Raw genomic sequence first — 68,792 nt, 5'->3', positions numbered from 1 at the left:
TAGCACGCAGGAGGCTGAGGCAGGAGGATATCCACAAGTTCAAATCTACCCTGGCTGCACAGTAAGTTTCAGAACAGAGGCCCTGTCAAAAAATATATAGTTATTTTATTTTATAGCATAGTGGGGAGGGCCTCACAAGTACCCTGACCATCTTACCACCAAGACCTGGTTTTTATGTGTGTACCTCAAGGCACCCAGTCGTTAACAACATAACCATGTTGGTGCCCACCGTTAATTTTCAAGAGTGTCCCAAGTACCAGGAGTCCAAGAGGGCAGCTAAAACCAGGCCTAAGACAGGACTCCATCAGTACAGCCATGGGGAAGTGCCCACTGGGTGAGATCCAGTGCTATGACTGTTTTGGGGTAACTCTTGCTCCTGTGAGTAACCCCTCATCTGGGCTCTTAAGTAAACCCAATACTTGTTGGTTCTCCAAGTTAGACTCTGGTGAAATGGTCCCTTTGGTTTGGTACCCGGTAAAGAGGTGAGATGTTTGTTAACCTCTCCCAGGCAGAGAGTCTCTAAAACACACATATACACAGAAAAATGAAAAAATAAAATATCCAAGAAGACTCTGTGGGGTTGGTGTAGCAGGGGATATCAGAAACAAGGATCGATGGAGAGGCGGCCCTTCTTGGTATGTCATGGGACAAGAAAGCCCTGTGCTGTCAGCCCACTCATGAGAAGTGGAAGTCGTGGTTTCAGACCTTTCCTGATCTATAATCTCCAAAAGAAGTTGCTAGCCTGGGGACACTTCTAAAGAGATACCATAAGAGATACCGTCAAAGACTGGCTGGGGAGGGAGAAAGATACCAGCAGGACTTAGAGATTGAGGTTTGGTGCAAGTCCCAAGATCTGTCCTGGCCTGCTCCTGCTTGACAAAGCACCCACTTCACCGCTGTCCTCAGCAAGATTTCTCTCCTGAGGGAATTGAGCTGTTTGGGGGTTGAGATGTAACTTGGGGAGTGGGCAGAATTGGATACCCTTCCTCCCTCTGAGTTGGACCTACAGGAGCAGCTCCAGCCACTTCTCTTTTTTTAAAAAGATTTATTTATTTATTTTATGTATATGAGTACACTGTAGCTGTACAGATGGTTGTGAGCCGTCATGTAGTTGTTGGGAATTGAACTCAGGACCTCTGCTTGTGCTGGCCCTGCTCGTTCTGGCACAAAGATTTATTATTATATGTAAGTACACTGTAGCTGTAGCTGTCTTTAGACACATCAGAAGAGGGCATCAGATCTCATTACGGATGGTTGTAAGCCACCATGTGGTTGCTGGAATTTGAATTCAGGACCTTCTGAAGAGCAGTCGGTGCTCTTAACCGCTGAGCCATCTCTCCAGCTCCAACACTTCTCATTTTGTTTTCCTTCCCTCTGCCCAGGTCTGGGCCAATGCCACCACCTCACCTGCCCCTGTAAGATCCCATTACTTCCTACTTTCTACCTTGTGCCCCTTTCTCATCAACCAGAATCCTGAGATGGGAGAGGAGGGGGCTTCAACCTCTCCAATTCAGAAGCTGAACTCAGCTCTGTTCTAGGAAATCATATAAAGTCTTCATTTTAAAAATGAAATAGATAGAAGATAGGTAGATAGATAGATAGATAGATAGATAGATAGATAGATAGATGATAGATGGTTTCAATATGCTTGGCCCAAGGACTGGCAATATTAGGAGGTGTGGCCTTGTTGGAGTAGGCGTGTCACTGTGGGTGTGGGCTTTAAGACCCTAATCCTAGCTCCCTGAAAGCCAGTCTTCTATTTGCCTTCAGAACAAGATGTAGGACTCTCAGTTCCTCCTTAGCCTCTTCCGGCACCATGCCTGCTGGACACTGCCATGCTTCCACCTAGATGATAATGGACTGAACCTCTGAACCTGTAAGCCAGCCCCAATTAAATGTGGTCCTTATAAGAGTCGCCTTGGTCATGGTGTCTGCTCACAGCAGTAAAACCTGAACTAAGACATATATATTATTTGTTTACCCAGGTCCCCAAAGTGTTCATTTTAAATCAACCTTGATGCTTTGGCTGGGAGAGGCGGCTTACTGATTAAGAGCATTGGCATCTCCTTTAGAAAACCAGTGCCAGCCAGGCGTGGTGGTGTACCCCTGTAATCCCAGCACTTGGGAGGCAGAGGCAGGAGGATTTCTGTGTTCAAGGCCAGCCTGGTCTACAGAGTGAGTTCCAGGACAGCCAGGGCTACACAGAGAAACCCTGTCTCAAAAAAAAAAAAAAAAAAAGAAAAGAAAGAAAAAGAAAAAAGGAAGGAAGAAAGAAAGAAAGAAAGAAAGAAAAGAAAGAAAGAAAGAAAGAAAGAAAGAAAAGAAAGAAAAGAAAGAAAAGAAAGAAAACCAGTGTTGGTTCCCAGCACCCCACTGCACACAGCCAGCTGTAACTGGAGTTATAAGAGAGGGACTCTTTCTCCTGACTTCTGCTGGCACCAGGCACGCACCTGGCACATGCACATAAAATAATAATAAGATGTTTTTAAGCAAGTAAAATAAGTCACCATGCCTCTAGAATACAGGACCAGTCAACAGGGGACCCAGGAGCTCCCCTCTACACTGTGGTGGCTCTGGGCTGATGTGGCAAGGAAGGAGCAGTCCGTATGGAAGGTAGTGTTTTGTTAGTAAGATCGGCATGCACCTAGAGACGCAGGGGGGCTGACACAGCTGGATGCTGGGACCTGAATCTGGACCAAACCACTCTCCCTTCTGAGCCTCAGTTGCTTTGACTGAAATCCTCCTGAGAGCTGGCTTAGATCAAATGACACAGTATACGTGAAAAGAAGATGCCGAGCCAAAGACCCTTCCTTCCACAGACAGTAAGTAATCTCCTGCCCATGTTTTACTTGTGTTGGCTTCTGTTACCCCTGGGAATAATAAATGGAAAATTACAGAGATAAACAGTCCCTAAGTCCTGCTGTTTCAAGCCCCATGATGAAATCTAGTGCTGTCCTACTCAGCCCCTCCCAGGATGTGAATCATCCCTCTGTCCAGTGTATCTATCCTGTATACACTACTCACCCTGCATCGTCATGGCCCTGTGATCCACGATGCCCTCAGGCAGAGGAGCCTCCTGATGCATGTTCGAAAGGCCAGTGGTAGCCCACTGTACTAGGTTTCAATGCCTACCTCGATTTATCACGTCACCACAGAAACCGAGATGCGTGCTACACGTTAAGATATTTCGAGAGACTACATCACACCATTTTTGGGGGGTACAATATCACTATGATTATACTATTTATTACACTTACTATGAATCTGTGACTGCCTAATTTATGAATTCAATTGTATCACAGATACATGCATAAATTTAGCTTATGGATGGTGGATTGGGTACCAATTTTAGACATATACTGGAAGTCATGGAATGTATTCTGGGTTTTGTTTTTGTTTTTGTTTTTGTTTTTTTTCTTTTTTTTTTTTTGGATTTGTTTTTTTCGAGACAGAATTTCTTTGTATAGCCCTGGCTGTCCTGGAACTAACTCTGTAGACCATGCTGACCTCGAACTCAGAAATCCACCTGCCTCTGCCTCCCAGGGTGCTGGGATTACAGGCGTGCGCCACCACCGCCCGGCTGATGGAATGTATTCTAAGGTAAGTGCAGTGGGAGGCCACTGCATTTCCCAGAGATGGCTCCTTGTTACATGTTCTCCTTGGCATGTGACTGAACACTCTACTGTGGGAGCCCATTCTGACCAATGGGGTGTGAGGACAGTGATTCAGTTATATAAAGATGACGTTATCAGGCCAGAAAGAAAGTTTGGTGGGTGAAGCCACCTGTCACCGAGGCTAAAAGCTTGAGTTGGATACAGTTCCTCTCTGACCTCCATAAAGACATTGACATTCACATGTAACAATAAGCAAATCAATTAAGAAGAAGAAGAAGAGGAAGAGGAGGAGGAAGAGGAGGAGGAAGAGAAGGAGGAGGAAAAAGTTGTTAAAGGACTAGGCATAGCACCCTGGAGGAGGCAGAGGCAGAGACATGGCTGTCTGTGAGTTTGAGTCCAGCCTGGTGTATGTAGTGAACTGAATATAATAATGATGATGATGATGATGAGCCGGGAGGTGGTGACGCACGCCTGTAATCCCAGCACTCTGGGAGGCAGAGGCAGGTGGATTTCTGAGTTCGAGGCCAGCCTGGTCTACAGAGTGAGTTCCAGGATAGCCAGTGCTATACAGAGAAACCCTGTCTCGAGAGAAAAAAAAAAAATCCGAAAAAACAAAACAAAAAAATAGAACTCTGTTATGCTTATTTTATGATATCACTTTTAAAATATTTATTTTTAATAATGCTTATGTGAGCATGTCTGTATTTGGGTATGTGATTGTGTAAGTGTAGGTGCCCAAAGAGGCTGGATGAGGGGTTGGATAACCTGGGGCTGGAGTTACAGATGGTTGTGAGCTACCCAATGTAGGTGCTGGGAACAACTCAATCTTCTGCAGGAACACATGTTGTCTACTGCTGAGCCATCTCTCTAGCCCTATTTTTTCTTTTCAGTGAAAAGTAGAGAAAGGAGATTTGTTTGTTGCATACATTAGGAAGTGGAGCAAATAAAGGAGTCCAGTGACACTCTGTCTCTTCCAGTGACACCCTGTCTCTTCCAGTGACACTCTGTCTCTTCCAGTGACACTCTGTCTCTTCCAGTGACACCCTTCCTCTTCCAGTGACACCCTACCTCTTCCAGTGACACTCTGTCTCTTCCAGTGACACTCTGTCTCTTCCAGTGACACCCTACCTCTTCCAGTGACACTCTGTCTCTTCCAGTGACACTCTGTCTCTTCCAGTGACACCCTTCCTCTTCCAGTGACACCCTACCTCTTCCAGTGACACTCTGTCTCTCTTTGAGATAGAGTCTCACTGGGCAGTGGTGGTGCACACCTTTAATCCCAGTACTTGGGAGGCAGAGACAGGTGGTTTTCTGAGTTTGAGGCCAGCCTGGTCTACAGAGTAAGTTCCAGAACAGCCAGGGCTACACAGAGAAACCCTGTTTCGAAAAACTAAATAAAAAATAAAAGTAAAAAACAAAACAGAGTGAAACAGGGTCTCATACATCTCAGACTGGCCTTGAACTTGCTAAATAACCAAGAATGGCTTGAACAACTTGTTTGTTTGAGCGATGAGGTCCTTCTCTGTTTGCCATGGCTGTCCTGGAACTTGCTATATAGAACAGACTGGCCTTGAACTCCCAGAGTTCAAGGCTCTGGGTCCTGATTGCTGCCATTAAATATGCGTGCCTAGCAGCAATGCTTTTCTTTTTGAAGACTGGTTTTGTCCTTCTACTGTGGGTTCTGGGGGTCAGAATCAGTCAGGCAGGGGGGTTTTACTCTTCAAATCAAGTTGACTTCTGACTTTCTCATCTATCATCATCATCATCATCATCATCATCATCATCATCATCATCATTTTGTTTGTTTGTTTTTGTTTTTTGGATTTGGTTTTTTCAAGACAGGGTTTCTCTGTGTAGCCCTGGCTGTTCTGGAACTCACTCTGTAGACCAGGCTGGCCTCGAACTCAGAAATCCCCTGCCTCTGCCTCCTGAGTGCTGGGATTAAAGGCATGTGCCGCCGCCGCCGCCGCCACCACCACCACCAGCCCCCCAGTGCATAACAGGGTTCTGAAGTATAGCTCAGTGGTAGTGTTTGCACTGTATGCATGAGGCCTGGGTTTTATCCCTAGTACTGAGGGGGAAAGATTATGTCTTGTCTCTTAGCAACCGGCCAGCAGTGTGCAAGAGAAACATGAGGTAAAACAAACTAGACACATTTCTATTGTGACACTGCTCTTCTAAAGCCAGCAATACCTGAGCTGGCAAAAACACCCCAAAACTTTCTCCACGCTCTTTGTGCTTCAACATATTCCCTCAGTTTCCAGTCCTAGTTGAGATCAGTTACTACTCTGGAAGACCTGAGGCTCCCATAGCAACAGCCAACACCCTGTACCCAATACTGGGGTGGAGGAGGCTAGGGGTGATTCCAGTCTCTGGTTGCAGAGCCAAGCCTATCCCCACTGTTTTGTTCTAGTGCCTTGCCTGCAGGTTCTATGAGCACGGCAAAGCCTGCCTGAAGTCACTGAGACAGGCTGGTTTGCTGGGTGGCATAAAGTAATTTTAGGTCAGTTGAGCAATCTGTGAATGTCAGCTGAAGACTCCCTAGTGACCAGGGCTGTAATTCAAGCTACTTGGGAGATGGAAGCAGGGAGACAAGTTCAAAGCCGGCCTGGGCTACAGAGTGAGTTCAATACAAGTCTGAGCACCTTAGTGAGACCTTGTCTCAAAACTTTAAAAATTAGGCTGGAGCGATGGCTTAGAGGGTAAGAGCGCTTGCTGCTCTTGCAGAGGATATAGGTTCAGTTCCCAGAACCCACATGTTGGACTCATTTCCAGGGAATCTGATGCCCTTTTCTGGCCTCTCCAGGCACTGCGTGTGGAGAGTACACAAACATCTGCAGGTACACAGTCATACACCTAAAATAGAAATAAATATGTTTTTAAATTTTTTTCAAGGAGATTTGCTATAGCTCAGCACAAAAGCACGTATGAGACCCAGGGTTCAGTCCCAGTACCAAAAAAGAGCAGAAAATAAAGTGCCCTAAGGTTCGTGTTTGTCAAAATGTCAGGCAGCGGGTTGTGAGTTGGAATATGAACTCACTGCGGCTTCTCAACCAGTCAGCCATGACTTCTCTCAAAGGCCAACAACGACTCTGAACAAAAACACCTCAACCTTTTCCCTCTGACTCCGGTCCTAACAAAAGGCCTCTTACCGGAGCTCTAAGGCGCTTCCCCTAACAACCTCTTTTCCCACCCACCTTCCCTCTAGGCACACCAATTGTCGGCCATGTTGACCTTCTAAGAGCTCCATGCTTTAGCTGTAATGTCACCTGTGTGCCACTGTCCTCAAGTCCGAGGTCAGAGTGTCTAATCCCTTCCTTCAGCTATGACCATCTTGGGCCTCCAGGTTCTCGCTGGCTCCAGTTTGACAGTTGTTTATTTCCTTACAGCCTCTGCTCCAACAGTACAGATGCTCTGCAGAGCTGCCATTTGGGCCAAGATCCTGTTCTCAGCTGGTGCACTCAGCTGCCTCTTCTCAGCAGCCTCTCGGGGAAAGCCTCCCAACAGACCTTAGGCAATGCCTGTCGTGTTTGTGTGTGCATGTGCGCGCACACACATGGCCCTTGTACTAAGACAAACCTAACCCCTAACTCTGATGCAGTTTGCGGCCTGAGTGTGCACCAGTTTGGTGTGTCCTCCAGCAAATTCCTTGAACACAAGTCCCTGCCTGTGGCTGTACTTCCCAGTAATCTTAGTCTCAAACACACGTTCCTTTTCCTTTCTCCTCAGGCCTTGCCCGCGAGGCCCATAATCTGAAGCTCATCATCAGACCAACTATCTTTCCAGCGTTACCTAGCAACTGCTTCCGGCATCTCATCTCTTCACTTCCGTGTCTCCTCCTCCTCTCCAGCTTGTGGAGACGACGTTCTTCTCTTGCTACTTCTTGTGTCTCTTCCCCCCTCCTTCAGGTTCAGCACACACATGTGACAGATTAAAATTCTAAAATGCCTCTGATTTGTCTCCCTGCAGAAAATTTCACTGCCTGGAGCAGCCAAATGGCAAGAGATGAAAAGATTCTTTTGTCTGCTTTCCAAAATCCTCAGAGAGAGCAGGACCTCCACCTTGTTTATGTAACCTCATTTGTCAGGATTCCTTTCTCTATTCCAGTCAGCCCCTTCATAGCTCAAACTCCCCTCCTTCCTGGCACCACCTACTTGCCTTTCCCTCTCCTACAGGTTTCCAAGTACTGCTCCTTTGTGGGTGGGGTGGCCAGCTGCCCTGGCCATCCCAGGATCCACCCTCCTCTTCCCAGTTCCCCCAGGACACATAGCCAACTGCAATTTAATCCTCTCCAGGCCTCCATCTGAAGCCAGGTGGGGCTCAGGACTTCATTTCAGCCCATTTGAAATATGCACAGCCATGAGTTGCTTCTGTCGACAGCGATCCTAAGAGGAGTGTGTCCCACCTACTGACAGGAGGTGGAGCTCAAGCTGCCATCTTGTGTGGGTCTCCCAGTTCTCACTGATTCAATCCAAGAGGACAGTGGGAGCAGAGATGGGGGCAGGGAAGGAGGGGGGAAGTCTTGTGAGTATATACTGTGAATAACCACACCCGGGCCAGCTGTCAGGAGGCAAATCAACTTTACTTAAGGCAATTCAAGGCTTAAAAAGTTTTGGGAGGCCGGGCAGTGGTGGCGCACGCCTGTAATCCCAGCACTCTGGGAGGCAGAGGCAGGCAGATTTCTGAGTTCAAGGCCAGCCTGGTCTACTGAGTGAGTTCCAGGACAGCCAAGGCTATACAGAGAAACCCTGTCTCAAAAAAAAAAAAAAAAAAAAAAAACAAATCCAAAAAACCAAACAAAAAAAAAGTTTTGGGAGGGCTGGAGAGATGGCTTAGCAGTTAAGAACACTGACTGCTCTTCTGAAGGTCCTGAGTTCAATTCCCAGCAACCACATGATGGCTCACAACCATCTATATAGCTACAGTATACTCATATACATAAAATAAATGCATCTTTTTTTAAAAAAAGTTTTGGGAGACTTTTGGGTATTGGGGTAGGAACATCCAGAATGGCAAAGTTCATTGACCTTGGGCCTAGAATGCCTTAGCATGAAGAAGCATTTCAGGAATCTCAGGTGCTAGCTCAACAGGTTTTATCAGGAGAAAGAAAAGTGATCCTGTAATCTATCTAATTGAGGCTACATGACATTCCTCAGACTCATATGGGAACTTAGAATTCCCCCAGACTAGGTCGGAGAGGGAAAATCCTGCCAATGAAGGGAATCTCCAATATTGTGCAGAGGTTATCCGGTCATGGCAGACTTTGACCTAAATCAGCAGTTTTCCCACAGTCTGGATCCACAAAGATTCTGCCAGGCACTAAGGATAGTGAGGCCAAGACCTCATTGATCTGCCTTTATCTGGACTTTGTTTCTGCCTTGGAGAAATGAGTTTATGGTTAGAGTTTATAGCTGTCCCACTCACAGCTAAACCTCTCCTATCTGGCGCACAGTCCTACACCGTTCAGCTCACATCTTTGAAGGAAAGAAAAAAGCAAAATGTCCATCTGGGATCCGGGTGGATGGGGCCTGATTTGCTTCACTTCTGATTTCTACGCTGTAAACACTTCTATCTAGGTCTGCTCTAAGTTGCAAGGTGATTCCGAAGGTCAGGGCACTTTGCCACCAAACCTGATAACCTGAGTTCAATTCCTGGGGCACACGGTAGAAGGAAAAAGTCAACTTTTCATGGCTATCTGTGGGCATACCATGGCACACATGGAAGCACACACTCAAATAAATGAACATAGTAAAAAAATAATGGAGCTGGGCAGTGGTGGTGCATGCCTTTAATCCTAACACTTGGGAGGCAGAGGCAGGCAGATTTCCGAGTTCGAGGCCAGCCTGGTCTACAGAGTGAGTTCCAGGACAGCCAGGGCTACACAGAGAAACCCTGTCTTAGAAAAAAAGAAAGAAAGAAAGAAAGAAAGAAAGAAAGAAAGAAAGAAAGAAAGAAAGAAAGAAAGAAAGAAGAAAGAAGTTAAAAAAACAAAAAATAATCCAAGAGGTGGTGATGCATGACTTTAATCCCACACTCTGGAGATAGAGGTGTCAGTGCTCTGAGTTCAAGGCCAGCCTGGTCTACAGAATGAGTTTCAGGTCAGCCAGGGCCACATAGAGACACCCTGTCTCAAAAAAAAAAAAAAAAAGAAAAGAAAAAAAAGAAAAAAGAAAAAAAAGCTGATAGATTGATTGGCTACCCCTAATAAGGATAGTTAAAACAACAAAGAAATACAAGTTACTGGGGGAAATAGGAATGCCTTGGGTGTTTTTTCCATCTGACCATCCTACACACAGTCTCTCCTTTGCTGGTAACAGTGCGGGTTCTTGTGAGGAGCCTTGTGTGCGCAATACCTGTAATTCCAGTGGGACATAGAAGAAGGAGGATCATGGAACTCAAGGTCATGGCCTGAGCTACAAGAGACTCTGTTTCAAAGATAGATAGATAGATAGATAGATAGATAGATAGATAGATAGATAAAAAGAAGAGCTGGATAAACATCTCAGTGGTTAGGAGCAATCAAGGACCCAAGTTCAGTTCCCAGGACTCACATCAGGTAACTCACATTGGAGTTCCAGCTTCAGGGAGCTGACCTCTCTCACCTCTTTGGACACATACATACATACATACATACACATAAATAAATAATAAAGTAAAATGAGGATCTATCCCGGCAGTGATGGTACACACCTTTTTTTTTCAGCATTTATTTCCTGAGCCTAAGTATTGGTCTTTTGGTACAAAGGACAAAGAATTGATCAGTTAGTTTTTAGTCCAAATCCTTTCCCAAAACTGGATCTGTGAGGCTCCATGAGGAAACTTAGAACTGCACAGATCAACAGCACTGAGCTTAAAATGGCTTTCAAAACAAAACCAAAAACCAAAACCAAAACAGAAGAAAAGTGATTGTCAGCTCCCCCCTCTCTCTCTGAAAAAGTTTATGTTTTTTAAAAACTGTAAAAGAGGCTTTTAAAAAGGGCTAGGAAGATCTTCCTGACAGACAGCTGGCAGTAGGGGTAAAGGTGACAGTCAGTCCCTTGTTCAGGAGGAGACTGCTCACCTAGTGGCAGGTCCTGGCTCAAGCCCCTCCTAGCTGAATAAATAAATAACATCTGCTAGTGTCTTCGAAGTGTCCCTGGGCACCGTGGGGAGGTGGGGAAGAGTGGAGCCTGTGGTGTGGGTGGAGGACTTTGCTGAAGCTCTCAGTCGGCCTGGCTGGCCAGGGCTCCAGTCCAGGCAGTCCAGGCAGACTCAGGACAAGGTGTTCACATCACTGCTCTTGGGCTGGCTGCTGGCTACCTTAGTGCACACCTTTGATCCCAGCACTCAAGAGGCAGAAGCAAGTGGATCTCCGTGAGTCTGAGGCCAGCCTAGTCTACAGAGGGAATTCTAAGGCAGCCGGAGCTACACAGAGAAACCCTATACCTCTCCCCCCATAAGACGCTTTAAAAATATTGATTAAAAAAATTATTAGTGGCCATAGTGGTGCATGCCTTAACACCAGCACTGGAGAGACCCTGGATGATTGGGAGTTCAAGGCTAGCCTGGACTAAGTGAGACCCTGTTTCAAAACCAAAACAAATAGCTATTAGTTAATGTGTCCTTTTCTGTGATTTTGGTTTTTGCTTTTTGGAAGCAGTGCCCTACTTAACCCAGGCTGGCCTGGAGCTCCTCCTCTTGCCTTGTATCCACCTTTGAGGTGCTAGGATTACAGGCATGTGTGTGAAGATGACTGACTTACTGTTGTTTTTCTGAGAAAGGTCTCATTCTGCAGCCCAACCTGGACCTGAACTCATACCAGTTCTCTTACCAGCCTTCAGAGTGCCAGAATTACAGGCCCTGCAACCATGCCCAGCTAAGGCGTCTTTTTCTTTTCACCCTGGCCCAACCTGGGCTAACCTGAGTCTCCTGAGGCTTTAAGTGGTCAATATAAACTGAATGCTATGCTGAATATTGGGTGGGTTGTGGGAGGACTGAGGCAAGTTAGAAGCCAGCGTGGGGTACACAGGGAGTTCCAATGTAGCCTGGGCTATAATGAGTTCCAGTGTAGCCTGGGCTACAGAATGAGACTCTGTCTCCAAAACACCGAAACTTGGATCTGGAGCTATGGCTCAGTGGTTATGAGTGTCTGCTGTTCTCGCAAAGAACCTGAACTGGATCCCTAACCCCACGTCAGGTGCCTCACGATCTCCTCTAACTCCAGCTGCAGGGGAATCTGACAACTTCTTCTGGCCTCCATGGGCATCCACCATGTAGCATACCCCCACATAAACACACATACCCGTAAATAAAACCAAAAATGTTTTTTTCAAATTAACCAAACCTTCTCATATTTTTATTACTTTGTTATTTTGTGAGTGTTTTGTGAGTGTTTTCTGTGCACTGTGTATGTGCCTGGTGCCCTGAGGGACCAGAAGAGGTTGCCAGATTACCTGGAACCAGAGCTTCAGACAGTTGTGAGTCACCACAGTGCTGGGAATTGAACCTGGGTCCTCCCAAAGAGCAGCCAGTGCTCTTAACCATTGAGCCATCTCTCCAGTTCCCTAAATAGAATAAAGTCAATCTAGGTAGCTATGCTAATATCTTTACAGCTCAGCACTTGGGAGGCAGAAGCAGGTGGATCTCTGTGCATTCCAGGCTAGCCTGGTCTACCAGTTAGAGCTACAAGTAAGATCTTGTATCAAGCTCTTGTCCTCTTACTCTCTTAGCTTCTCTCTTGCCCTCTTGGGCTTCTCTCCCCGCTTCTCTACGAGTGGTCATAGCTGGCCTCTACTTCTCTCCTCTCTCCTCTCTGCCTTTCTCTACTACCCTCTTAACTCCCCTCCCCATGTCCTAAATAAACTCTATTCTATGCTTAAAAAAAAAAAAAGATCTTGTCTCAAAACAAAAACAGAATACCAGAACAGTCAGGGCAACTGGGCAACCCTAGAAATCTCTGTGTGAAGAGGTGAAGACACATTGAAGCCTGGGGTGACATGGCCAGTCAATCTTACCTAATTAGTAAGTTCCAGGCTTCAGTAAGCTCTCCTTTAACAACAACAAGGGGGGGGGGGACCACACCTGACCTGCATGAGCTCACACATGAAGAAAAAGAATGTAAAAGCATTAGAAAAACGTGAGGAAACTGAGGTCCCAAGCTAGAACATCAGAATATTTCCACAACCCTATTGTCAAGGAAGTGGTTGTGTATCATACCAGGCTAGCCTGCTGGATGGGCAGGGCTGGGCTTCCTGTGTTCCTCACAGCAGGAATCAAGGGCAGAGCTGGAATTATATAACCGTGTTGGGCTAGGTACTGGCACAGACCAGTGGAAACTCATCCCAGACCGGGTTATGAAATAAAAGCATCTCTTGCACTGTGACGGCTGAGCGCCCAAATCACTGTTTCTCCAGTCCTGCGGATGAGTGGAGGTCTGGTTTTGTTTTTAATGGGTTGATCATCCGGGTGGGGGATGGAGAGAAAACTGGCCACTAAGTTCTCTCCACCAGCACTTTAACTTCTAGAAAGTAGAATGAGTTTTTCAATTATCTCCTTAAAAACTACGAGGGAGAGCCGGGCGGTGGTGGCGCACGCCTGTAATCCCAGCACTTGGGAGACAGAGGCAGGAGAATTTCTGAGTTCAAGGACAGCCAGGGCTACCCAGAGAAACCCTGTCTTGAAAAAAACCAAATCCAAAAAAACAAAAAACAAAAAACAAACAAACCACCACTACAAGGGAAAGATGAGCAGGTTTCATTTCCCTCCAAATGTGCTCCATCCAAAACTTCCCTTTCCCTCCATCACCCTGCCCCATGGTAAGGTCACTCCGAGTGAATTCTGGAACATTTGCTTTTTCTGTCTTAGCATTCCAATCCTGCTCAGCCAGCTCTGTCACTGGCTCCATCTTTTTGTTTGATTTGGTTTGAGGGGAGAGTGAGGCCAGGTTTCACTCTGTAGAACAAGCTGACCTTATATTTGTGTCAATTCCCCTGCCTCAGCTTCCAAGCTCTGGGATTCATAGGCATGAGCCAACATGCCTAACTCGGTCGCATTATCGCATTATCAAAGGAAGAGAGAAGTATTTGTTAAGGTCTAATATATGAAATAATGTTAGTTGTTAGTTATTATGTGTGAGACAGCTGCACACCAAGATACATAAGTATTTTTATATAGATATGTCTATCTCTTATTTTCCCTTAACTAGGTTATAAGCTTTTTTTTTTTTTTAGATAGAGTCTCATTATGTATGTAGCCCAAGCAGACCAGGCTGGCCCCAAACTCACAGAGATATGGCTCTTTCTACTTCCCCAGTGCTGACTTTAAAGGCATGTGTACTAGTCCAAGACCCATATTTTATGTCTTAACCTCCAACGGCTCTTAGCTGGGAGACATTTGACAGTCAGCCTGATGAGTGTGGGGTCACACCGCATTCATTTAGCCTGTGGCCTGCAGGAGTGTGTCTCCAGCCACATAGGAGTGTCCTCCAGGGCTGCTGGGAGGATTGCTGTGCACACAGGAACTATCTCTCAGTTTTCCTTATGACCGGTGAAAGGGGAACTCAGCGGCTTCAGTTCCTTTTTGTAGAAGTCATGGATGTAACCAGAGATGTTTCTTCAGAGTTTTCCTAGGAACTGGTTTCTAAACTCCTGAATGGGCAGTGTGTGACACCATCGGGTGAGAGAGGATGGAACGTAACTCTTAGAAGTATTCCCCAGGTCTAAACATGAGGCACGGTGGCCGCATACAGCACTTTCTCAGCACACAGAAATAACGCCATAGATTGCTGAGATGTCTTCCCAGTCTCCCCAGTATCTCCCTGCCTCCTGTCCTCTTCCACCTCTTTTTTTATTTTAAAAATGTATTTATTTATATGTGGGTGCACTGTGGCTGTCTTCAGACACACCAGAAGAGGACATCAGATCTCATTACAGAAGGTTGTGAGCCACCGTGTGGGTGCTGAGACCTCCAGAAGAGCAGTCAATGCTCTTAACTGCTGAGCAATCTCTCCAGCCCTCAGTACCACATCTTTCTGTGAAGGTGGGAATGTTGTCCCTCTGCCCTGTCCTTTCTGGTCACCTGCAGCCACATATGCGTATTGACCATTACTGGCTCTTATGTTTTTGACTTTAGATGAATTGGTTCATTTTTTTAAGGTTAGGGTCTTCTGTAGCCCAGTGTGGCCTTGAACTCCTGATTCTGCTGCCTTCATCTTTCCTGGGCTATTCCCTCATACCTGGCTGCAAAGTGGTTGGAAGAAAGTCTTCGGGGCCTGGTTGTACTTACTGCCTGACTCACCCCCTAAACCAGGACCTAAGCTAGGGGAGCTGGCCTCTCTCTTCCCATGGCCTCGCACTGGGTCACTGTAGCCCAGGGACTCACGTATGCAACCTTTTGAGTTTAAGTCTTCAGAGTAGCATGAACCAGCAAGCCAGAGAGAGAGCAATGATAGCACACTGAGGCTGATGAGGGCCTCAGACAGGCAGGAAAGAGTGAGCTTTGTTAGCTTGGCTCTGGAAGCCAAAATTCCTGGAAGCCAAACAGAGCTTGCCTCAGCTCAGCCGTGTGGAGTTTCTGGGGTCCTCTCCTAACCTACCAGCTGAGGACACCCTTGCCTTCTCAGAGGCTCACTGGGAAATTAAATGGGTGTAGACACAGAACTGGACTGGTTCTGGCCTCTCCCACCACACCCTGCCACAACTAATGTGCCAGAATGAAGGAGACCTGAGTTCAACCTGACACCTAGTATGTGAATATACAGTCTTGAGAAAGCCTACGTCAGGGGCTGGAGAGATGGCTCAATGCTCAAGAGCACTGACTGTTCTTCCAGAGGTCCTAAGTTCAAATCCCAGCAACCACATGTTGGCCCCAAGCCATCTCTAATGGGATCCAATGCCCTCTTCTGGTGTGTCTGAAGACAGCTACAGTGTACTCACATACATGAAATAAATAAATAAATCTTTAAAAAAAAAAGAAGAAAAGAAAAGAAAGCCTATGTTATTTCAACCCCACCTCCTTAAAACAGTCCTGCAAAGTTGGGTGTGGCAATTGTAGCCTTGCCTGTAAATAAATAAATAAATCTTTAAAAAAAAAAAAAAAGGAAAAGAAAAGAGAACCTATGTGAAAGACATAGGCAATAACTGTGGAGGTGAGATTTAAGTTCAGCGCTTGGCACCCTATACACAAGGCACTATATAAGCTGCTGAGTCTGGGTTTCTGTAACTTCACATATACCCCAGGACTGCCTCAGACCCAGTCATGGAGGCCTGGGCCTGGTGCTGAAGCTGCTGTACATCCTCCCAGAAGGTACAGGCTTGAAGAAGCTTTTGGTGACATGCCAGCCCACTTCTGTGCCCTGAGGTAACCCGGGCTGGGAACCTGTTCTCCGACAAAGAAAATGCTTTGAGTGTAGATTTAAAGCCAGACTTTACTTCGGGGCATTTCAACCCCACCTCCTTAAAACAGTCCTGCAAAGCTGGGTGTGGCAATTGTAGCCTTGCCTGTCGTCAGGCTAAGGCTGCAGCATCCGAGACCAACCTAAGGCACACAGCGTAAGACCTGTCTCAAAAATCAAACCACTTTGGAAAAGAGGTTGGCAATTCTCCTGGAATTAAAACTACACCCAGCAGCTGGGTTCGTGTCTCAGTCGTACAGTGCTTTCCTAGCAAGCATGAGGATCCGGATTCCACACCAGTACCAAACCGAACAAGCAAAAAAATAAAAATAGGTACTGCAGAGACCAGCGGAGGGTAAGAGTACATGCTGCTCTGGCAGAGGAGCCAGGGTTGGGTTCCCAGTGTCCCTGGTCTACTCACAACCACTTGTCACTTCAGTTACAGGGTCTCTAATACCCTCCTCTGACCTCCGTACATCAGGCACAAGATAAAAATAAATAATGACAAAAGAGGGCCAGGAGAGATGGCTCAGCTGTTAAGAGCACTGCCTGCTCTTGCAGAGGTCCTGAGTTCAGTTCCCAGAACCTATATGGTGGCTCACAACCTTCTGTAACTTGAGTTCCAGGGGATTCAACACCCTTTTCTAGCCTCCATGGGTATCAGGCATAAAGGTGTGAGGTGTACTTATATGTCTATAGGGAAAACATTCATACACAGAAAAAATAAATAAAACTTTTAAAAATAATAATAAATTAGGGCTAGGAAGATGACTCAGCAATTAAGAGTTCTTGTCGTCCTCCGAGAGGACAGGGCACCCACATGATAGTTCACAACCATCCGTGACTTGAGAGGATCTAATGCATGCTTCTGACCTCTGTGGGTACCAGGCATGTATATGGTACGTACACTGGCAAAACACGCAGACATGTAAAATAAAATAAATACATCCTTTTTTTTTTAGTTTTTAAAACAAAAATAACACAGTAGAGAAAAGAAAAATATCTGGTTATTCAACCTGTGGCAGTCAGTTCTCTCCTTTTACCATGTAGGCTATGATAGGCTTGGTACTAAGATCCTTTACCCTCTGAACCATCTCAGTGCTTTCTGAAAAATTATTATCATGATGCACGTGTGCACGAGAGAGGACAACTTTACAGGAATCAATTCTCTCCTTACATCATGTGAGTGAGTCCTGGAGATGTAATCAGGCTTTCAGGCTTGGGACAAGAACCTTTAAGTACTGAGACATTTCTTCTTCTTCTTCTTCTTCTTCTTCTTCTTCTTCTTCTTCTTCTTCTTCTTCTTCTTCTTCTTCTTCTTCTTCTTCTTCTTCTTTTTCTTCTTTTTCTTCTTTTTCTTCTTCTTCTTCTTCATTTTCTTTTTTTAAATTAGATGTATTCTTTATTTACATTTCAAATGTTATCCCCATTGAGACAATTCTTCTGTCCTTGGGGTTTGTTGTTGTTATTGAGACAATAGACAACTGTCTTAGTCGGGGTTTCTATTCCTGCACAAACATCATGACCAAGAAGCAAGTTGGGGAGGAAAGGATTTATTCAGCTTACACTTCAACCCTCTTGTTCATCACCAAAGCAAGTCAGGACTGGAACTCAAGCAGGTCAGGAAGCAGGAGCTGATGCAGAGGCCATGAAGGGATGTTTCTTACTGGCTTGCTTCCCCTGGCTTGCTCAGCCTGCTCTCTTATAGAACCCAAGACTACCAGCCCAGAGATGGCACCAACCACAAGGGGTCCAAGACCCTTGATCACTAATTGAGAAAATGCCCCACAGCTGGATCTCATGGAGGCACTACTCCCAACTGAAGCTCCTTTCTCTGTGATAACTCCAGCCTGTGTCAAGTTGACACACAAAACCAGCCAGTACAGACAACGTAGATCAGGGTCGGGTGTTAGCCTAGCAGGCTTCAAACTCACTACATATGTAGGGGACCTTGGTCTCCTTATCCTCCTTCATCTCAGGATATATTTAATCTCAATCTGGAGCTTCTGCCCCCACCTTTGATTATTCAGTTCCCGGATAGAAGACAAAAATGACCTTTATATTTATAATAAGTCTTAATCAGCTCTAGAGCTGGGCAGATATCTACCCTCTGTACTATTAGAATCCACTTTCCTATTGATAACCCTGAGTTATTACTTACTATGTCCCATCTGGGCCCTCTTAACTCCAACAGACCAGCCCTCATGGCCTTGACTTTAAGATTCTTAGCCCGTGGCCGGGCAGTGGAGGCTCACGCCTTTAATCCCAGCACTTGGGAGGCAGAGGCAGGTAGATTTCTGAGTTCGAGGCCAGCCTGGTCTACAGAGTGAGTTCCAGGACAGCCAGGGCTACACAGAGAAATCTTGTCTAGAAAAAAAAAAAAGATTCTTAGTCCATGGCATCTTCTCCTCTCTCCACTGTCTTCTCTCTCCTCAGACCCCAAACCGGGTGTGGAGAGCTCTTGATGCCTCCTTCTAGGAATCTGGCAGGAGTTTGACATTGTGCTAGGAGGAGGAAGCAGGCTCAAGATGAATACAGCCGAGGAAGGTGTTCTTATGTTCTTTGTATCTTTTTTTAAAAAAAGATCTATTTATTTTATGTATATGAGTACACTGTCACTGTCTTCAGACACATCAGAAGAGGGCATTGGATCCCCTTACAGATGGTTGTGAGCCACCATGTGGTTGCTGGGAATTGAACTCAGGACCTCTGGAAGAGCAGTCGGTGCTCTTAACTGCTGAGCCATCTCTCCAGCCACCTGCTCTTTGTATCTTGATGTATATCTTGTTAAGACCCTGTATACAGTAATCATGGGACCTTGGTTTATTCACTAATTACTCTGTTTATACCTTGTTTGTTCCTTGACTACTTTGTTTATGCCTTAGGACTGACCATATGCTTTGTGTGTACCTAGAATTATATAAAAGCAGACTAGAAAAAAATAAATAAACCCTCTTCAGCTTCAGCCCTGGCTGGATTCATGTTATAGTGTTGTCTAATTGACTTTTCTTTCTTTAATCCTCACTCCCTCCCTCGAAGCCCTGTTGACTGTCTGAACTGGCTTGGTCAGCCCGGGAACCCCAAGCCCTGCTTACCTCAACTCTGCTCAGCTGTAGGTATCTTTATTCACCCATCAGGGATAACTTGTGTCTACTTGGAGATCCTCTTGTCCCTGGGGGACAACCAGGCCTTGGGGGCCAGGGTTTAGCATTACAGTATAAGTAAAAGACCAAACCCTAACACTCCTGTATGGCTGGTTTTGTGTGTCAACTTGACACAGGCTGGAGTTATCACAGAGAAGGGAGTTTCAGTAGGGGAAGTGCCTCCTTGAGATCCAGCTGTGGGCATTTTCTCAATTAGTGATCAAGGGGGGAGGGCCCCTTGTGGGTGGTACCATATCTGGCCTGGTAGTCTTGGGTTCTATAAGAGAACAGGCTGAGCAAGCCAGGGGAAACAAGCCAGTAAGTAACATCCCTCCATGGTCTCTACATCAGCTCCTGCTTCCCGACCTGCTTAAGTTCTAGACCTGACTTCCTTTGGTGATGAACAGCTGTATGGAAGTGTAAGCTCAATAAACCCTTTCCTCCCTGAGTTGCTTCTTGGTCGTGATGTTTGTGGGGGAATAGAAACCCTGACTGAGACAACTCCCTATCCTCTTCCACATCCAGAGGGCTGAGATTATAGGCTTGCACCACAGCATCTGCTTTTTCTGCTATGAGGGATCAGACCTCAGGCCCCAAGCATGCTCAGCAAGCCCTCCAGCCACTGAGCCCCATCTTCATCCTCACACCACCTCGTCAGTCCAAGAACTGAACCCAGGCCATGCCAGTGAAAGTGCCAAGTGCCAGACTTCAGCCCCACGGACACCTGGCTGTCGGAAGGTTCTTTGTGAACCGTCACCGCCCTCATTTCCTGAAAGTCGGCAGTTCTGAATACCAAAAACATTAGATAGGTTGGTCCCAGCTGAGATTCAGCAACTCGAAAGGTGGATCAGCTGCTCCGGAATGTGGGAGTCTCTGTTTTCTGAACTGGGGAATGTAGCTGTACAACCACTCCTATATTCTGGGGGCGATAGCACTTGATCTATCGTAGATATTCACTGGACAGACAGGAGCAACTCCAGATGGGAGCCATTCAGGGAAAGAGCTCAGTGGTGACCAAGAGAAGAGAAAAGTGTCATCCCAAATTCCCTTCGGTGCTGGGTGGGATTTCTAACTCCTTGATTGTCTGACGGGAGAGGAAAGTCTAGAGTGGGCCAGAACTATTCAGGAGCCAGGATGACGGCAGCTTAAGGCCCAGACACTCTAGGGAATCTATGAGACTGTGGAGACAAGACCTGGAGGGAAAGCAAAACTCTAGTCCGCCCAGCCCAGCTTCCTCTTTCATGAGGTCATGTCAAAGCCATACTGGGGAGGGGCAGGGTGCCAGGGATTGAGTGAGGTTGTTTTTTCCCTAACTTGGTTCTGAGTCACATGCCATCTACTCCTTCCCAGAATACCACAGCTGGGCTCACCCTTGGCAGCGGATCAAGCCGGTCCTAACACGCGATCCCCAGTGGCATCTGGCCATCGCTCAACTGAGCACTCTAGCGCATAGGCCTCTCTGGGAGGGGACATTCCCTTCAACCTTTAAAGAAAAGGCCCTGTGGTGCTACTCTCCAGGGGGAGGGAGGCACATCAGACTTTCAGGGACCTATAAAAAAAACATTGCTGAATCATGAGGCTTCAGAAGTGGAAGTCCAACAGAGAGCCCGTAATCTAAGGCTTTCGACTGTATAGATCTGTCATCAGTAAATACCGGGTACCACAAAAGGCATGACAAAGAGACACCTTTACCCATTGTACCTTTGCCCCTGTGATTATGTTTTGATCTTGTGTATAAAGGGTGGGGTGAAATGGCTGTTCAGTTGGTAGAGTGCCTGTGTAGCATACAGGAAGCCCTAGATTCAATCATACCCTCCAGCTGCTCACACTGAAGTAATGAAGGGAGCTGCAGACTGACTCCCATATGATCAAGTCTACTCTGACATGGGGAAAAAAAAAAACCCTCTGTCTCTAGCCTTTCCAGTCAGCCTTTATTAATCAAGATGTCCGGTTCTAGAGCTGCAGTGTGGCTCACTGGGTAAAGCTAGGATGTGCAAATGCAAGGCCTTTGGCCAGGCATGGGAGGAGGAGGGGAGGAGAGGGGAGGAAAGGGGAGGGGCAGGGGAACATTTTAACTCAGTTGATAGAGTGCTTGCCTAGCACACAGAGGCCCTGTGTTCAGTGTCCAGTACCTGGTAATCAGCTACTAATCCTGGCAGTTCAAGGTCTTTCTCAGCTATTTAGAGAAATCAAGGCCAACATGAGCTACATAAGTCTCTCTCCTCTCTCTCTCTCTCTCTCTCTCTCTCTCTCTCTCTCTCCCTCTCCCTCTCTCCCTCTCTCCCTCTCTTTGTGTGTATGTGTGTGTGTGTGTGTAGGTACTCATGCTACAGTGTGTGAATGGAAATCATAGGACAACTTATGGGAATTGGACTTCTCCTCCTGCTATGTGGGTCCTGGGCATAGAACTAAGGTCATTTTAGGTTCTTTAGGTTTGATGGCAGGCATCTTTGCCACACGAGTCATCTCAGCGACCAGAGACATCATCTTAAAAAAAAAAATTCTAGACCTTGGAAAACTGGAAACAGCGGCCCACAAGATGGACAAGTCAGTCTTCATAGAATTACAGTCTGACAGGAAGAAACCGAAGCCAGAGAGAAGCCCTGTTGCCCTCTTCCTGAAAGCCGGTATAGGAAGCCCGTGTGAGTACAGCGAGGCAAAGCTGGCATACGCCAGACCGAGCTGCATTACAGGACAGGTAGACCTGTTACTTTTGCAACTTGCCCGAGAGCTCCAGGCACTTTTGCCCTGCTTTTGCGTCATAGGAAAGTTGCCAGGATCTGATCAAAGCTAAACAATCAACTTCAGGGGTCATTGATTAACTGCCTAAGGCACACCACAGTTCTCGACTCCTATCCATGGAGGCCTCTGGCTAGAATTGTCCCAGCTAAACTGTGTGCCAGCCAAAAGCAAAGGTGAGTGTGCAAAATCCACGTTCGTTGGCCAAAGAGGAAGTAGGAATGCAGGAATCTGTCCTTTCTCCAAGATAAAGAACTGCAAAAGCTGCCCAAGAGAGCCAGGGAAGGAAATGGAAAACAAACTACAGATTGCAGCTCCTGTAATCTTACTGTTAGGAGGTTGCTTTCCTACTGGGGGTCATCTTTACTCCAATGAAACTTCTGTCCCCACACTCACAATAATGGCTCCTACCCAAGTAGCATGGACTGCAGGCCAGGAAGCTGTCTTAAGTATTTACTTGTTTATTTATTAATTCTGACTCTTGTTTTTTGGAGGGAGGCACATGCATTATCCCCCTCCCTCCGTTCTTTATTGTATTGTATTTTATCGTATTTTTTCCTTTGTGAGTCAGGATCTCTTTATGTAGACCTGGCTGTTCAGGGACTTGCTAGGACAACCAGGCTGGTTCCAACTCGCAGAGATCGCCTGCCTCTGTGCTCCTGGTGCTGACATTAAAGGCATGTGTCCCTGTGTCACACCGCACTCAAAAAATTTTTTTTCCTAAGATTTATTTAATTTTTGATTTTGTGTTTGTATTGTGGGGATGGGGAAGCGTATACGCACATGAGTGCAGACGCCCTTGGAGAGCCACCAGAAGCGGCCGCCGGAGCCCTGGAGTTGGAGCTATAAGCTATTATGAGCTGCTGGATGTGGGTGCTGAGTCCTCTGGAAGAGCAGCCAGTTCATTTAACCACTGAGCCAGCCCCTTGGCTATTTTTAAATTAGTGTACACTCATTGTATAAAATGAAGGGCTTTGCTTTATCACAGTGTTATATATAGTAAGCTTTGCTGAGACTCACCCTCCTCCTCATCTTCCCACCGGCTCTCAGTCTCTCAATGAGCCCTGGTTCTCCTTTCATGGCTTTTTACATTTTATGACCTAGATTGTAGATCTGAGAGAAAGCATGGGGAGAGTCCTCCTACATGACGACACTGCAGTATTTAATCTCTGCATAACCGAGAGGCCATTCTGCCCACTTGTCAACACAGATTAGCATTGCATGGTTAATAAATAATAAAACTGGGGCTGGAGAGATGGCTCAGCGGTTAAGAGCACTGACTGTTCTTCTAGAGGTCCTGAGTTCAAATCCCAGTAACCACATGGTGGCTCATAACCATCTGTAATGAGATCTGATGCCCTCTTCTAGTGTGTCTGAAGACAGTTATAGTGTACTCCTCATATGAATAAAATAAAATCTTTAAAATAAATAAATAAATAAATAAATAAATAAATAAATAAATAAATAATAAAACTCGACTTTACGCCCTATTTCCTCCGCGCCACTAGCTTATAACACGTTCCCTTTATCTCCCTTGGTTTCCAACTAAAACGTGTCTCAAGTCAGCAACATGGTTAGGTGCCCTGCAAATGGGGAGCCTTTCATTCTCAGCCCCCAAACCTCTGGCGGCATCCCTCTGTCCTGCCTCCCCTTCTCAGAATCACACACTTTCAAATGTCTACTTTTCCCGGTCTGTGCGGGAGACCACGCATGCGCACCAGGCCGGGCCAGAGACACCTGAGCCACAGCCGAGTTTTTCAAACTTCTGCTTTGAGGAAGAAAAGGCAAGGTTCTAAAGGGAGAAAGCTGAACGACCACTGGGGTGAAGTTCAGCTCCTCGGGAGACAGTTTTAAAACCATGTGTTAAGGGGCTGAAGCAATGGCCCCACAGATAACTCTTCATTAGATCCACAGCAGCTCACAACCTTCTGTAATTCCAATCCCAGGGGTCCTGCCGGCCTCTGAGGTGCGCAGACAAACAGGAAAAACATCTATACACACAAAAGTTTTGTTTTGTTTTATTTTAAGCTAAAACTTTTTTTTAAAAACCCAACTAAGCCCCAGACCAGCTACTGAGGATACCATAGGGGTGTTTACAAACACAGGGGTTAAAGAGCCATGGGGCGGTACACTCCTGAAGGCCATGGCTGAGATGAAACACTGAGTAAGCGTTCAAGAGGTTCTGGGTTCAATCTCCAGCACCAAAAAAAAAAAGTATTAAAAGGCTAAACAAGCAGATAAAATGATGATTTTCCAACTATTACAGAGTAAACAAACAAGAGGCCGAGAAAGAGGTGAGGGTGGGAAGGAAGGTCAAAGGAAGGAAAGGAAGGAACGCGCTGCTCTGCGAGAGGAAGGGAAGGAGAGCTGGGACTGGGGTGGGGTGGGGTGGGGCCGTGTGTGTGTGTGTGTGTGTGTGTGTGTGTGTGTGTGTGTGTGTGTAGCGGGTGTGCTCGAGCAGCTAAAGGCTCATTTCTCCAGAATGAGAACCTGGGCTCAGGCCCTGGTACTTCCCGGCTTTAACACATCGCCCCCGGTCCCCAGACCTCCTCCCTCGTTTAGCGATTCCATCTTTCCCTAGCTTCCTGGGTGGCAGAACCTGGAGTCCCCAGAGACACCAGGAACTGGGGTGAGACTTCATGAGAAAGAACCGCAACAAGCTGGACCCTCTGGGTCATCACTCGGTCCTGTGCTGGTATGGCCGCAAGAAAAGGTCCCTGTTTGGGGAGGACAGAGAGGCTAACTGGGCCCAGCTGGAGGTCAGGATTCCAGATGTAGGAGTTAGTGCTGAAACCTGAACCTGAGGTCTCTTATTTTCCCTCCCTGACCCAAGCCCTGGGGAAATTTTCCATCACAAACAAGTTATGCATTCCTATGCGTGGGGGCCTCCTGCCCTCTTCCCACAGTTTCCTTTCATCCTCAGCACCCCCCCATCTGTGTGTGTGTGAGGGGCAGTGTGCACACTCCGGGCAGCTGTGCTCTCTCGTTGGTCCCGGTGTAGTGTGTGAGATCTTTGAAAAGAGCTTGAGCAGGTGTGTGGTAATCCCAGCTCAGGTGCGGATGTGAGGATGCTGGCAAGACCAAGACGGTAAGGCAGTTATGAGAAAACGGATATTTTTTTATGCCTACAGGAAGAGGTGTATGAAATGTAGAAATTGTCTCCTGTGTTTAGATGGGGCCTCCTAAGCCTGGGAAACAGTCATGTACACAGCAGTGAAGCATCTAGCCCAAGTGTGAGGCATATTTGTTTTCCTAAGCATCCTTGGTTAGCTCTTCCAGGACTGACAAGATGGTGCAATAGGAAAAGGGGCTTGTTGCCAAGCCTGAAGACCTGAGTTCAATCCCAGAGCCCACATGGTAGGAGATAAATGACTCCTGAAAGTTGTCCTTTGAGCCACACACCACCAAATAAACGCAATAATAATTTTTAAAATTTCCAGGTTGAACTGAGGGAGGTGGTAGCCTATGTCTTTAGTCCAGGCACTCAGGAGGCAGAGGCAGGTGGATCGCTGTGAGTTCAAGGCCAGCCTGGTCTACATAGTGAGTTTCAGGCTACACAAAGAAACCCTGTCTTGAAAATCCAATAACAGGGGGCAGGAGAGATGGCTCAGCAGTTAAGAGCACTGATTGCTCTTCCGAAGGTCCTGAGTTCAAATCCCAGCAACCACATAGTGGCTCACAACCATCCATAATGAGATCTGATGCTCTCTTCTGGTGTGTCTGAAAACAGCTACAGTGTACTTACATATAATAAAGAAACCTTTAAAAAAAAAACACCAAAAATAAATAAATAAAAATAAAACTTCCAGGTTGAATATATCTCAGTAGTCATAGAGCATTAGCCTAGCATACACGAGGCCCTATTTTTAGTTCCCAGTTAAAAATTAAAAACAAAACATCTTTTTTAAATTAAATTTATTCATTTTATTTTATTTGTGAGCATTTTTGCCTGCATGCATGTCTATGCACCCATGTGTATATCTGGTTTCAGGGGGGATGGGAAGAAGCCATTAGAACCCCTGGAACGGGAGTTATGGATGATCGTGACCTGCCCTGGGGACAGTGGAATTCTAAGCCAGGTCCTCTGCAGGAGCAGAGACAATCTTACCCTCTGAGCTCTTGTCCTCTCCAGCACCCAGCTTTTCTTAGGATGTTGTTTATCTGAGAAGTCTAGAGTAATTTATTCACACTCAGAAGCTTGGAGGACCCAGCCATCTGAGAATACTATGAGTGCATAGCAATGCATGCACTTCTGTACTTAGCTGGTCCGGGGATACTATGAGTGCATAGCAATGCATGCACTTCTGTACTTAGCTGGTCCGGGGATACTATGTGTGCATAGTTCTGCATATACTTCTGTATTTTCAGGTTCACTTAATAAAATTATGGAGGGACTGGAGAGAAGGCTCAGCAGTCGGGAGAACTTGCTGCTCCTACAAAGGCCCTCATTTGGTTCTCAGTGCCCAAATCAGGCAGCTTGTACCCACTTGTGACTCCTGTTCCAGGGGTTCCAGCACCCTCTTCTGGCTCCTTTGACCCTTGCATGTGTGGGGTGCACATACATACATGTGTACCCACACACATACATTTTTAAGGATTACTGAGCAAGAACTGCCTGCAAGGTCCTCTGCTGGGTTCTGTGAAGGACAAGGTGTGAACTGCAGCTTCTCGCTGAATGATGGAGCCCAGGTGTTCTCACCAGGCTGACAATGAAATAAAGTCCTGCGCCAGGTACACCCCAGAGCCCTGGAGCCCTTGAATGCCCTTTCTCCAACGGCACCCAATTTATTACCTAAATCAGATGATCTCATGCTAGAAATGTCTCCTGGGGTGCCATTTCAGGTTGCTGTTAGTCCTTGCCTGAGGCCTCTTCAGTAGCCTGTGGTCCGTCATATTCCCCCCTCAAAAACACAGTCCTCTCAGTCCAGTCAGTTTCCAGTTTAGACTGCCCTTATTCCTGACCTGTGCTCTATGATCTGGAGTCAAACCCAGGTTTTCAGCCTGTCTGGTGAGCGCTCCTCTCTGCCCAGCTCCTCTCCCACCACCCACCATTAGCCTTTCCATGACGCTTGCACAGGAAACTTACTATGAGGTGGCTTTTCTGAGATTCCCCCAAATGAATCCTGTACTTTTCCAGCTTTGAGCCTCTGCTGATTTTTTTTTTACAGTCACCCTTTACATCTCAGTGTGTCATAACCCACCTAACGGGTCATCTCAAATGTCACCCCTGACTGAAGTTCTCGAGTATGAGTCAGATGTGAATGCTGACTCCTCAGGGCTCCCCCTTTGATAGTCTTCTTAGGACCATCAGAAGAGTCTTCTATACCGGGCGGTGGTGGCGCACACCTTTAATCCCAGCACTTGGGAGGCAGAGGCAGGCAGATTTCTGAGTTGGAGGCCAGCCTGGTCTACAGAATGAGTTCCAGGAGAGCCAGGGCTATACAGAGAAACCCTGTCTCGAAAAAACAACAAAACAAAACAAAACAAAAAGAAGAGTCTCCTAAATCCAGTGGATAAAATCTTCCAGACCAAAGTGACAGCTTTATCCGGCTTACTTTCCTCCTGTGAAACTAAGCTCAGAGCTCTTCACGGTACACGTGTATTTGTATATAACTCGATTGCTTATTTGGGTGTGTGTATATGTGGGCGTATGTAGCCCACACATGAAAGTCAGATGGTGATTTTTTTTTAAGAATTAGTTCTCTTCTCTGACCATGTAGATCCCAGGGATCAAACTCAAGTCATCTCACCTAAATTGTTTAAGATATATCTCATCTTTTACTTTATGCATATGAGTCTTTTGTCTGCGTGTGTGTGTGTGTGTGTGTGTATGTGTGTGTGTGTGTACCACATGCATGCGGATGCCTACAGAGATCAAAATAGGGCATCAGATCTCCTGGGACTAGATTCGAGCTGCCATTTGAGTTCTAGTAACTAATTCTAGGTCCTCTGCAAAATGCTTTTAATAACTGTGCCTGCTGTCTCTCCAGGGCCTTCTTGGTTATGGTTTTGGTTTTGGTTTGTTTGTTTTTTGAAACTGGAGATTGCTGTGTTCCCTAGACTGGTCCCAAATTCCTCTGGTTCAAGGTATCTTCCTGCCTCAGCCTGCCAAGCAGCTGGGAAGAGGGCTGAAGTTTCATATTGTGCTGGGTGGTTTCCACAGCACAATCATTCAGATTGTAACAGGTGCTCAAAAATGCTGACTTTACATCTTATTATGTAACCCACCTAGCACGGGGCAAAAGCAGGGGCTGCAGACTTCCTGTCTCTCCTCTATCCCCTTGAATAGCTTCTCTGGGGTGTCCCTAGGTGACCATTGCACCTCGTTTTGTGTCCGTGTGCTCTGCTGAAATGTCTGTGATGTGTGTGTGGTTTTCACGTGAACGGAGGCAGGCAGAGCCGGGTCTGTGGGTTCAAGTGTGTCCTTAATCTTCCTGGAAGTTTGTTCAATGACTTCCCTCCAGGGATTGTTTCCTACGAATACCTCCAAGTACGTGAATTGTTTTCTGTGGTCCCTGATCTGGCTGGGCTTCTCTAAGGAGGGTGGCTGGACCATCTGCTACGTATCTGGGAGCCCCTCTCATGTCCCGACATGTGCTCACTCCCAGCGTTCGCACCCAACCGCATTTACTACTCCCAGACAAAAACGTGCACTGGAGCACCTAGTGAACAGGCAGTCAAGGCTCCGCCTACATTTTGCTTCCTCCTTGGAATTTCCAACCCTGTGCAGCCAACTGCTTCCCAGCTGCGAAGGGCGGAGTTTCCCAGCCCAGCCCTTTTTTGGCTTTATAAGTAGCGCTGCCTTGCCGGGGATCTGCACGTCTCTACACTCTCTGCACAAAGTGAAAACTATGTGCCACTCGCGCAACCATCTCCACACCATGACTGGCCTGAGGGCCCCTTCTCCAGTTCCTTCCAACGGCCCGGAACTCCGGCGGGGCTCCGGTCCCGAGATTTTCACCTTCGACCCTCTCCCGGAGCGGGTGGTAGCATCCACAGCGCGTCTGAACACTTCTCGCGGGCACCGAAAACGCAGCCGAAGGGTGCTCTACCCTCGAGTGGTGAGTATCGCCAGAGTGGGTAGCAGGAGGTCGCATCCCCCTGGAACCTGTAGGGAACAACTAGACGCGGGGACCTTGATCTGACGTTTTCCTCTTTTATCTGCTCAGGTCCGGCGCCAGCTACCAACCGAGGAACCCAACATGGCCAAGAGGGTCCTCTTTCTTCTGCTCGCCATCATCTTCTGCCAGATTTTGATGGCTGAAGAGGGTGTGTCGCAGCCCCTGGCTCCGGAGGATACTACCAGCGCAGTATCGCCTGAGCCCATCTCTGCGCCCATTACTGCCCCGGTCCTCGAGCCTTTGAACCTGACCTCGGAGTCCTCGGACTATGCTCTGGACCTCAAAGCTTTTCTCCAGCAACACCCGGCGGCCTTCTAAAGACGATGGGTCACAGTCCACAAAAACAAAGAGGCACCAGGGATACCTGGTGCGCGAGAACGTATCCCAAACTGGGACTTCTAAGGCAACGCTAACTCAGAACACTACCGCCAAGATGCCTGTGCTTGGGGCGAGCCCGAGGCACCGTGGGTCCTGGCTATGCTCACCGGGGATGGACTGAGACCTTCTCTAATTAATATTTATGTATTTATGTATATCCTCCTAGGTGAAGGAGGGGTGTATGTAATATTTATTCTAACTTATGCAGGGGTGCGAGATATGCCTCCTTGCTGTAACAGATTATTTATTACGATTTGTAGGGTCGGTAAAACAGAGTTGTGGGAGGGAGGACCCGGGTGGTAGGACTCCCAACTTGGGGATTAGTCTGGGGTGGGGGGCATAGGTTTAGGAGTAACCCTCGGTCATCCAGCACTTCAACTCTGTAGTCTGTTGTAAGGCTTCAGCAGACCCTTGGGAATCTGGTCTATGGCCTTTGATGCCTTCCTAGTTGCTTCTCGGGGGCAGCTGCAGGAGTCTTAGGTCCTTGATGCGTTGTCAGAGGGCGGCTGTCTGGGGTCGCCTAGTATGTTCTGTGAACACGAATAAACTTGATTACCTGTCATTATTAGCAATTCTCAAAGTGTATCATTTCAAGGGGGGGGAGGGAAGGGCGGGAGGCCGTGACTAGGTCCCCAGTTCGCACCCTTTCTAGGGTCCTGACCTCTTCCTTGGAGTTACAGACCTATATCCGGTCACCGGATGCTGTCATACATTGCTGGGTGTGCGGTTTTCCCAGTTAGTGTGTGGCAACCTGCTTACTCACTGCAGGCGGCGGGTAGCGCAACCAAGTGGAAGGGCGTGGCCTCGGGTGGAGGCGGAGCTTCCAGGCCACCGCTGGGGGGGGGGGGGAAGGTTGCTGGGGGAGGGAATGTCTGGCTTGCCCCCTGGGCTGCCGAGAACTGGAGTGCTGCGGACCCGAGCGGGGCCTGCCGGGAAAGGGGCGGACCCAGGGATTGGGAGGGGGCGGGGTCGCGTCTGTTGCTGCAACAGGGTGCGGCCGGGTGGGGGGCGCAAGTGCAGCTGCCACTAAGTCGGGCGTCGAGCAGTCCCCACCCCGTTCTGGGGTTCTGCGGGTCTCCGCACTTCCCCAGACCCCAGTGGGGTTCCTCCCGGCGTTCCGGAAGGTGAGTGGGGATGGGAGGCGGAGCCTTGGGCGGCCGGAGAGCCTGGAGGCTGCTGACTGCTGCAGACCCCAGGGCGCTGGAGAGCTTTGTGTGGTGGAGGAGGGGCTAGGGGGCTCGGTGAGAGGAAGACTGAGAATCAGGTGGCACGGAGGAAGAAGTCCCTGGCGAATCTTGGGACTGTCACAGGAGCGCTCAAGGGACTGGGCGTTGGCAGAGGCAGTCCGTGCTCCTGATAAGAGACGGAGGAGGTGCCACAGGGCCCCTTCGCCTCTGCAAAGGCTTCCTCTCTATTCCCTCCAGCCGCATCTTCAACCATGTTTTTCACTTGTGGCCCGAATGAGGCCATGGTGGTCTCCGGTAAGTCTCCTTCCCAGCCAGTAACACTCACCACCCACCCCCACCTTTAAACCTGACCTCTGCCCCCCTCCTGTCTGCACTAGCTTCCCAGCCCCAACGTTCTGCCCACGGTGGCCCCGAACCACCTGTGATTCCCAGCCTCCAAGGCATAGAAAGCGCCCCGCTCAGTATCCAGAGTCGCCCTATGGGTGCTCCACCTTTTACCCCTCTGTCTTTGGCTCTGCCACGGTCCCATTATGCCCTCGCCTTACAGGGTTCTGCAGGAGCCCACCAGTCATGGTGGCCGGAGGCCGAGTGTTTGTTCTACCCTGCATTCAACAAATCCAGAGGTAGGTAGCAACAGAGCCCGGGAAGGGAGCCCGTTTTCCTCTCTCTCTCTCTCACTCTCTCTCTCTCTCTCTCTTACTGTCTGCTCCTTTTCCCTCTAGGATCTCCCTCAACACATTGACCCTCAATGTCAAGAGTGAGAAGGTTTATACCCGCCACGGGGTCCCCATCTCAGTCACAGGCATTGCCCAGGTGAGGCTCTCAGAGCCTTCCTCCCAAAGCCCGCCCCCACCTTTCTCCTGGCAATTAAACACCTCTGATCGTGGACTTCTCCACTCTGTCTTTCCGCTGGTCTCACCTTCAGCCGACGCCCCCAAGACCCCTAGTTCTTCCTCCCCCTCCTCGCCTTGCTTTGCCCATCATACCCCTTCTGTCTCTACTATGGCTGCAGGTGAAAATCCAGGGCCAGAACAAGGAGATGCTGGCAGCCGCCTGCCAGATGTTCCTGGGGAAGACGGAGGCAGAGATCGCCCACATTGCCCTGGAGACACTGGAGGGCCACCAGAGGGCAATCATGGCCCACATGACTGTGGAGGTGGGGCTGGGGGCACAGGAGAGGATCTGGGTGGGATGTCAGGATGAGAGGACCATGACAGACCAGCCCACCTGTGACAGGTGATGAATCTGACAACCTCTTCCCACTGTTCTTTCTCTGTAGGAGATCTATAAGGATAGACAGAAATTCTCAGAGCAGGTTTTCAAAGTGGCCTCCTCCGACCTGGTCAACATGGGTATCAGCGTGGTTAGCTACACTTTAAAGGACATTCATGATGACCAGGTAAAAATAATCAGTTGAGGCAGACTTGGTGGCTGTATGATCCCAACACTGGAGTGGGGTCGGGATGGGGGCCAAAAGCCGGGAACCGTAGGTCACCTGGGTTACATATCAGTTCCATTCCAGCCTGGGCTACTCATTATGAGTTCCAGGATAGTCCTAGCTACAGGGTGAGATCTTGTCTCAAAACAAACAGCCTGGTGTGGTGGTGCAGGCCTTTAATCCCAAGACTCAGGAGGCAGAGGCAGGTGCATCTCTGTGAGTTGGAGGCTGGTCTGGTCTACAAAGAGTACCAAGACACACCTGTATAATCAACCGCATCTCAAAAAACAGAATGTGGTTAGTGGTAGAGCGCTAACCCAGCCTAGTGGGGGGGGGGGGGGCAGCTCCACCCTACACCACAAAACAAACAAAAGCCAAGATCCTTCCTGCTTCCTGATCCCATCTCTCAAACCCTCCTGAGACGGATTTCGCTCTCCCACAGGATTACTTACACTCTTTGGGGAAAGCTCGTACCGCACAAGTCCAAAAGGATGCTCGGATTGGGGAAGCAGAAGCCAAGAGAGATGCCGGGATACGGGTGAGGGAGAAGGGGCTGCTCCGTCACACTGGCCTGCTAGACACCCAGGAGGGGACAAGGGCACAAGGGAGGGTCCAGTGGAGTGTGGTTGGCCTAACTGAGTCAGCAGGGGGTGTCATGGGAGAGAGCAAGCAGGGGGTGGCGATAGAGAGTCTGGCAGCCAACAGGCCCTTACCCTTCTGCCTTCCTCACTAACCCTGACCTAGGAGGCTAAGGCCAAGCAGGAGAAGGTATCTGCGCAGTGCCTCAGTGAAATAGAGATGGCCAAGGCACAGAGGGACTATGAGCTGAAGAAAGCCACCTACGACATCGAGGTCAACACCCGGCGAGCGCAGGCTGACCTGGCCTATCAGCTGCAGGTGAGCACAGGTGTCTCGGTTGCTTGCTCCGTGGCGCTTCCCCTTTCTGGCTTCCATCTGTACTAGGGAGACTTTGATCTTTGCTCTGATTCTGGTACCCCCTTTTCTTTCTTTTAAAGATTTATTTATGGCCAGGCGGTGGTGGTGCATGCCTTTAATCTCAGCACTTGGGAGGCAGGTGGATTTCTGAGTTTGAGGCTAGCCTGGTCTACAGAGTGAGTTCTAGGACAGCCAGGGCTATACAGAGAAACCCTGTCTGAAAAAACAAACAAAAAGATTGATTTATTTATTTTATGTATGTGAGCACACTGTAGCTGTCTTCAAACACACCAGAAGAGGGCATCGGATCCCGTTACAGATGATTGTGAGCCACTGTATGGTTGTTTGCTAGGAACTGAACACGGGACCTCTGGAAGAGCAGTCAGAGCTCTTAACCGCTGAGCCATCTCTCCAGCCCCCAGGGTACTCCATTTGTGAACCTTTTCCTTGGTATGATAAAAGACATAAAAGCAGAGACTCAAAGCATAAATATCTGTACATGTATGTGTATCTGCACATACATGTAGACTGGAACATTCAGCTGAAAACTCCCAGAGAGACAAACAGATAGGAACTCAAGCAGGGACTGGAGAGATGGATGAGTCTTGGACATTCACTGGTCAGCCAGGTTAGTATAATCATTCAATCTCAGGCCAGTGTGTCTCAGGAGAGACTCAAAATATAAGGCAGAGGCAGGCGGATTTCTGAGTTCAAGGCCAGCCTGGTCTATAGAGTGAGTTCCAGGCTAGCCAGGCTGCACAGAGAAACCCTGTCTCGAAAAAACAAAGGGCAAATGGTGCCTAATGAGGAGTGACATTGTAAATTGTCCTCTGACCTGCACAAACATACATGTGTGTTACACACCTGTACATGTATGTACATGTGCACATACATGGAGACTAGACCATTCAGCTGAAAACTCAAGATGACAGGCAGGCAGTCTGGCATGCCATGAACGTGATTGACCAAGAGGTAAACTGTCTCTCTGTAAAGGCACCGGGTTGCAGGTGGGGAAGAGCTGTCCTGTCTCCCGCTCACCAAGCAGTGTTCTGGGTATGGGTCTGAACCTGTCAGAAGAAGAGAAACCTCTTCCCATGTGCATAGGGTGCCCCAAAACTATGATGATCAAAAGAGAGGGTGAGGAAGGAAACAGCCTTGAATGACGGAAAGTGAGCCTTGGGCAGCCTTTACATTACAAGAAGAATAACTGGCCCCTGTCATTCATGCGCTGCACATTTGAGGATCTGCCTGCTCACCAGGACTTATGGGTAAACCACAGGTCGGTGCCTGCATTTGCTGTGTGCGCTGGACACAGAATGCTGAAGAATTCTAGTTGGCTGATGCAGGCTCCACATAAGCTCAAACACAGAGGAAGTGCTGCCTCGTGTCTGAACTCAGGTTGCAGGCGGTTTCGCCGGGTATCATCAACAGTGTTTCTGGGTTTTGTTAGTGATTTTGCTGTTTAAAACGATGCTCGGGATTGAGGGTACAATACTCTCTCTCTCTCTCTCTCTCTCTCTCTCTCTCTCTCTCTCTCTCTCATACTAAAACGATTCAAATAGTACTAAACTGCTTAATGGAGACCCTCAGCACTGGAGGCTGTGAAGTGCCGTGTGGAGGCAGTGTGCATTGTTAGGTTACCCCTGTTCTACACTACCCCTGTTCAGGCACGAATTACAGTTCGCTTCTGTTCTACACTAATGCATCAGCTCGATGTGTTTTAATATACAATTTCTTTAATTTATTTGTTATTCAACCAGTTGTTTTTGTTTTATTTTGTTCTTCGAGACAGGGTCTCACTATGTAGCCCTATCTGGTCTGAAACTCACTATATAGACCATGCTGGCCTCAAACACAGAGATCCACCTGCCTCTACCCTCGAGTGCCAGGATTAAAGTTGGGCAACACCATGCCCTGCTTGCTTGTTTTGAGACAGGGTCCCCATACAGTAGCCCAGGCTAGACTCAAACATGTAGCAGTCCTCCTGATTCACCTTTTTTACTGTTGGAATTACAGTGCCTAGCTTAAAAGGTAATCTTTAAACAAAAACACTTAAACAGCCTCTGCCTCCAAGTGCTGAGGTTAAAGGTGTTCCTTTACTGTGGTGTGTCACACACTTTTTTTTTTTGGTTTTTTGGATTTGGTTTTTTTCAAGACAGGATTTCTCTGTATAGCCCTGGCTGTCCTGGAACTCATTCTGTAGACCAGGCTGGCCTCGAACTCAGAAATTCGCCTGCCTCTGCCTCCCAGAGTGCTGGGATTACAGGCGTGCACCACCACCGCCCGGCTGGTGTCACATGCCTTCAATCCCAACACTTGAGAGGCAGAGACAGGTGAATCTCTATGAGCTGAAGGCCAGCCTGGTCTACAGAGCTATTCCAGGACAGCCAGGGCTACACAAAGAAACCCTGTGTGGAAAAACAAACAAAAAGATTTATTTTTATGGTATGTGTTTATGTGATGAGTGTTTTGCCTACATGTTTATGTGTGTACTATGTGCATGTGTTCTTTCCCAGTGCCTGTGGAGATCAGAAGAGGGCATCAGATCTCCTGGTACTGGAATTACAAATGGTGGTAAAATGCTAGACAGATGGTGGGTGATGAACACAGATCCTTTGCAAAAGCAAACAGTGCTCTTAACTGCTGAGCTTTCTCTCCAGCCGCCATTATGTTTAATTTAATTACACTTATGTATGCTCAGTTCAGAGACAACCTGCTGCAAGAGCCAGCTCTTTCCTACCATGCAATTCCCTCAGGATCAAACTCCTCCAGACTTTGAGATAGATGCCTTTATTCCCCAAGCCATCTCAGCATTGCTGCTCTTCCAGAGGTCCTGGGTTCAATTCCCAGCAACCACATGGTAGCTCACATACCATAACCTTAGTCCCATGAGATCTGACGCCCTCTTCTAGTACACAGATGCACATGCGAAGGACTCCATATGCATAAAATACACACATAAATAAACAAGTAATTATTTCGAGATGGGCGGTGGCCCGTGCCTTTAGTCTCGGCACTAGGGAGGCAGTTGGCCTCTGAGTTTCAAACTAACCTGGTCTACAGTTGAGTTCCAGGATAGCCAGGGCTACATAGTGAAACCCTGCCTTGAAAAGCCAGATGATTATGATGATAATTATGATGAAGAAAAAAGAAATTTGAACGCACATGATCTCTGGAAGCTGGTTATAGCAGTTGCTTCTAGAAAGGGAACCAAGAGATTTGAGGCAAGAGGTGGGAGGAAGTCACTTTCTACGTATCTACTTTCCCTTTTGAGTTTATTTTGTTCCTTATTTTGTGTGCAAAGGATTTAAGAGTAAGATATATGCTGGCAGAGTGTAAAAGGCAGTACTGACTATTGAGCTGTCTGGGCTGGCATTGATGGTGGCTTACTCTTATGAATGGCAGCAAAGAGAAATGGAGACTTGTGAACAGGACTGCAGAGGTAGATTATGGCCACAAAGGGCGCAGTGCCCTCAGGACTCTCATACTATAGAGAATTAGTTACTCAAGAGGAAGACCTGGGAGGAACGCTTTGTCTCATCCCAGGGAGAGCAAGGTATCAGCCTCATCCATTCTGTCGCTAAGTCCTTAGCCTACCTGCTCCGAGAAGTCAAGAAGTGGTTCCCAGGCCCTGGCTTGATTCATTCAGTACTTGAAATGGATCCCACTACTGAGTAGGCTGAGCTGACCAGGAAACGGCTTCCTGGGTCTCTTCCACGTTGTATTCCACCGGTAGCGCTGGCTTTTCTCTCTGACCCTAGGTCAGGCTAGGGTTAGGTCTGTCCCTAGCCTTGACTCAAGCGCCCCTTGCTCCCTAGGTGGCCAAGACGAAGCAGCAGATCGAGGAGCAGCGGGTGCAGGTGCAGGTGGTAGAGCGCGCCCAGCAGGTGGCAGTGCAGGAGCAGGAGATCGCCCGGCGCGAGAAGGAGCTGGAGGCCCGCGTGCGCAAGCCGGCAGAGGCTGAGCGCTACAGGCTGGAGCGCCTGGCTGAAGCAGAGAAGTAACGCCCCCTTCCCCACCGCCCCTTCATGGCCCCAGAAAAGGCGCCCTGGCTAGCAATGAACCGCTTCCCTTCTGTCCCCAGGGCCCAGCTGATCATGCAGGCAGAAGCCGAAGCTGAGTCCGTGCGGGTGAGTTGGGGCATGGCTCCCGATTGACACAGGGAAGGGCTTGTTAGGGCTTCTTATTCTCTATTGCTTGTTCTTGGATTTTTGAGACAAGACTATTACTGTGTCACCCTGGCTGACCTGGAAACTTACTGTGTAAATAACATGGCTTCAAACTCAGGGAGACCCACCTACCTCTGCTTTCCAAGTACTGGGATTCAAGGCACTCACAATTGAACCCTGTTGTTGTTGCTGTTTCTTCTTTCTCCTCCTCTTCTTCCCCCTCCTATGTGGGGGTAGCAGGCTGATACATCTTGCCAGTGTGGAGGTCGGATCTCCTGGAGATTTTAAGTAAGGTTGTTGGCCTTATTGGCTAACACCTTTACCCTCTAAGCCTCATTGGCCTCAGAATTTGGTATCTTTAATGAGTTGCCTGTCCTGTACCCTCTACAGATGCGAGGGGAAGCCGAGGCCTTTGCCATAGGGGCCCGGGCTCGTGCTGAGGCCGAGCAAATGGCCAAGAAGGCAGAAGCCTTCCAGATGTACCAGGAGGCCGCCCAGCTGGACATGCTGCTGGAGAAACTGCCCCAGGTCTGGAGACGGGAGGGACTCTGGGGAAGAGGGGTGAGGTGAAGTTAAGTGACGGGATGGGGGTGGGGTTGTTAGGGGTGCCAAATATAAGGCAGGACCGAAGAGAGGAATTAAGGCCCATCGTGGGGTGAATCTGATGAATGGTGTGGTCTGTCTCTGCCTACCAGGTGGCAGAAGAGATCAGTGGTCCCCTGACCTCAGCCAATAAGATCACGCTGGTGTCTAGCGGAAGCGGAGCCATGGGGGCAGCCAAAGTTACTGGGGAAGTACTGGACATCTTAAGCCGCCTGCCAGAGAGTGTGGAGAGACTCACCGGCGTCAGCATCTCCCAGGTGAGGGGCAGGGCAGAGCGTCTGTGTTACTGAGTACCTAAATCATGTGATACTGAGGCCACATGCTGAACGGGCTTCTGGGAGCCTGGGAAGTCAGACAGACAGTGACTTTCTTGGTACCCAAGCCACCTTGCTGAAGACTATTCCCAGAACCCATGTCAGGTCCCTGCTTGGCTAGCTGCAGGTCATCAAGAGGCCTTGGAAACACATAGTGCCTGGGGAACGACAGCCACATTATATGTTGCCTTGCACATGCACGTGCACACACAAAAGGACTCCCTCCAACACGCTAAATGATGTAGCCCCAGGGCCGGGAAGCAGAGCATCAGTCAGGCCAGTCTTCTGTAGCCAGTGTGCCTGGGCACCACAGGAGAGCAAAGCATTAGCTGCTACCTGTTGGCAGCTGTCTCATCTCCTGCCCTATCATTACTTCCCTGGAGTTTACCCATCTGTGGGTCACCATCAGTAAGGTCACCTGTGACAGGTTGCCCATCCCTTGTCTCAAAATTGTCTTAAAGAGCTGGCCATGGTGGGATCCCAGCACCCAGGAGGCAGAGGCAGAGGCAGGAGGGTCTTGAGTTTAAGGCCAGCCTGGACTACACAGAGAAACCCTGTGTCAAAAAAAAAAAAAAAAAAAAGACTTAACAGTATAAACCCACCTCCTTGCTGGGGTGTTGGGAAATTGTTTGCAGAGTACTTAAGGCAGTGTTGAGTAAACCACAAAAACCATGTAGCTGGGTGTATAAAGCTTGAATCTCAGCACTCAGGAGGCAGATGAACATTGGTCTCTTGAGTTTGAGGCCATCTAGGGCAATACAGTTTGAGTTCGTTTTCTTGAGACTGGCTTTCTCTTTGAGTGGCCCTGGCTGCCCTAAAACTCAACAGATCTGCCTGTCTCTCAAGTGCTTTATCACCATCCCTTAGGACCCCTTCTTAAAAAATAAAACCACACGTGTCTTCATCAGGCTGGGTTTGCTGGAATATCCTTGAAGCCTGAGCTAGGCTTTGAGCTAAGGAGTATACAAAGTTCTAGTCCCAGTGACTACATGGATACTAAAACTTGCTATGTAGACCAGATCCCCCTCCTCTCAGCCTTTTCAATGTCCTGAACCCAGCCTTCCAAATGGATGCTATGGAGAGCAGATGCTGGATTCCCACGCTATCATGTCTTCTTTTCTCTAGGTGAATCACAACAAGCCTTTAAGGACAGCGTGAGCCTTCAGGCATCAATGGTACCTGGACATGTGGCCCAAGTGGTCTCACTGCATGCGCCTCCCCTGGCCTCCAAAAGGGGCGCGTCTCTCCTTGCCAAATAGTCTGTGCCTTGCCTCGCCTGGAGGGTTTGCACCCCCTCCTCAGCCCACTGCCAGTGCCCTTCACCAAGACTTCCTGTTATCTTACTTCAGCCCATCCCAACTATTTAACTTCCTGATTAAACTAGACTGTTTGAGCCTGGCTTATCTATACTTCTTTCCTTACCGAGACCAAAAGATAGCCCTGAAGATCTTAAGTAAATCAAGCACTGACAGCTAACAACTAAAATACCAGTTTCAGAGCAGCCTGCGTAGCAAGAACCCGACCCAATCTTTCCCCTAGAAGTTGGCTGTGCAGACTCCTGCAGTGAAGTCCATACCCCTCAAATACCCCACTCTATTAAATCCAGACCTATTATATTTAATGCCACTAGGAGGCGTAGTAGCTCCCACTTAGTGTTAACAGCCTAAGCCAAGTCAAAAAACTTAGAATGGTGTGACTACAGGTCACAAATTAACCCCTGAGGGATCTGGGATATCCTGGAGGGTTGATGATGGGGTCTGAGGGACTTTTCAGGATTGTGGGCAACTCTGAACCCATAATCTTCCACTGGCATTAGAGGTATGTCCAGACATACCAGTTCCTTCACCAGTAATTTCACCTACTGCTGAATGAGCACACAGCTTCACACCTTTTTTCCAATTCCCATTTATTTTTGGTTCTCTGGGTGATGTCATCTTTTCAATATGAAAAAAAGCAAGTTTAACACAAAATAGAAAGGTAGGAGATGACCAAACCAAGGGCAGGAGGAAAACGGGGCAAAGATGGTAACCTTCACTCTGGGAGTGTCTGCAATATCCAGGTGGAAGCATGCTTTCCCAAGTGTGGGGTCTAATCGGGAATTGGAGTGTTCAGAGACCAAGGCCTGGCTCTGCACGCCCCCATCCCCGTGCACCGTCTCCTGGAGAAAGGAGAACCAATACAGGGAAGACACTTCCAATGGCAGATTTGGCTCAGGGCAGCTGGGAGGATATAAATGGAGATAATACTGTTAATACCTCTCCTGAGGCTGAGAGATGAAGCAAGGAAAAAACAAAACCAAACCCTGTCAATTGAAAGCCTTGGTGGACTCCGAGTCTAAATGGCCCTGACTGGAACGCCCCACCCTTCTCTTCCTGATGACCTACCTCTAATATCCCCGCCTTTCCCCAATCCACTACTTTTAGATGCTGGCTACTGAGTTGTTAGAATCGGACTGGGGGCCGGGGGGGTCTACACAGGATCTGGAGCAGAACTCAGGTTCCTGGAGAATATATTGGAAGAATATTAACTGGACAGTTATCTTAAAATGGGTAACAGGAGGAAGCACGGGTAACACCCAGAATGTCAGAAATCCAAGTGGAAAGAGAAAGGAGACATTCCACAAACAAATATTTATTGAGTACCTGCCACGTGCCAGGCACTGTTCACCCCCCAGCCCAATGAGAAAAAATGAAACAAAAACAGGACAGAGGCAGCAGAAAGAAACTGGAGCACAAAGAGGGCAGTTGGAGAAAGCTGAAGGAACTGAGCAGCCTCAGGTGATGCAGGGCTCTCTCTCTGCCTTAGGCCTCTTCTTCTGCCTCCTCTCCGAAATCCTCCTCCTCTTCCGCGGTGGCATCCTGGTACTGCTGGTACTCAGAGACGAGGTCGTTCATGTTGCTCTCCGCTTCGGTGAACTCCATCTCGTCCATGCCCTCACCTGTGTACCAGTGGAGGAAAGCCTTCCTGCGGAACATGGCCGTAAACTGCTCCGAGATGCGCTTGAAGAGCTCCTGGATGGCCGTGCTGTTTCCAATGAAGGTGACTGCCATCTTGAGGCCGCGTGGTGGGATGTCACAGACAGCTGTCTTGACGTTGTTGGGGATCCATTCCACGAAGTAGCTGCTATTCTTATTCTGCACGTTGAGCATCTGCTCATCCACCTCCTTCATGGACATCCGTCCACGGAAGACAGCTGCAACTGTGAGGTACCGGCCATGGCGCGGGTCACAGGCGGCCATCATGTTCTTGGCGTCGAAGACCTGCTGGGTAAGTTCAGGCACAGTGAGGGCCCGGTACTGCTGGCTTCCGCGGCTGGTGAGCGGGGCAAAGCCAGGCATGAAGAAGTGGAGACGTGGGAACGGCACCATGTTGACAGCCAGCTTTCGAAGGTCAGCGTTGAGCTGGCCTGGGAAACGGAGGCAGGTGGTGACACCGCTCATGGTAGCTGAGACGAGATGGTTCAGGTCTCCATAGGTTGGTGTGGTGAGCTTGAGGGTACGGAAGCAGATGTCGTAGAGGGCCTCGTTGTCGATGCAGTAGGTCTCATCCGTGTTCTCCACCAACTGATGGACAGACAGGGTGGCGTTGTAGGGCTCAACCACGGTATCAGACACCTTGGGTGAGGGCACCACGCTGAAGGTATTCATGATGCGGTCAGGATATTCTTCTCGGATCTTGCTGATGAGCAGGGTGCCCATGCCAGAGCCAGTGCCTCCACCCAGTGAGTGGGTCAGCTGAAAGCCTTGCAGGCAGTCACAGCTCTCTGCCTCCTTCCGCACCACATCCAAGACAGAGTCAACCAGCTCAGCTCCCTCTGTGTAGTGGCCCTTCGCCCAGTTGTTGCCTGCCCCAGACTGACCTGGAATGTAGTAAGGGGAAAAAAATTTAAAGAGCTTAATCACTAACATATGGGAGAAACACAGTCCTTCTTAATTCCATTGGGCACAGGGAAAGAAATCCGCTCCACTTAACTCACCAAAAACAAAGTTGTCGGGTCTGAAGATCTGGCCAAAAGGACCTGAGCGAACAGAGTCCATAGTCCCGGGTTCTAGATCCACCAAGATAGCTCGAGGGACATACTTGCCACCTGCAGGGATTCGAGTAGATGTTTGATTGATCAGCTCAATTTGGAGTGGGAAATCAGGCACAAAGCATTAGTCATTCCAGGCACTACCACCTGGTGGCAGTAGAGCTAATCTTTAGTCCCTTTCTGTTGTGTGTCTAAGGGGAAAAAATGGGAACCATGCAGAGGGGTAACATACTTAAAAGTGTGGAAAAACAGGGCGTGGTAATGCTGTCCTTAAACCCAACAGTTTGGACGTAGACCGATCTTTGTGAGTTCCAGGGCGGCCTGTGATGATGAATGGGGTCCCTGTCTCAATAGGAAGGCAGGGAGAAGTGTTAGGGGATTTCCGCCCTCACCTGTGGCTTCATTGTAGTACACTGAGATTCGGTCCAGCTGTAGGTCGCTATCCCCGTGGTAGGTACCGGTGGGATCGATGCCGTGTTCATCGCTTATCACCTCCCAGAACTACATAGGGAAGAGCAACGAGATCTCAATAGCTCAAGTCCTAAGGGATGCCTCCAGCCCCTCCTTTCAGCTCCAGACATGCTCAAACGACGCTGAGGTGCAGACACTGCAATTCCGTTATCTAATTGCGGAACCTCCAAGGAGGAACCTATGGCCCTTAAGGTTACAATCTTTGTGGAAAGGACGAGTGATGGGTGGGTCAGGGGTTGTAAGCATCTCTATGCGCGGGTTAGAGCCCACCTACTTTAGGGCTTAGCACAAAGTTGGTTCCTGAAGCCAGGCACCGCCCTTCCAGGCCAGCACAAAAGAGGGTTAGGGGATAAAGGTGCGGCCACTGCAGTCGCCCACCCCTTACGTCCTCCACGTGACTGCGGTGGCGGGCCGCTCCACCAGCAAACCACAAAGGCGGGAGCTGTGCGGGCGGGGACTAGCCCGAGGGGCGGGGCCAGTGCGCCCCCGCGGGCAAGGGCCGCATTGTCCCTGCGCGCCAGGGGCTCCAACCCCGCCCCCAAAGGGTTCCACCCTTCAGCTACAATTTAGTGGCCGCACTTCCTCCCTCCCCCTCCCCCAGCTACATTGTAATTGCGCGCTAAGAGTTGGCAAAAAAAAAAAATATTAAAATGCCCCAGGTCCTCCGATCTTTATTCCCTTCCCTCTGCTTAGTCTTCCCGATACTTGAAAAGATTACACTTTCCTGCCGCGCACACCCTAAGGTGTCTCTTTTAAGGGCAATGAGAAATAAAAGTAGGCCCAGTATCTAAAATAAGCCTTGGGATGGCGGGTTTGATGGCGCCTCCAAGCCTTTGTTGAGAGGTAATGCGCACCGGGGCACCTCTGCAGCAGCCCGCCAAACCTCGCCCCTTCCCCCTCCATTCTGTTTCAGTAGGGCCCTCCATGCGGGGTGGGGGTGGGGGTGCCGCAAGGGGAAAACCTGGCCTCGGCTTTGTCTCGGAACATTTCCGCATCCCTCCAGTCCTCGAACCGTTAGAAAACCCCTTTTAAGACCGGCTTTTTACAGCCCCTCATTCTCTAAACCCAATAGGCTCTTATAATAGCTTTCCGAAAATGTGCCAAGAGAAACAGTTCCTCATTTCTCAATATCAGAACGCTAGCTACAAATATGGGTTCTATTTATACGTGCAAAACTTTGAGGGGACAAATCTGCTGGGTAGCGAATGCAAATGCCCCGTGAATATCGCTCATGATTAACACAGACTTCTCATCCTTACATATTTCAGCTAAAAATTTAAAATCCTTACCTTAGCACCGATCTGGTTGCCACACTGTCCGGCCTGAATGTGCACGATTTCCCTCATGGCTACGGTTTACTGTAATAAAATTTTTTGATGGTTCCAATGTAGGTACCGAACAAAAAAAGATAATTAAGGTTTTTGGTTCTTTTTTTTCTTCTGGGTCGGTCTCAGACTGAAAGGATGGTACGGAGCCCCGGAGGCTGCAGCAGCGAGATGCGAGCACGACCGCAGGAAGGTTCTAAGAGGCAGAAGAGGCCGGCGAGCGCGGGAGGGAAGGCGCGCAGGGCGGGGCGCGCGTTCGCGCGGCCGGGGGCGGGAGATAGGCGGGCGCCCTGCAGACAAAGCCTAACCAACCAGTCGCTGATTAGACCAGCCGATCACGTGCCAGACCACCATTGGTCTCTGAGCCAGTGGCGAGCGCAGTCCTTTTTGGGAGTTGTAGTTCCCTATTGTCCACGCTGCAAAAAAAGAAGTTAGGGATGGGTGGGTAGTGTGTGAGGAACTGAGGGTGTGTGTGTGTGTGTGTGTGTGTGTGTGTGTGTGTGTGTGTGTACTGTGTGAGGAATTGAGGGTGTGTGTACTGTGTGAGGAATTGAGGGTGTGTGTGTGTCTGTGCTTTTATTTTTTCATGAAAAATGGCCTCTTACGAGATCCCTATTTTCTATTCCTAAGAGAGGATTTTGTACTAAAAGAGGTTTGGGGAAATATAGTAATTAGGAGATCTGAGGTGCCTGAGTTGGAAGGTGGGTTGGGCACGCCCTGCCAGCTGCCCACCGCAGTAGGTCTGGGAAGGCCAGACTGCATAGCTCAGCGGAAAACCCTGAGAACTGTGTTGTCCTTCTCTGATACACAGTATCTAGTTCTTTGTGATCCCAAGACCGGAATTTCAGTAAGGCATCCCTCTCATCCCTCCAGAAGAAAGAATTGCCCTTTTGTTTCCAAGGGAGTTGTCTCAAGGATTTTCAAAAGAAAAACAAAATTGCAAGGATCATGGGGGAAACTGCATGGAGCTGATGTCCCAGAAGAATGGAGGTGTATATAAAAATCAGCGTGGGATTTGGGCCTTTTGGCCATCTTGTCAGTACAGATGGTAGCGAGGCCAGACTAAGAATGTCGGTCTTTAGACAGTGCCTCCCTCTCTCTCAGACACTTGCTTGAAGCAAGGGGTTTGTTTGGTTGGTTGGTTTTCTAGCTAATTTTATTCATTAGGTGAGACTGTGGCGATGTCCTGGAACCGAGTGGGAGGATGGGAATTAAGTGGGCTCAAGTTAGAGCAGGTAAGCTTCTCTTTCCGGAGTTTGGAGAAATACTAAGTATCCTCAAAGGTTTAAAGGGATACAAAATGACTCATTAGAATCAGAGCAGGAGTGGTTCACAGGGTTAGTCCCCGAATTCTGATGAGAAGGCAAGAGAAGTTTAAGGTCAGCGAGGGCTACCTGGGCAACCTGAGGTACAGCTTTAGGTTCAGTCTCTAATGAACACATAGAAAGGAAAAATTAGGTTGTGCCTGCCCAACCTTCCAAATAATAGGGAGGTTGAGGCAGAAGGATCCTTGCACTTTTGAGGCTAACCTGCTCTACAAAACGAGAGCCTGTCTTGGAAACAAAACATGTGGGGCTAGAGAGATAGCTCAGTAACTAAGAGCATTTGCTGTTCTCCTAAGAACAGGTTCAATTCCCATCACCCACATAGAAGCTCTCAACCATCCAAAGCTCCAGATTCAGGGGGCCCAACTGTAGGCGTGTGGCACACAAGTACCACACAGACATACATCCAAGCAAACTACTAATACACATAAATAAATACCTCTTTAAAAAAGAGGGAAGGGCTGGAGAGATGGCTCAGCAGTTAAGAGCACTGACTTCTCCTCCAGAGATCCTGAGTTCAAATCCCAGCAACTACATGGTGATTCACAACCATCTATAATGGGATCTGATACCCTCTTCTGGGATGTCTGAAGACAGTTACAGTATACTTACATATAATAAATAAACAAATAAATAAATCTTGTAAAAAACAAAATAGCCAGGTGGCAGCGGCACACGCCTTGAATCCTAGCACTTGGGAAGCAGAGGCAGGAGGATTTCTGAGTTTGAAGCCAGCCTAATCTACAGAGTGAGTTCCAGGACAACTAGGGCTACACAGAGAAACACTGTCCCGAAAAACAAAAACAAACAAACAAAATGAATAAAAAAGAAGGAAGAAAAAAAAGGAAAGGGTCTGGTAAGCAGTATCTAGAAGGTAATCATGTAGAACATGTGTGTTGGCCCAAAGAACAGGAGGATCCCTGTGAGTTCAAGGCTAACCTGCTGTTAGTTCTAGTCAAGTGAGACCCCCTTCTCTGGCTTAAAGAAGAAAAAGAATCAAAAACATGCAATCAACATACAGCTCAAGTTATCTTTTATTTGTTTGTTTTTTGTTTTGGATTTGTTTTTTTAGAGACAGGGTTTCTCTGTATAGCCCTGGCTTTCCTGGAACTCATTCTGTAGACTAGGCTGGCCTCAAACTCAGAAATCCACCTGCCTCTGCCTCCCAGAGTGCTGGGATTACAGGTGTGTGCCACCACCACCCGGCCTCAAGTTATCTTTTAAATAAAAGAACATTTAGGTTGCATTAATACTCCTATGATATATACTCCTATAATATGATTAATACTCCTATGATTAATACTCCTATAATATATGATATTTCGATTTTGGCCCTGCTAATAATGAAAGTGATTATTGATTATTTTGTGCTACTTGAATTTGTCCCATTTACTGTAGGAACATGGGCAAGTCGTCCAACTTAAAAATTCAAACGTCTGGCAATTTATTGCGGACATATTGAGAAAACCAACGGAAAAGACCTATACAGGCCACTTTCCTGGAATACTTTCACGTTTTATTATAATGAAATAATAAATTCTCCTCTTTTGAAAGCTGATGACAGTCGGGCGGTAGTGGCGCACTCCTTTAATCCCAGCACTTGAGAGGCAGAGGCAGGTGAGTTCGAGGCCAGCCTGGTCTACAGAGTTGCAGACAGTCAGGGCTATACAGAGAAACCCTATCTCGAAAAACAAACAAAGAAACAAACAAAAAAGATGGCAACAGACTTTGAGGTTTCGGCAAAACAGTTTGCTTTATTTAGGATCTTCCATTTAGGAAGAGAACCTCAAAATGTCATTTTATACATTCATACACACACACACACACGCACACGCACACGCACACGCACACGCACACGCGCGCGCGCGCGTAAGAAAGAACAAGTAAGCAAAATAAGCAGTCCAAATCAAAAGGAAATAAAATCCCTCTGCAATGAGGAGTTCTAAAGTGCCACGCCTACGGGCTGTTTTCCAATCTGCAGCCTCCAGCCACGACTGCAGCCTGCAACCCCTCAATTCTCGTGAGTCAGCTGGCGCCATTTCTGGGATGACCGAGAAGGGCGCTCTGGCCTTGGAATGACTTCTATGATACAGCCTTTCTAGCCGCCGCCGGCAACTGGCGACAGACTCTCTGGTAGGCGTTTGGAAATCTGCGCGGGAAGTGGATGACGAAGCGAGGGAGGGTTGGCCCAGGGCGCTACCCAATCGCGGCGCGGGATTCTCAGGCCACACCCTCTGATTGTCAGCTTGTTTCCCGCCGGTTTCCTCACTTTTGAGCTGTGAGGGGGGCGAGGCGGAGGCGGGGCTTCCGACTTGGGCTTTTAGTCAATCGGCCAGTATTAAAAGACAGCTCCAGGAGCCAATCACCCAGCCGACTCTCTTCCGGGATTCGCACTCCCGCCACCCGAGTAGCGGCCGTTACTGGTGGCGCGCGCGCGGATTCAGTCGGTGAGTTCGGCCACCCGCGCTCCGGGTTACCATCTTTGATTCCTCCTGAGGGCGGGAGGGGCGTGCCTTAAGTGTCACTGGGCGGAGGTAATTTGGGTTGAGGTTTTAGATTTTTATGCTAACTCGCCTGGTTCCCTGGCCTGGGTGTAGGCTTGGTGACACGGAAACATTAGGCCCTGAGGGAACGAACTCCAGCGCGGATATCAAAGATGGTTGCTCTTCAGTTGGAGCAAAGGGTCGTAGGCGTCTGCTGGGTTAGCAGGACGGAGTTTACTTCTTGGGGTACACTACTTTTCCTGTCAGCGTTTTCCCCGTGTGTGACATCTTTATAGGTAAAATCCACCCATGCAGTTTTGAATTTCTTTCTCTAATTTGTTCCTTAATCAGTAATTGCGGCTATGTAGCCACCGTGAGAGCAGGATTCATTTTGAAGATGCATTACCAAACACCTGGACGGCACCAGGTGTGCATAATTACTGTAAGTAAGGCGGCCCCAGGAGTCGGGGAGGTGCGCATGCAGCAGACACAGCTCCACGGTTCTGGTCCGGACAGATGCCAGAGACAGAAAGGGTCTTGCCGAGGAGCTACTTTAATTCTGTGAACTTAGCAGCCAGGAGAAAACCCTAGGAGTGATTTAGAAACGTTCCTTAACCCATCTAGGTTGTCGGTTCTCATCTGAAAAAAAAGAATGAAGAACTGCTATACCCTTACAGGGTTCTTCGCAAGCATAAATGAGTCAGTCAACTTAATGTGTTAACACAATGTTTAGCATATAAGCGCCTCTTTATACTTTAGCTTCTCTGGTTCTTTGCATTTCAAACTGAAGTATGCTGATTAGAGTATAAAATAGGGGCTTTGTGACTCGTTTATTTCTATTTACATGCTGTGTTATTCTTTTTTTTTTCTTTTTCTTTCTTTGGGTTTTTTTTTTTTTTTTTTTTTTTTTGGTTTTTTTCCCAGGCATGGTTTCTCTCTGTAGCTCTGACTGTCCTGGAGCTCACTCTGTAGACCAGGCTGGCCTCGAACTCAGAAATCCACCTGCCTCTGCCTCCCAAGTGCTGGGATTACAGGTGCCACTACCGCCAGGCTATGAGCAAATTAATTTTTGGAGGTTATTATTTCCTTGTCTTACTTGACTATAATGCCTGATGAAATCAATTAAGGAGTGGTAAATGGGCCTTTTTAAAAACTAGAACATATATAAGACCCTAAGTTTGATCCTAACTAGTTTTTCTGTGTGTGTGTGTGTGTGTGTGTGTGTGTGTGTGATATCTGTCCCATCCGATCCCGTTACAGATGTTTGTGAACCACGTGGTTGCTAGGAATTGAACTCAAAACCTCTAGAAGAGCAATCAGTGCTCTTATCCGATGAGATCATCGGATCATCTTTCCAGTCCCAGAAACAGTATATTTCACATACCATTGTTTCTCAAAATCCAAACGCTCACACAGGTGAATGGGTGGTTCCAAGGAGGGTGTCCAATACCCTGGAATTTGAGTTACGAACTGTTGTGAGCCCCTGTGTGGGTTCTAAGAATTGAACCTAGGTATTCTGGAAGAGCATGCAATAAATAGTCTTAACCACTGAACCACTTAGCTTTTTTTTTTTTTTTTAAGGGGGTCTTACTGTGTTGTTCATGTTAACTTGGAAGTCCTGGACTCAAGTAATTACATTGCTTCAGCTGCCCCCATAGCTGGAACTGTGGGCATACACCACCACCTCAGTACAGCTTACCATTATTTTTTGTACTTTAAACAAAGTACCCATCTGTGGGCTGGGTGGTAGAGCATTTGTTTTTGTGTGTGAAGCTCTAGATTCAAAACAAATCCCATAAAACCCCATAAAGTATCCCTTTCTATATAATGTATACTTTGTGTCATGGCCAAAAGTATAAATATGTACATATATATTTGTTCTGTTTTGCAGGGCAAGGTCTTACTGTAGCCAAGACTGGTTTCTACTTTTTCTTTTTGGTTTTTTTCGAGACAGGTTTCTCTGTGTAGCTCTGGCTGTCCTGGAACTCACTCTGTAGACCAGGCTAGCCTCAGCTCAGAAATCTAACTGCCTCTGCCTCCCAAGTGCTGGGATTCAAAGCATGCGCCACCACCGCACAGCTTCTATATTTGTTTTTTTTTTAAATTTGTTTATTTTATGTATGTGAGTACACTAGCTGTCTTCAGACACATCAAGAAGAAGGCTTCAGATCTCATTACAGATGGTTGTGAGCTACCATGTGGTTGCTGGGTTTTGAACTCAGGACCTTTGGAAGAGCAGCCAGTGCTCTTACCTGCTGAGCCATCTCACCAGCCCTCTATATTTGTTTTAAAAAGATTTTTGTTTTAAAAAGATTTATTATTTATTTTATGTATATCAGTATACCATTGCTCTCTTCAGACACACCAGAAGAGGGCATCATATCCCATTACAGATGGTTATAAGCCACCATGTAGTTGCTGGGATTTGAACTCTGGACCTCTGGAAGAGCAGTGAGTGCTTTTAACTGCTGAGCCACCTCTCCAGCCCTACTCCACCCCACCCCCACCCCTTTTTTTTAAATCCATGATCTACCTCTGCTTCTGACTTCTGGCTGTCCTGGAACTGGCTATGTAGACAAAATCAGATCTGCCTACCTCTGCCTTCCCATTTCTATAATCAAAGCTGTACATCACCATGCTTGGTAAGGTCTCTAGTCCTTCATTTTCCTGCTTCATCATCTCAGATGCAGGGATTACAGATATATGCCAACATGTTTTTAATCAAAAAAGGTTTTTTTTTTCCTTATTGGTAGTACTAAGTGTTGAGCACATGACCTCACACGGGCTAGCCAAACATTCTATGACTGGCATATTCTCCCACACCTGAATATTGTTACATGCTTTAGAATAACTGATAGAAAACCATTACCTCAAAATATCTTTATAAAATAAAAAAATAAAAATAAAAAAGAAAACCATTACCTCATGGTTATACACATCTTTTTTTGTTTTTTTTGTTTTTTTTTTTTTTGGATTTGGTTTTTTTTCCGAGACAGGGTTTCTCTGTATAGCCCTGGCTATCCTGGAACTCACTCTGTAGACCAGGATGGCCTCGAACTCAGAAATTCACCTGCCTCTGCCTCCCAGAGTGCTGGGATTACAGGCGTGTGCCACCACCGCCCGGTGGTTGTACACATCTTTAATCCCAGCGCTTGGGCAGCAGAGGTAGTGGATCTCAAAAGTGTGAGGCCAGCCTGGTCTACAAAATGAATTTCAGGACAGCCAGGGCTACATAGAGAAGCCCTATCTCAGAAGACAGACAGACAGACAGACAGATGTATCATTTCCATATTTACCCAGGTTTACCTCCAGTTATTTTTTCTCTTGACAGAAACAATGATAATGTGTTTCCTTTACAGGTCATGGAAAACACCCAGGTGATTGCCTGGGATGCTGAAGAAGAGGAAGAGACAGAAATATCCAGTGGATCCTTGGGGTATAGTGTGGAGCCTATAGGGCGTCTACGTCTCTTCAGTGGTACTCATGGACCAGAAAGAGGTCAGGGGATATTGGGAACTAAAATATGAATATGGATCTGTCTTAGAAGAAGTTGGAGGGTTGGTAGAAGGGGTGTGTGGGTGTGTGGGTGTGGGTGTTTCAATGGGCATATGAATAACTTTGCCACTAAGGATGCCAAAGAGGCCACCTGAGTTGACTGTTGGAGGTTGGTGTCTGGGATTTTCTAGGAGTGACTTTCTTTTGTCAAAAGAAAATGAAGAGCTTCAAATAAAAATACAATGTGGATGCTGAAAAGATGGCTCACTGGTTAAGAGTGCTTACTGCTCTTGGAGAGGTTTAGGTTCTCAGAACGTACTTGGTGGCTCACAACCACCTGGAGCTCTAGTTCCAGGGAGCATTGACATATCTTCTGACCTTAGGGCACTAGCACACATGTGATAGACATAAACTCATGCAGGTGCACACATACACACTGTGGGTGATGGTGACTGTGGAAGGACAGGACAGCAAAATGTTCAATGATTTGAAGTGGTTAGAGTTGTATTGTGTGTATTGTTTTCTTTGCTTTTGTTTTTCCTTTGAGAAATGGTGTCTCTATATAGCCTGGGCTATTCTGAAACTCACTATGCAGACCCAACTGGCTTCACAGAGATCCACTTGTCTCTGCCTCCTACGTGCTGGATTCAAAGGCGTGTGCCACACTACACCTAGCCTTTATTGTATGTATTTTATTATACAATAGCACCCACTGGGAATAGTGGTGCATGTCTATGATCCCTGTACTCAGGAGGTGACTCTAGAATTTCAGCGTAACCTAGGCTACATAGTAAGTTTGACAGTAATCGGGGCTACATGGTAAGACCCTAAATCAAATAACAAAGCAAGAGCTATACCTATAGCTCAGGGAAAGAGTGTTTAGCTAGCATGTATGAAGCTGTTTTCAAATTTGAGCAATTGGGAAAAAACAAAAATGGGACTAGATAAAATATTGCTGATGAGTAGTGTATTATAAATGCTCTTCTGTGCTGGCATGTCCTCAGGGTTTTTATTGTTGGTTGTTTTTTAATGTCTGTAAGAGCTCTGAGTGAACAGTAGGGTATCTAACCAGACCATCTTCAGGCAGGACTCTGGCCTTGCTCTCTTATATTTTTTTCTCTGATCCTCAGATTTTCCACTCTACCTTGGCAAGAATGTCATTGGTCGAAGCCCTGACTGTTCTGTGGCCCTGCCTTTTCCATCCATCTCCAAACAGCATGCAGTGATTGAAATCTCAGCTTGGAACAAAGCCCCTGTCCTCCAGGATTGTGGGAGCCTCAATGGCACTCAAATCGTAAAGCCTCCAAGGGTCCTACCTCCTGGAGTGAGCCATCGTCTAAGGGACCAGGAATTAATTCTGTTTGCAGACTTTCCCTGCCAATACCATCGCCTGGATGTCCCACCACCCTTGGTCCCTCGGAGTCTTCTAACTATAGAGAAGACCCCCAGAATTCGGGGAGGATCCCAAAATTCCAGAGTTTTGTTGGCTGAGGATTCAGAGGAAGAAGGGGGTGAGTTTGTGCCTTGGTTATAGGTGTGAAGAGACAGGGATGATGGATATAAACTCATTTTTTTATTTACCTTTCTTACCAGATTTTCCTTCTGGAAGGTGTGTGGCAAATGGATCAAGGAATATAGCATCCCCTTCAGTAACAGTAGTTCCAGAAAGGTGGGTACCAAAGTACCAGATACCTGAATCATTTGTTTTTGTTTTTATTTTTTTCAGACAGAGTCTATGTAGCCCAGGCTGGTCTCAGACTTGTGGTAATCCTCTGGGTTCAGACTCTGTGTATTGGGATTACAGGGTTAAGCTGTCATACCAGCTTTTAGACACATAAGCCTTTGAACAAGGAGTCAATCTTGAAGAGATGATTGGTTTTTGTTTTTGTTTGTTTGTTTGTTTGTTTTGGGAGTTTTGTTTTTGCTTTGAGACAAGGGTTTCTCTTTGTAGTCCTGGCTATTCTGGAACTGGGCTCCAACTCAGAGATCCACTTGCCTCTATCTCCCAAGTGCTGGGATTAAAGGGGTGGGCCACCTCTGCCTGGCAGATGATTATCTTGAAAGGTGGAGCTGAGGGCCTTTGAATAATCATTTCCTTAACTGAATTAAACCATAATGAGCACTTCTGATACACTCAGTGGAGATGAGAAAACAGCTACCAGCAGTGCCTGCTTTCAAGGTCCTCATAGCTGAATGGGGTGTCTCTATCCAGGACATGCATTCTAGGGATTCTTTTTCTTTACAGTGATGAAGAGGTCTCTTCTCCGGCCCCAAGTGTCGTCCCTGGGCCATCTTCACCCTTTGGTTTGGGCAGTGACACAGATGAAGAACAAGGTCAGCAACCAGGACTAGAGGAGTCCTCTTTAGCTGACAGCAGTGGTGCCGCAGGGGAGGCTGAGCAGCCTGAAGCTAACGGAATGACAGCTGGCATACAGTCTAAGCCTACTGAGCAAAAGTTGAAGGACACAAAAGTCAAGAAGGAGGCAGGCAGTGCAGGGGTTCCGGATGGGTCAGTTCTGGAGAGGATCCCCGCTCTTGGGGAGGACAGTGACACAGAAGTGGATGAACATCAACCTTCTGGTGCTGTGGACAGTGACACAGATGTAGAAGAAGAGAGGATCCCTATGAAGAACCAAGTGCTGCTTGGAGTTGGTATAGGGGATTCTGGAGCGCCTGGTGTGGCACATCTGCAGGACAGCCCAGCTGGTAGTGACACAGATGTAGAGGACAAGACTGTATCAGCTGTCCCTCTAGAGAGAAACCACACACCCATGGTGATCAACAGTGATACAGATGACGAGGAGGAGGAGGAGGTCTCAGCAGCACTCACCTTGACCCATCTGAAAGAGAGAGGAATTGCTTTGTGGAGTAGAGATCCAGGCACAGAAGATGTCAAGTCCCAACCACAGGTCCTTGTAGAACGAAGCCAGAGTGCCTCTGGGAGAGACAGTGACACAGACATGGAGGAAGGATCCTCAGGGGGAAAGAGAGAGATTGTCCCTGACAGCCCCATGGATATAGATGAGGCTTTTACTGTCACACAGTCAGAGAGCCAGCCTCCCCATAGGCCTAATGATGTAGATAAGGACGTGGATATGAGCTCCCCTGGCAGCCATCTAGAGGTAAATCAGGCCACCTCTGCTGTGGTAGACAAGATCGGAGCACAAGTGGAGGAGGAAGTCCCAGGGCCATCTGTTACCCTGGGGGAGAAGCACCAGGTGCCTCTAGAGGGAACCCAGCCTCCTGAGGAAACCTGGGAAACAGCTGTACAGGAAGGCTCATCCTCACCAGAGGTAGCTGTACGAACAAGCCTGCAGCCAGTAGCAGAAGATGCTGGGACAGAGTGTGCTGCAGCTGTTTCCAAGCAGGAAAGTGTTCATGAGGTGGGGGCCCAAAGCAGATCACCTGCAGCACCAGTGGAGCAGGTGGTAGTATACACAGATACTTCAGGGGATCCCATCCTGCCACAGAGAGAGGAAGTCCGAATCCCCACAGGAAGGGAGAGAGAAGCACATGTGGGTAGGACCAAGAGTGCCAAAGAGAGCTGTGATGGTAAGTGTTGCCCTCTGCTCTGCCTTTGACCCTTAAATTGGCTATAAGGGTTAGGAGAGAACTGTAGAGGTCTTTAGGATGAGAGCTGATTTTTCATCTGTCTCATATCTCTTCCTACCAGAACCTGAAGATCAGTGCCTTCCAGCTACCCAGTGCTTTGTGGAAGGGGAGAGCCAGCACCTAGAAGGTGAGGACATTATGTAGTTTGGATGTGAGTGCCAGGGAGAACTGGGCTAATCGCAGTGGTCCTTGGAAGTTGATGTGGCCAAGTAGGGTATGGGACCCTGGCATTCTGGGACCAGCTGTGTTCTACCCACATTTTCTTCTGTAGCTGTCCAGAGTTTGGAAGATGAGCCTACCCAAGTCTTCCTTCCACAAGAATCTAGACCTTCCCATCTCAGCCTTCCGACTCCAGGTACAAGGAAGTCTCTCCGAACTCCCAATTTTGCGTGCTTTCTTGTTTTCTTCCTCTGCATCCTTTCATATGCTGTTAGATTTACCTATGTTACATGTATGAGTGTTTTTCCTGCAAGTTCACTGTGTGTATCCCTGGTGCCCATAGTGGTCAGAAGAGGATGTCTTAACCCCTGGAACTGGAGTTAAGGACTGTTGTGAGCTGCCATGCGGATCCTCAGCTAGAACAACCAGTGTTCTCTTTTCAGCTCCTCATATTCTTGTTTGTTGACAAACAGTTCATGTAGCTGAGGATGACCTTGAACTGCTGGTCTTCCAAATGCTGGGATTGCAAGTGTGTGCCATCTAGCTAGGGATGGACCAGGACTTCATATGAATGGTAGATGAAGTTGTAACAACTCTAGACCCACCTTTCATATTCTTTTGCTATTTTACTGATGTTCTCCATTCCATCAGGAAAAGAAACCTATACCAGACATGGTGACACATACTTGTAATCCCAGAACTTAGGAGGCAGAGGCAGGAGCCCAAGGTTTGAGGCCTTAACTAAATGAGACCTTGTCTGAAACAACAGAATCCAATAAAATGGGTGTGGCTCAATGGTTAAGAGTAGCAATTGTTCTTCTAGAGGATCAGAGTTCAGCACCCATGTCAGGCAGCTGGCAACCATCTGTAACTCTACCCCTAGAGATTCATCATTCTCTGGGTACCCATATACACACAATATACACATATACATGTGAATAAAAATTTTTAAAATACATTTTAGGCTGGGCGGTGGTGGCGCGCGCCTGTAATCCCAGCACTCTGGGAGGCAAAGGGAGGCAGTTTTTTGAGTTTGAGGCCAGCCTGGTCTACAGAGTGAGTTCCAGGACAGCCAGGGCTATACAGAGAAACCCTGTCTCGAAAAAAATAAATAAATAAAAATAAATGAAATACATTTTAAAATACATCTTAAAAAATAAAACAAAAATTAGATTGCCTAGATTATCTTGCTCTAGTTCAGGAGATTTGGGGTTAGCCCAAAAACTCAAAAATTTTTCCCCTCTATATTCTCTCTAGAGATTGAACCTAGGGGCTTTATGCATCCCAAATGAGTATTCTCCTAAAATGAGTGTTTTCCTAAACCACATTCCCAATCCTTGTTTTTCAAATGAGGCTCCTGAGGGAGCCTGTGTGTGAGGTTATAATCTTCTGAATAATATTCAGTGTTACAACCACCACCCTACTCCCAACTTGGCTTTTGTAACCCATTTAGCCATTTGTGAGTCTGCCCTAGTTCTTGGCCTTAGTACCTTCCCCTCCCTTCCCCACCTCCCCCCCCAGACAGGGTTTCTCTGTATAGCCCTGGCTGTCCTGGAACTCACTCTGTAGACCAGGCTGGCCTCGAACTCAGAAATCCACCTGCCTCTGCCTCCCAGAGTGCTGGGATTACAGGCGTGCGCCACCACTGCCCGGCTAGTATCTTTTTTTTTTTTTTACCTGTGTATTTACCTCCTTTCTCTGATAATGTTTAGGTGCAGATACCTTGGATGTGCCTTGGGAAGTCTTGGCTACACAGCCGTTTTGTCTGAGAGAACAGACAGAGCCCTCTGAGCCCCAGCTCAGTGACACCCACTTTGAAGCTCATGGATCTCGACCATCTCTACCTAGGGAACCACCAGGACATCAACATCTGGTTCATACCAGCCCGGCTCACACAGAGCTGTTGAGAATTGAAGGCAGAGAGATACAGACTGTGGAGAAAGCCATGGGTATACCAAAGGAAATAGCAGACAGGGTGACCCCTGAGAGAGAGCCATTGGAGAGGGAAATCAGGGAAAGAACAGCAAACAGTGAGAGAGAAGATATAATAGGGGAAGAACTAACTCAGGGGACAGAGGACAGAGAGCCAAAGAAGGTGTTAGCTAGAGACAGTCAGAGAAAAGAGGCTGACGAGGATCCTGAAGAGAATGGGGAGAGTTTGGAGGTAGAAATGGAGATGTCCAAAGACTCAGAGATGAAAGAGAAAAAAGTAGAGAAAATAGAACCAGAAAGAAAATGGGAGTCAGCTGGTTTAGAAGTGATCCTAGATAGAGGGGTATCAGAGGAAGGGAGCCATGATCATAAAGGGCAAATTGCCAATCTAACACTAAAGCCTGGAGTTGGGGTGAAGGACCTTGAGGGACTTGTATCAGCCCCAATAATCTCTGGGAGCCAGGGAGATGGAGGAAAGGGAGACCCTTTGAGCCCCGGGAGGCAGCAGAGAGGTAAGTGTGAGGCAGGGGGAGCCAAGTGGTATATAGTCGTCATGGCAATTGGTGTCTGAGCTCCAGGCTGCACAACACTCAGCCACTCTTGTTTTATTCTCTGACTAGGCCGCTTGAGTTGCCAGATGACACCTGCTGGAAAGGCTTCCAGGGTGAGCTACTTTCTTTTTTTCTTTTTTTTGGTTTTTGGAGACAGGGTTTCTCTGTGTAGCCCTGGCTGTCCTGGAACTCACTCTGTAGACCAGGCAGGCCTTGAACTCAGAAATCTGCCTGCCTCTGCCTCCCAAGTGCTGGGATTAAAGGTGTGCACCACCACTGCCCAGCAGTGAGCTGCTTTCTTATGCTTCTACTTCTCCAGCAGCTCTTTGCATAGCCTTTCTTTAATCTTTGTCTTTATTTTCCATTTTCTCACTGCATGTATATTTGTGCATGTTTGTGAGGGCTTGTGTTTGGGGGAGGTGCATGAGGAAGCCAAGTGACAGCCTTATGTGTTGTTCTTCAAGAACTACCCAGCTTTTTAGAAGGGTAGTGCTCAGGATCTCAAACTGCTTAGAATATGCTAAAGTAGACTAAGCTGCTTGCCAGCAAGCTCCAGGAATCCTCCTATCCCTAATTATCCTAGGGAAGTAGTTCCCTAGCATTGGGATTCTAAACATAGCCACTATACCTGTCTTTTTACATGGGTTCTGGAGATGAAATTCAGGTCTTGGTGCTTGCCCTGCCTACTGACCTGTCTCCCTGATCCCGTGTTCCAGTTTTCTTGTTCATCACTCATTAGTTGGTTTCCATTCCTGTGTCCTGCCACCCACAGTTCCCTATATTGACCCAAAGGTCTCTGTGTTTCATGCCTCTTTGTCCTAGCCATGTCTTAGTTGCCATACCCACTTGTGCACGTCACTGCACTGAAGTGTTAGGGTTAGGGATCCCTTATGGTATCCAAAAGATTGCTTCCTCCCCCAAGGAGTTCCTAGCCTAAAGAGAGGCCACAGAAACGTGCCCAGTGAGTGTGCTGTGACCATAAATAGAATCAAACCAGACATGCAAACAGGCCTTTGGTCCCAGCACTTGGAAGTTAAGGTAGAAGAATCAGTGGAGGACACTGGAGGCACATGAACTATGACTTCCTAGAAAACACTGAAAAAGGTTAAGATCCTTGTCTGCCTCTTTCTTGGTGCTTTTTGTCAATTGCTTCTCCTCCTCCTCAGGATGATCCAGAGCCCCCAGACAATGGCCCGTTTTCTCCAGTGCTTGAAGCTTCAGCTCAGAGTCTCTTCACCTCTCAAAGCCAAAAGCAGTCTACACCTCAGCCTCTGTTTTTGACCTCTTCTTCTGAGCTACCCCTTCCTGAGACTCGTCACACAAAGCCTAATGTCAGGCCACGGCGGTCCTCCAGGATGACCCCCTCCCCACATTCCTCTGCTGCCCTTAAGCCTTATACTACTTGCCCCACAAACCAGCCTGCTGCCTCTAGACCAACATCTCGACCCACTCGGGGCAGGGCAAATAGGTCCTCTACCCGGACCCCAGAATTGATTGTCCCTACAGACCCTGAGCTCCAGCCTTCCACCTCCACAGAACAGCCTGTCATCCCAAAACTTACATCTCAGGTCACTGAGGGCAGGGCACATACCTCTGTTAAGATGCCTGAACCAGTTCTCACAGGTTCCGAAATCCAGTCTCCCACCTCCACAGAACACTCTGTCACCCCAGACCTCAAACCTCGGGCCACTCGGGGCAGGCTAAATAGGTCTCCCAAGAAGACCCTAGAACCACTTACTTCTACTGGCCCTGAACTCCAACCTGCCACCTTCATAAAACAACCTGTCATACCTAAACCCACTTCTCGGGTTCCTCGGGGCAGGCCACGTGAGTCTTCTGTGAGGACCCCAGAATCAGTTGTCCCCCCTGGCCCTGAACTTCAGCCTCTTAGCTCCATAGAACAACCTGTTATCCCTAAACCTAGGGCCACTCGAGGTAGATCAAGTAAGTCTTCTATCAAGACCCCAGAACCAGTTGTCCCCACTGGTCCTGAACTGCAGCCTCTTAACTCTGCAGAACAGCCTGTTGCCCCTAACCTCACATCTCGGACCTCTCGGGGTAGGTCAAGTAAATCTATCAGGACCCCAGAACCAGTTGTCCAAACTGGTCCTGAATTCTATCCGTCCACCTCCACAGAACAGCCTGATACCCCTGAGCCCTCATCTCAGGGCAGGACACGTAGGTCTGCCAGGACTCCTGAAGTGAGTGTTGCCACAACTTCTGAACTCCAGCCTTTCACTTCTAAAAAACAGCCTACCCCCAAGCCCACAGCTCTAGTCACTCGGGGAAGGACACATAAACCCTCCACTGAAGATTCTGAATCAGTTGGGCCAGTAGCCCCTGATTTTGAGCCTCCCACCTCTACAGACCATCTTGTCACCCCTAAGTTCACAGGTCAGAGCTTAACACTACAGTCTTCATCCCTAAGTGCTTCCCCAGTTTCCACTCCCCCTGAACTCAAGCCTCCTGTCCCCACAGCCCAGCCTATTACCCTGGAGCCCATTCCACAAGCCAATCACCAAAGGAAACGAAGGGCTACTGGGAAGCAGGGTTCCCACACAGTTCCTGTTGGTCATAAGTCTTACTCTCCCCCCTCTGAACCTGAGCCCCAATCTTCAGCCAGCCAAAGTTCAGGGGCCTCAGAAGCAGGTGAGTCAATTACAATCACTCCTGAGCCTACCATTCCCCTGGTGCATAACGAAGCAGCCGGGAGATCAGAGTCCATTCCTAAGCCCCAGCCTAAGGCTTCTCGAATCCCAAAGAAGCATTCCACTACCACAGACTCACCCTGTCAAAAACGTCCCCGAAGACAAGTCCCCCAGAAAACCATAGTCATCAAGGAAGAAGATCCTGCAGAAACAGAAGTGAAAGAAGAGGTAAGAGGAGAGCTGGGGGGGAGTAGGAGCCTCCCTAGCTAGCAGCAAGAGCTACAGGGCTCAGAGATGTTCACTGAGATGCTTTTCAGCCTCAGGAGATAGCAATTCCAACACCAGGCAAGAGAAAGAGGGACCGTGCAGAAGAGACCCAAGGAAACCCAACTCGAAGACGGAGAACTAAACCTAACCAAGAACCTGTAGCCCCCAAGGTAGAAAACAAGGGGCTGGGGATTGAGAGATGGGTGCTGCTAGTGTGGCCTGCTGTGACCATCTTTGCACCATCCTCCAGGTACTGTTCACAGGAGTTGTGGATTCTCGTGGAGAGCGTGCAGTGCTGGCTCTGGGTGGCAGTCTGGCCAGCTCAGTAAATGAGGCCTCCCACTTGGTTACCGATCGCATCCGCAGGACAGTCAAGTTCTTGTGTGCCCTGGGAAAGGGAATTCCCATTCTGTCTCTGAACTGGCTATATCAGGTAAGAAGCCAGGAGATGATGAATGGCTGGAAAGGACTGCTCAGCTAGCAGTGGAAAAGCAGTGGGAGGGAAGAGATGGAGAATCGCATTATCGAGGCAGTGGGCTGCTTTGAGAAGATTATCGTTAAGGGCTGGGATGACTCAGTAATAGAGCACTTGGCTAGTACGCTTAAAGTCTTGAGGTCAATCCCCAGCACTGGGAAGGACAAACAAGACACAGTAAGTTCTCTTCAGATAAAAACAGTTCTGCCTGTTCTTCCTCTTAGTCCCGAAAGGCTGGTTGCTTCTTGCCGCCTGATGACTACTTGGTGACTGATCCTGAACAAGAAAAGAATTTTAGTTTCAGCCTTCGGGATTCCCTGAGCCGTGCTCGGGAACGAAGACTACTGGAGGTAAGAGGCTGTCTTCTGCACCACGCTGCAGTCCATCCCCTGTACCCCTTAGAGATTTCCCAGTGGCCTTTGGCCTGTCAACTGCAGGTATCTATCTCCACCATTCCTCTCTTAGGACTATGAGATTCATGTGACCCCTGGAGTGCAGCCACCCCCACCTCAGATGGGAGAGATCATCAACTGCTGTGGAGGCACTGTCCTGCCCAGCATGCCCCATTCCTATAAGGTATGACGAGCATGCCCTGAGTCGGAGGAGGGAACAACTGGAAAGGAAGCGGGAATGAGAAAGGGTTGGAGGAATGATGAAGGGAAAGAGTTACAAGAATGAGGGAAGAGAGAAAGAGGTGCTGGACTCAGAGGGACCCAGTGTTGTTTTGAGGTTTAAACATTTTCAAATAGCCATATATGGTGCTGTGCATTGGCAGTTTAGCACATGGGACTTGGAGCATGAGGAGAAGTTTTAGGTATATACTCAGTGTAAACCAGCTGGGACTGCATGCCACTCTTACCCACCCCCACCCTAACATTTTTTTTAAAAGATTTTTTTTTTATATGTAACTACATTGTAGTTGTCTTTAGATATCCCAGAAGAGTGTGTCAGATTTCATTACAGATCGTTGTGAGCCACCATGTTGTTGCTTGGATTTGAACTCAGGACCTTTGGAAGAGCAGTCAGTGCTCTTAACCTCTGAGCCATCTCTCCAGTCCAAAATGTATTTTACACACAGAGAAGAGGAGCTGGAAAAACAGGCACTGGTTAATAGTACTTGCTGCTATAGCATGAGCACAAGAGTTTGGATCTCAGCACCCACAGCAGGGCCTCACAAATACTCCAGCAGCAAGGAAGGCAAAATCCTCTTTTGGCTTTCTGTTTAAGTAATTGATTAATATATTAAGATTTATTTATGTGGGGAGGTGGTGGAACACGCCTGTAATCCCAGCACTTGGGATGCAGAGGTAGGCGGATTTCTGAGTTTCAGGTCGGCCTGGTCTACAGAGTGAGTTCCAGGACAGCCAGGGATACACAGAGAAACCCTGTCTCCAAAAAACAAATAAAACAAAAACAAAGATTTATTTATTAAACTGGCTATGGTGGGGATCCTAACACTTAGGCAGGGGCAGGAAAATCTCTGAATTTGAGGCCATCCTGGTCTTCATAGCAAGTTCCAGGACAGCCAAGATTACATAGGACTGTGTCTCAAAGGAAAAGAAAACAAAGAAAAAGACTTATTTATTTCATATGTGTGGATGTTTTGCCTGAATGTATGTCTGCACTATTTGTGTACCTGGTGCTGGTAAAGGGCAGAAGAGAATAAAGGGTGTTGGGGTGGTGGTGGTGGTGCATGCCTGTAAACAACACTCTGGGAGGCAGAAGCAGGCGGATTTCTGAGTTCGAGGCCAGCCTGGTCTACTCTACAAAGTGAGCTCCAGGCTCCAGGACAGCCAGGGCTATACAGAGAAACCCTGTCTCGAAAAAACTAAATCCAAAAAACCAAAAAAAAAAAAAAGAGAGAGAGAGAGAGAATAAAGAGTGTTGGATCCCCTGAGACTGGCATTACAGATTGTTGGAAGCTACCATGTAGGTGCTGGGAATCAAGCCAGGGTCAAAAAATATATATACTTTGCTTTGCACCCATAGTTAATAGTTTTAATTATGTTACACTTCTTTCTTCCTTCCTTTTTAAAAAAAAATCCTGTAGTCAGGCAACCCTTTAATGCAGTTCCATAAAATTATTTTTGTTGCCACTTTATGACTGTGATTTGCTGCTATTATAAACTGTAACTGTATTGTTCAAAAGTCTTAAGCAATTCCTGTAAAAGGATTGTTTGTCTCCCACAAAGGGGTTGTGTCCCACCTGTCTTAACCCGGTGGCGGTGGTGCACACCTTTAATCCCAGCACTCGGAGGCAGAGGTAGGCGGATTTCTGATTTTGAGGCCAGCCTGGTCTACAGAGTGAGTTCCAGGACAGCCAGGGCTATACAGAGAAACCCTGTCTCGAAAACAACAACAACAAAAAAAGAACATAAGTGTAGGTGAACTACTTTTTTTTTTGGGGGGGGGGGGTAATTTTTTTAATCCGTTTTTCCCCTCATTTTTCTTTTTTCTTTTTTTTTAAAAGATTTATTTTATGTATGTGAGTATACTGTCACTGTCTTCAGACACTGGAAGAGGGCATAAGATCATTAACCATTACAGATGGTTGTGGTGGGAATTGAACTCAGAGATCTCTCCAAGAGGAGTCAGTGCTCTTACTGCTGATCCATCTCTCCAGCCCCTTAATTTTTTTTTATTTGTTTTTTATTGTTTTGTTTTGCTTTTAAAACAGAATTTTACACCATAGTTTAGCTAGCCTTGAACTCACTACATAATCCAAACTGGCCTGAAACTGACCCCTCTGCCTCAGTTTCCCCAGTGTTAAGGTGAGGAAGGAAAGCATGCCTATGAGTCCAGCTTTTGGGAGTCTGAGGTAGGAGGATCCAGCAGTTCAGAGTCATTCTTGGCAACTTTGAGAGTTACCTGAGAATGTCTCAAATCTCCCCATAACAGACAAACAGAAAATGGTTTTAGTAGGGTATGGTCTTAGTCAGGGTTTCTCTTCCTGCACAAACATCATGACCAAGAAGAAAGTTGGGGAGGAAAGGTTTTATTGAGTTTACACTTCCACACAGCTGTTCATCACCAAAGGAAGTCAGGACTGGAACTCGTAGGAAGCAGGAGCTGATATAGAGTCCATGGAGGGATGTTTCTAACTGGCTTGCTCAGCTTACTCTCTCTCTCCCCCTCTTTTTTTGTTTTGTTTTTGTTTTGTTTTTGTTTTGTTTGTTTGTTTTTCCGAGACAGGGTTTCTCTGTGTAGTCCTGGCTGTCCTCAAACTCAGAAATCTGCCTGCCTCTGCCTCCCAAGTGCTGGGATTAAAGGCATGAGCCACCACTGGCTTGCTGCTTACCCTCTTATAGAGCTCAAGACTACCAGCCCAGAGAGGGCACCTCTCACAAGGGGCCGTCCCGCCTTGATCACTAATTGAAAAAATGCCCCACAGCTGGATCTCATGGAGGCACTTCCCCAACTGAAGTTCCTCTGTCTGTAATAACCCCAGCCTGTGTCAAGTCAACAGAAAACCAGCCAGTAAACTTATCTTCAACAAAATCAACAATAGTTTTCCAGTTAGCTGAAAGATGTCTTTTTGTTGTTTTGTTTGTTGGTTAAGACAGTGTCTCTCTACATAGCTCCAGATGTCCTGGAACTCATTATGTAGACCAGGCTAGCCTGAAACTCACTGAGATCCACCTACCTTTGCCTCCTGAATACTTGGAGTAAAGGGAAGCGCCACTATGCCCAGCTTTGTTGTTGTTTTGAGGTGGCAAGTTTTTTGTTTTTGTTTTGTTTTTCTTTTTGGTTTTGTAGACTTTTTGGTTTTGTTTGAGACTTTGTAGCTCAGGCTATGCCTTTGACTCAGTCTATCTACCAAGTGGTGTGATTTACAGGCCTGTGCTGTGACAAACTGGAAGATGTATTTTATATTTGTTTGCAGAATTTTGCCAAGTATGGTGGTACACACCTGTAGTACGTACCTACTATTTGTTCAAGGGGTAAGAGGGTCACTTGACCACAAGAGTTCAAGGACAGACTGAGAAACACAAACACACACACACACACACACACACACACACGCGCGCGCGCGCACACACACACACACACACACTTTTGATTTTATGTTTTTTTTTCTCCCAGACAAGGTTTCTCTGCAGCCCTGGTTGTCCTGGAATTTACTCTGTAGACCAAACTGACCTGGAACTCAGAGATCTACCTGCCTTTCTGCCTCTTCCTCCCACAGTCGTGCCCCTCTCCTCTGCACAGCAAGAACCTTTTCTTTTTTCTTTTCTTTTCTTTTCTGTTCTGTTCTTTTCCTTTCCTTTCTTTCCCTCCTTCCCTCCCACTCTTTCTTTCTTTCTTTCTTTTCTTTCTTTTTTTTCTTTCTTTCTTTCTTTCTTTCTTTCTTTCTTTCTTTCTTCTTTCTTGTTTTTAATTTTATATATGTGATACACTGTAGCTGTCCTCAGACACCCCTGAAGAGGGTGTCAGATCTCATTACAGATGGTTGTGAGCTACCATGTGGTTGCTGGAAGTTGAATTCAGGACCTCTGGAAGAGCAGTCAGTACTCTTAACCACTGAGACATCTCTCTCTCTCTTGTCCCATTTCTTTTCCTTTTTTTTTTCTTTTTCTTTTCTTTTTTTTTTTTGTTTTTTTTGTTTTTTTGGATTTGGTTTTTTAGAGACAGGGTTTCTCTGTATAGCCCTGGCTGTCCTGGAACTCACTCTGTAGACCAGGCTGGCCTCAAACTCAGAAATCCACCTGCCTCTGCCTCCCAGAGTGCTGGGATTACAGGCATGCACCACCACCGCCCGGCCAAACTTCCATTTCTTAAAAACAAAAAGCTAAAGTTTTTATAAAGCCCATATATTTATTGTATTTCCTGATTCTCTACTATGTAGTGCCCCTCGGCCCCACTCTACACCCTGCCTTTGTAGGAATTGACTTCCCAGGAGGCCAGCTGTCCCTGAGAGTATTCCTTAGTAAGGATTTTTCCATTTATATTGATTTTGTCTTATCCCACTATATTCTGTATCTCATGCAAATTATTATAAAAGCTGCAATGGGGTGGGGGGCTGGGAAAGGAGCTGGGTTGGCAGCCTGCTTCCTAGCTTATACAATACTCTGGGCTTGATACCTAGCACATATAATACATACCTGTAATCCCAGCACTCTGAAGATGGAGACAAGAGATCAGAAATTCAAGATTATCTTTAACTACAGAGTAAATTTCAGGCCTACTTGGTTAGTTATATGAACCCCTTTTCAAAGACAGGGGAAGGTAGATTGAGCTTTTTGAGTGACTGTGTGTATGTGGTCTCAGTTCTGAGACGGCTTAATGGGTCCTGCATCTGTTTCAAGGTTCCTTCCTTCCTAACCTTCTTTGCTGTCTCTTCACAGCGTCACCGAGTTGTCATAACTTGCACTGAAGACCTACCTCAATGTGCTGTTCCATCTCGCCTGGGGCTACCCCTCCTCTCTCCTGAGTTCCTCCTGACTGGAGTGCTGAAGCAGGAAGTCATGCCAGAGGCCTTTGTCCTCACCAATTTGGAAATGTCATCTACCTAAAAAAAAAAAAAAAAATGTACCTCTACCCTCTCAGAGTAGCAAACAGTCTTAGAAAGCACTTGGAAAAAGGAACATACACATACACAAGACAGGGGAAGGTGATTTACACCTTTAATCTCAACACTTGGGATGCAAAAATAATCATATTTTTGTGAGTTCTGGGCCAACCAGAGGTACATGACAAGGCCCTATCTCAAAAACCAAAACAACAAACCTCAGGGTTTCACAAAAGCCTAAGATGTATTGCTATAATTGCTTTGGGAATGTGACTAAGACCTAAAAAGTTTTTTTGGAAAAAAAAAAAACAACACTTTTTTCCTAAGATAACCATTTTTAAGATGGCTCCCCCAAGCTGGGGTGTAGCTCTGCACAGAGCACCTGCCGTTAGCCAGGCTATGCTCTGCAGGCTGCAGCTGCTCTGATGAAGCTGTTCAGGCTCAGCACCTGCTTCTTCCTGGTTGGGAAGCCAGCATTTCCCCTTTTCTTACTCAGCATGAGCCAGCTTCCAGGAGTTCCTGATTGAGAAGACCAGGGATGCTCATGGGTGTGGTCAGGAAAGGCTTTAGTTCTGCTGCACTTACTCTACTTTCCAGTGTTTGCAATTAGCTGTGGTCATCTCCAGGAGGTCAGTGCTCACTCTGCCTTCCTGATGGCAAGTTTCTGTGTGGAGACACTTGATTTAGAATAAATTATATTTGTTTTTTAAAGTTGGCCACTTTCCAGGATGTAGGGAAAGTAGAACTCATGGATACTGCTGGTGTTTGGCTTGTCCTCTGTAGTAAACAGTACCAAAGTTCCTTTAAAGTAAGTGCAGAGCAAGGCATGGGCATTTCCTGTAGTCCCAGTTCAGCCTGGCTTGAAAGAGTCTGGGCATGGTGGTACATCCCTTTAATCCCAGCACTTGGGAGGCAGACATAGGCCTGTCTTTGAGTTCAAGCCAGCCAGGTCTACAGAGTGAGTTCTAGAACAGTCAGGGCTGTTAACAGAGTAAACCCTGTTTTGAAAGAGAAGGGAAAAAAATTTTTTTTGGTTTTTATAATTTTCTCTGGTCATCTCTAAGGTAAGTCACTACTCATTGTGCCTGCCTGATTACTATATGACCCAGCAATACTATCCTGCCTCCCTTTGGAAATTCTATAAGCAAAGAAAAATTTTAAACATGCATTTGATATGTAATCTCATTAGTCTGGATAAAGGCTAGTGGGATCAGAAGTTCAAGGTCAGCTTTGGCTACATAGCAAATTAGAGGCCAGTCCAAACTACAAAAGATTCAAAAAAGAAAAGCACTTGACTAATGTTCAATCTTTTTGGTTGGGCTAGGGCTTGAACCTGGAGCTTCCTCTATGCATGCTAGGCAAAGCCTCTACCACTAAACCTCAATCTGGCCCTTACCTCTTTCCAAATATAGAAAAACAGTAGATGCTTGTTCAGCAAGGATGAATATATAAATATGCTGTCTGCATAGAAAGAAATGTTCAGACATGAAGTGAAAACACAGTATTTGAGGGTGTTTGTCGAGGACACCCTAACTAAAAGAGCAAGACACAAGGGACAGAGTTGATTCCACCTGCATATATATTTATAATGTGTGAATTCACAAAGATAAGAGCAAATTGATGCTTGCCAGATTCTGAGTGCACAGAAGCTGTTCAAGTTCCCACTGTGGGGAGTTCAAAGACTTGAAGTCAAAGGAATTGTACATAGTGCAGAATATTAAATGCTATTGTATAAAAGGTTTTTTATTTTGCTTTATGAATTTCACTTCATTAAAAAAAGAGTTGCTTACTTTATACTTTCCTGCAGTGAATTATGTATAAGCTTTGAAAACTATTGGTGGTTGGCACAAATGATGCTCATGACAGGCAATTGCTTTACAACTCGTTCACACTGCAGCTATGTGCTTAACTTTAAGGTTTTCCTTTTTGGGGGATGCTGGGGTTTGAATCTAAGGCTTCCTGAAATGCTGCTCAAAGGCTTCAACCCCTAAGCAGTAGTCCCAGACCTTTGTTAATTTGATGCCTGTGGAGGCCAGAAGTCAGCCTTGGATGTCCTTCCTCAGGCCACTTTGTTTTTCTTTGAGATAAGGGAATCTCACTGGGATGTGGGGCACCCTGATTAGGCTGGGCTGGATGGACTGTGAGCCTTGGGCATCTGTCTCCTTAGGGCTTGAATTATGACTTAAGGATGAAGCAGATTACAGAGAAACCACAAAACTCAGTCAGTTGTTTCCTACCTATAAGCTCTTCTGAGATCTCAGCTCCTACAGGATGTGGTGCTAGGCTGTAATCCCAGCACTTGAAGGCTGAGGCAGGAGGATCCACTCAAGACTATTCTCAGATACATAACAGCAAGTTCAAAACCATCATGGGCTACATGATTCTGCCATTAAGGCGTGTGCCACCACCCTGGCTAGATTCTGCCATCGGCTTAGTGGTTAAGAGTACTGACTGCTCTTCTGAAGTTCCTGAGTTCAAGTCCCAGCACCCACAAGGTG

General features: G+C 47.4%; 4 protein-coding genes across 14 annotated transcripts; 3 read left to right on the top strand and 1 right to left on the bottom strand.

Annotated features, from left to right (window-relative positions):
• The first annotated feature begins 28,660 nt into the window (after nt 1-28,660).
• Nucleotides 28,661-29,933, top strand: Ier3 (immediate early response 3). The gene is made up of 2 exons (XM_052163389.1): nt 28,661-28,927; nt 29,036-29,933. Exons 1-2 carry the CDS (start codon nt 28,718-28,720, stop codon nt 29,303-29,305), a joined length of 480 nt encoding a protein of 159 aa, XP_052019349.1. The 5' UTR covers nt 28,661-28,717; the 3' UTR covers nt 29,306-29,933.
• A 391-nt stretch (nt 29,934-30,324) lies between these two features.
• Nucleotides 30,325-39,410, top strand: Flot1 (flotillin 1). Of its 4 annotated transcripts, XM_052163006.1 has the most exons (13): nt 30,325-30,489; nt 30,790-30,846; nt 31,100-31,175; nt 31,275-31,365; nt 31,565-31,708; nt 31,832-31,951; nt 32,433-32,528; nt 32,735-32,887; nt 36,745-36,926; nt 37,011-37,056; nt 37,486-37,623; nt 37,791-37,955; nt 39,138-39,410. In XM_052163006.1, the coding sequence occupies exons 2-13, from the start codon at nt 30,804-30,806 to the stop codon at nt 39,168-39,170; spliced, it is 1,287 nt and encodes a 428-aa protein (XP_052018966.1). In that variant the 5' UTR covers nt 30,325-30,489; nt 30,790-30,803; the 3' UTR covers nt 39,171-39,410. The 4 variants fall into 4 exon arrangements, with proteins under 4 accessions (XP_052018966.1, XP_052018967.1, XP_052018969.1 ...); XM_052163007.1 differs by lacking the exon at nt 30,790-30,846 and having other exon boundaries at nt 30,326-30,489; XM_052163009.1 differs by lacking the exon at nt 30,325-30,489 and having other exon boundaries at nt 30,826-30,846; nt 31,100-31,179.
• Nucleotides 39,411-40,623: 1,213 nt separating this feature from the next.
• Nucleotides 40,624-44,056, bottom strand: Tubb (tubulin beta class I). Its single transcript, XM_052163005.1, has 4 exons — nt 43,803-44,056; nt 42,435-42,543; nt 41,989-42,099; nt 40,624-41,871 (listed from the first exon to the last, which is right to left on the bottom strand). Exons 1-4 carry the CDS (start codon nt 43,857-43,859, stop codon nt 40,814-40,816), a joined length of 1,335 nt encoding a protein of 444 aa, XP_052018965.1. The 5' UTR covers nt 43,860-44,056; the 3' UTR covers nt 40,624-40,813.
• Nucleotides 44,057-47,434: 3,378 nt separating this feature from the next.
• On the top strand, nt 47,435-68,088 carry Mdc1 (mediator of DNA damage checkpoint 1). 8 transcript variants are annotated; one of them, XM_052163059.1, is made up of 16 exons: nt 47,998-48,088; nt 51,006-51,144; nt 52,272-52,652; nt 52,735-52,810; nt 53,387-54,693; nt 54,815-54,880; nt 55,025-55,108; nt 56,625-56,861; nt 57,465-57,508; nt 58,562-60,044; nt 60,177-60,271; nt 60,361-60,480; nt 60,561-60,743; nt 61,010-61,135; nt 61,251-61,361; nt 66,131-68,088. In XM_052163059.1, exons 1-16 carry the CDS (start codon nt 48,044-48,046, stop codon nt 66,296-66,298), a joined length of 4,665 nt encoding a protein of 1,554 aa, XP_052019019.1. In that variant the 5' UTR covers nt 47,998-48,043; the 3' UTR covers nt 66,299-68,088. The 8 variants fall into 8 exon arrangements, with proteins under 8 accessions (XP_052019013.1, XP_052019014.1, XP_052019012.1 ...); XM_052163055.1 differs by having other exon boundaries at nt 56,625-57,356; nt 58,562-59,789; nt 59,874-60,271; XM_052163056.1 differs by having other exon boundaries at nt 56,625-57,356.
• The last annotated feature ends 704 nt before the right edge of the window (nt 68,089-68,792 follow it).

The sequence above is a fragment of the Apodemus sylvaticus genome, chromosome 19, assembly GCF_947179515.1.
Source record: "Apodemus sylvaticus chromosome 19, mApoSyl1.1, whole genome shotgun sequence".
NCBI lineage: Eukaryota > Metazoa > Chordata > Mammalia > Rodentia > Muridae > Apodemus > Apodemus sylvaticus.
This window is presented reverse-complemented; position numbering and strand designations above follow the sequence as displayed.

Coding starts and splice junctions, on each gene's coding strand:
- Mdc1 (XM_052163051.1), top strand. CDS start 48,044: ATGCATTACCAAACACCTGGACGGCACCAGGTGTGCATAATTACT. Junction 51,145..52,271: donor TACTCATGGACCAGAAAGAG/GTCAGGGGATAT, acceptor TCTGATCCTCAG/ATTTTCCACTCTACCTTGGC. Junction 54,694..54,814: donor TGCCAAAGAGAGCTGTGATG/GTAAGTGTTGCC, acceptor TCTTCCTACCAG/AACCTGAAGATCAGTGCCTT.
- Flot1 (XM_052163006.1), top strand. CDS start 30,804: ATGTTTTTCACTTGTGGCCCGAATGAGGCCATGGTGGTCTCCG. Junction 30,847..31,099: donor TGAGGCCATGGTGGTCTCCG/GTAAGTCTCCTT, acceptor CTCGCCTTACAG/GGTTCTGCAGGAGCCCACCA. Junction 37,624..37,790: donor TGCTGGAGAAACTGCCCCAG/GTCTGGAGACGG, acceptor TCTGCCTACCAG/GTGGCAGAAGAGATCAGTGG.
- Tubb (XM_052163005.1), bottom strand. CDS start 43,859: ATGAGGGAAATCGTGCACATTCAGGCCGGACAGTGTGGCAACCAGATC. Junction 42,544..43,802: donor GCAACCAGATCGGTGCTAAG/GTAAGGATTTTA, acceptor TTCCCTATGTAG/TTCTGGGAGGTGATAAGCGA. Junction 41,872..41,988: donor ACCCGACAACTTTGTTTTTG/GTGAGTTAAGTG, acceptor ACTACATTCCAG/GTCAGTCTGGGGCAGGCAAC.
- Ier3 (XM_052163389.1), top strand. CDS start 28,718: ATGTGCCACTCGCGCAACCATCTCCACACCATGACTGGCCTGAGGGCC. Junction 28,928..29,035: donor GGGTGCTCTACCCTCGAGTG/GTGAGTATCGCC, acceptor TTATCTGCTCAG/GTCCGGCGCCAGCTACCAAC.